This window comes from Arachis stenosperma, chromosome 7 (genome assembly GCF_014773155.1).
Source record: "Arachis stenosperma cultivar V10309 chromosome 7, arast.V10309.gnm1.PFL2, whole genome shotgun sequence".
Lineage (NCBI taxonomy): Eukaryota > Viridiplantae > Streptophyta > Magnoliopsida > Fabales > Fabaceae > Arachis > Arachis stenosperma.
The window spans coordinates 28,882,114-28,953,126 of record NC_080383.1 but is presented as its reverse complement, the minus strand read 5'-3'; the positions used below and the strand labels follow the sequence as shown (position 1 = coordinate 28,953,126).

General features: G+C 34.0%; 7 protein-coding genes, 1 non-coding gene and 1 pseudogene across 10 annotated transcripts; 5 read left to right on the top strand and 4 right to left on the bottom strand.

Moving 5' to 3' along the window:
• The first annotated feature begins 1,173 nt into the window (after window positions 1-1,173).
• Window positions 1,174-1,281, top strand: LOC130942625 (small nucleolar RNA R71). The gene has a single exon (XR_009071191.1). It is a non-coding gene; the product is annotated as a small nucleolar RNA R71 (small nucleolar RNA).
• A 4,638-nt stretch (window positions 1,282-5,919) lies between these two features.
• Window positions 5,920-6,672, top strand: LOC130939644 (uncharacterized). Its single transcript, XM_057867733.1, has one exon. It carries the CDS (start codon window positions 5,920-5,922, stop codon window positions 6,670-6,672), a length of 753 nt encoding a protein of 250 aa, XP_057723716.1.
• A 4,979-nt stretch (window positions 6,673-11,651) lies between these two features.
• On the bottom strand, window positions 11,652-15,001 carry LOC130939643 (protein FAR1-RELATED SEQUENCE 5-like). Its single transcript, XM_057867731.1, has 4 exons — window positions 12,731-15,001; window positions 12,504-12,641; window positions 12,059-12,144; window positions 11,652-11,976 (listed from the first exon to the last, which is right to left on the bottom strand). The coding sequence occupies exons 1-4, from the start codon at window positions 14,999-15,001 to the stop codon at window positions 11,652-11,654; spliced, it is 2,820 nt and encodes a 939-aa protein (XP_057723714.1).
• Window positions 15,002-16,599: 1,598 nt separating this feature from the next.
• LOC130939642 (phosphatidylinositol 4-phosphate 5-kinase 3-like) lies at window positions 16,600-24,842 on the bottom strand. The gene is made up of 10 exons (XM_057867730.1): window positions 24,751-24,842; window positions 20,245-20,410; window positions 20,026-20,142; window positions 19,608-19,732; window positions 19,328-19,458; window positions 19,183-19,201; window positions 19,025-19,082; window positions 18,664-18,761; window positions 18,191-18,346; window positions 16,600-16,840 (listed from the first exon to the last, which is right to left on the bottom strand). Exons 1-10 carry the CDS (start codon window positions 24,840-24,842, stop codon window positions 16,600-16,602), a joined length of 1,203 nt encoding a protein of 400 aa, XP_057723713.1.
• A 2,297-nt stretch (window positions 24,843-27,139) lies between these two features.
• Window positions 27,140-31,595, top strand: LOC130940624 (uncharacterized). Of its 3 annotated transcripts, none has more exons than XM_057868826.1 (6): window positions 27,140-27,391; window positions 28,435-28,494; window positions 28,578-28,644; window positions 28,845-28,885; window positions 29,913-29,972; window positions 31,329-31,595. In XM_057868826.1, the coding sequence occupies exons 1-6, from the start codon at window positions 27,326-27,328 to the stop codon at window positions 31,380-31,382; spliced, it is 348 nt and encodes a 115-aa protein (XP_057724809.1). In that variant the 5' UTR covers window positions 27,140-27,325; the 3' UTR covers window positions 31,383-31,595. The 3 variants fall into 3 exon arrangements, with proteins under 3 accessions (XP_057724809.1, XP_057724807.1, XP_057724808.1); XM_057868824.1 differs by lacking the exon at window positions 31,329-31,595 and adding an exon at window positions 30,967-31,258; XM_057868825.1 differs by lacking the exon at window positions 31,329-31,595 and adding an exon at window positions 30,273-30,521.
• An 8,083-nt stretch (window positions 31,596-39,678) lies between these two features.
• Window positions 39,679-45,987, top strand: LOC130939641 (30S ribosomal protein S2, chloroplastic-like; annotated as a pseudogene).
• A 154-nt stretch (window positions 45,988-46,141) lies between these two features.
• On the top strand, window positions 46,142-50,073 carry LOC130939639 (ATP synthase subunit a, chloroplastic-like). The gene is made up of 5 exons (XM_057867729.1): window positions 46,142-46,930; window positions 48,606-48,671; window positions 49,483-49,546; window positions 49,610-49,766; window positions 50,053-50,073. Exons 1-5 carry the CDS (start codon window positions 46,198-46,200, stop codon window positions 50,071-50,073), a joined length of 1,041 nt encoding a protein of 346 aa, XP_057723712.1. The 5' UTR covers window positions 46,142-46,197.
• Window positions 50,074-52,748: 2,675 nt separating this feature from the next.
• On the bottom strand, window positions 52,749-55,244 carry LOC130940531 (proline--tRNA ligase, chloroplastic/mitochondrial-like). The gene is made up of 8 exons (XM_057868695.1): window positions 55,123-55,244; window positions 54,913-55,026; window positions 54,622-54,828; window positions 54,212-54,349; window positions 53,913-54,074; window positions 53,587-53,786; window positions 53,265-53,348; window positions 52,749-53,155 (listed from the first exon to the last, which is right to left on the bottom strand). Exons 1-8 carry the CDS (start codon window positions 55,174-55,176, stop codon window positions 53,014-53,016), a joined length of 1,101 nt encoding a protein of 366 aa, XP_057724678.1. The 5' UTR covers window positions 55,177-55,244; the 3' UTR covers window positions 52,749-53,013.
• Window positions 55,193-56,243, bottom strand: LOC130939638 (proline--tRNA ligase, chloroplastic/mitochondrial-like). The gene is made up of 4 exons (XM_057867728.1): window positions 55,857-56,243; window positions 55,723-55,779; window positions 55,370-55,431; window positions 55,193-55,247 (listed from the first exon to the last, which is right to left on the bottom strand). The coding sequence occupies exons 1-4, from the start codon at window positions 56,196-56,198 to the stop codon at window positions 55,193-55,195; spliced, it is 516 nt and encodes a 171-aa protein (XP_057723711.1). The 5' UTR covers window positions 56,199-56,243.
• Between the last annotated feature and the right edge of the window lie 14,770 nt (window positions 56,244-71,013).

Below are 71,013 nucleotides of genomic sequence, written 5' to 3'. Positions count from 1 at the left end.
GTCACACAAGGCCTTCTTGAAGGTCATGGTGCCTATGGTACAAGGTATAGAAAACTTCCCAGGATCCTGCCTCTTTTGAGGCAGTTTCTGCCTAGACAGGTCATCCAGTTCTTTGGTGAGCAAGGGAGGTTCATCTTCCCAAGTCTCATTTCCAAATAACTTGTCATTTAGCTTCATGATTGCTCCAAGGTATTTAGCAACTTGCTCTTCAGTGACATACTCATCCTCTTCAGAGGAAGAATACTCATCAGAGCTCATGAAAGGCAGTAGCAAGTCCAAGGGAATCTCTATGGTCTCAGTCTGAGCCTCAGATTTCCAAGGTTCCTCATTGGGGAACTCATTAGAGGCCAGTGGACGTCCAGTGAGGCCTTCCTCAGTGGCGTTCACTGCCTCTTCTTCCTCCCAGAAATCGGCCATGTTTATGGCTTTGCACTCTCCTTTTGGATTTTCTTCAGTGTTACTTGGGAGAGTGCTTGGAGGAAGTTCAGTGATTTTCTTGCTCAGCTGACCCACTTGTCCTTCCAAATTCCTAATGGAAGATCTAGTTTCAGTCATGAAACTTTGAGTGGTTTTGATCAGATCAGAGACCATGGTTGCTAAGTCAGAATTATTCTGCTTAGAGCTCTCTGTCTGTTGCTGAGAAGATGATGGAAAAGGCTTGCCATTGTTAAACCTGTTTCTTCCACCATTGTTATTGAAACCTTGTTGAGGTCTCTCTTGATTCTTCCATGAGAAATTTGGGTGATTTCTCCATGAAGAATTGTAGGTATTTCCATAGGGTTCTCCTAGGTAATTCACCTCTTCCATGGAAGGGTTCTCAGGATCATAAGCTTCTTCCTCAGATGAAGCATCCTTAGTACTGTTTGGTGCATTTTGCATTCCAGACAGACTTTGAGAAATCAAATTGACTTGTTGAGTCAATATCTTGTTCTGAGCCAATATGGCATTCAGAGTGTCAATCTCAAGAACTCCTTTCTTCTGACTAGTCCCATTGTTCACAGGATTCCTTTCAGAAGTGTACATGAATTGGTTATTTGCAACCATTTCAATCAATTCTTGAGCTTCTGCAGGCGTCTTTTTCAGATGAAGAGATCCTCCAGCAGAGCTATCCAAGGACATCTTGGATAGTTCAGAGAGACCATCATAGAAAATACCTATGATGCTCCATTCAGAAAGCATGTCCGAGGGACATTTTCTGATTAATTGTTTGTATCTTTCCCAAGCTTCATAGAGGGATTCTCCATCCTTCTGTCTGAAGGTTTGGACTTCCACTCTAAGCTTACTCCATCTTTGTGGTGGAAAGAACTTTGCCAAGAAGGCATTGACTAGCTTTTCCCAAGAGTCCAGGCTTTCTTTAGGTTGAGAATCCAACCATATTCTAGCTCTGTCTCTTACAGCAAAAGGGAATAGCATCAGTCTATAGACCTCAGGGTTAACCCCATTAGTCTTGACTGTGTCACAGATTTGCAAGAATTTAGCTAAAAACTGATGAGGATCTTCCATTGGAAGTCCATGGAACTTGCAATTCTGTTGCATTAGAGAAACTAATTGAGGCTTAAGCTCAAAGTTGTTTGCTCCAATGGCAGGGATAGAGATGCTTCTCCCATAGAAATCAGGAGTAGGTGCAGTGAAGTCACCCAGCACCTTCCTTGCATTGTTGGCATTGTTGTTGTTTTCGGCTGCCATGGGTTCTTCTTCTTTGAAGAATTCGGTCAGGTCCTCTAAAGAGAGTTGTGCTTTGACTTCTCTTAGCTTTCTCTTCAAGGTCCTTTCAGGTTCAGGATCAGCTTCAACAAAAATGCCTTTGTCTCTGCTCCTGCTCATATGAAAGAGTAGAGAAAAAGAAAATGTGGAATCCTCTATGTCACAGTATAGAGATTCCTTGAAATGTCAGAGGAAAAGAGAATTAGTAAGAAGAAGGAGAAGGAAAATTCGAACTTCAATTGGATAATGTTCGAATTGTGCATTTAGAAGGAGTAGTACTCCATAATTAGAAGGATGTGAGAAGGAGGGAAGAGGATTTTCGAAAATTCAAGTGAAAAATTTTGAAATTATTTTGAAAAACATTAATTAATTTTCGAAAATAAAAGTGGAAAAGAAATTAAGTGATTTTTGAAAAAGAATTTGAAATTAGAAATTAAAAAGATTTGATTGAAAACTGTTTTGAAAAAGATGTGGTTAAAAAGATTTAATTGAAAAGTTATGAGTAAAAAAAAAGATGTGATTGAGAAGATATGATTTGAAAACATTTTTAAAAGATATGATTTGAGAACCATTTGAAAAGATATGATTTTAAAAAAGAATGACTTGCCTAACAAGGAAAGATATGATTTGAAACATTCAAACCTTTCTCAACAGAAAAGGTAACAATCTTGTGATGTTCAATCAAATCATTAATTGTTAGTAAGTATCTTTTAAAAAGGAAAGAAATTGATTTTGAAAACATTTGATTGAAAAGATTTGATTTGAAAAAGATTTGATTTTGAAAAACTAAAAAAAATTTGATTTTGAAAATAAAATCTTCCCCCTGGCACCATCCTGGCGTTAAACGCCCAGAATGGTATACATTCTGGCGTTTAACGCCCAAAATGCTACCTTTTTGGGCGTTAAACGCCCAACCAGGTACCCTGGCTGGCGTTTAAACGCCAGTCTGCCTTCTTCACTGGGCATTTTTGAATGCTCAGTTTTTTTCTGTATAATTCCTCTGCAGTATGTTTTGAATCTTCAATTCTTTGTATCATTGACTTGAAAAGACACAAATTAAAAATATTTTTGGATTTTTAATAATTTAAAATGCAACAAGAATCAAATAACAATGCATGCAAGACACCAAACTTAGCAGTTTGTGTACTACTGATACTAACAATATGAAAATGCATATGAGACACACAAAATACTTCAAGTCAATAGAATTCAAAGATCAAAACAAAGAAATATATGCATGGATTCGAAAAATATAACAAAAACATGCATTTGACACCAAACTTAGGATGAGACACTAAACTTATGCAAGAAACATCAAATATTTTTGGTCTTTTTGGTTTTGTAAAATTTTTTTTTTTTTTTTGTGTTTTTCGAAAATTAAGTGGGAAAAGGTATCAAAATTCTTAATGAGAATTCCAGGAATCAGTGCAATGCTAGTCTAAGACTCCGGTCCAGGAATTAGACATGGCTTCACAGCCAGCCAAGCTTTCAAAGAAAGCTTCGGTCCAAAACACTAGACATGACCAAAGGTCAGCCAAATCTTTAGCAGATCACTGCTCCAACAGCAAAATTGATGAGAGTCAACAAGCTCTTGTGGTGATAAGTTGAAACCTCGGTCCAATCAGATTAGACATGGCTTCTCAGCCAGCCAGATTTCAACAAATCATCATGAAACTCTAGAATTCACCTTCAAGAATTTCGAAAAAAATAAACACCTAATCTAAGCAACAAGATGAACCGTCAGTTGTCCAGCCTAAACAATCCCGGGCAATAACACCAAAAATTTGATGTTGTTGCCGGATCTTGGCTCTGATGTTACCAAAAGCTTGCTCAAAACATGAACAATCCCCGGCAACGGCGCCAAAAACTTGGTCGGGCGAAATTGTGAACAATACTTTTCACAACTCTCATAATCCCCGGTCATGAACTCCAAGAACTTGGTAGTTCAATTCCATGGCATTACACAACTTCGCACAACTAACCAGCAAGTGCACTGGGTCGTCCAAGTAATACCTTACGTGAGTAAGGGTCGATCCCACGGAGATTGTTAGCATTGAAGCAAGCTATGGTCATCTTGTAAATCTTAGTCAGGCAAACTCAATTGTATATGATGATGAACGAAAATAACATAGAAAATAAAGATAGTGATACTTATGTATATCATTGGTGTAGGAGCTTCAGACAAGTGTATGAAGATGCCTTCCCTTCCGTCTCTCTGCTTTCCTACAGCCTTCATCCAATCCTTCTTACTCCTTTCCATGGCAAACTCGTATAGGGTCTCACTGTTGTCAGCAGCTACCTCCCATCCTCGCAGTGAAAGCTAATGCACACACTCTGTCACAGTGCTGCCAATCACCGGTGTGGTTCCCTCCCCTACTGGAATAGAATCCAGTGATTCTTTTGCGTCTGTCACTAACGCCCAGCAAGTTACAGGTTTGAAGCACGTCACAGTCATTCAATCATTGAATCCTACTCAGAACACCACAGACAAGGTTAGACCTTCCGGATTCTCTTGAATGCTGCCATCAGTTCTTGCCTATACCACGAAGACTCTGATCTCACGGAATGGCTGGCTCGTTTGTCAGGCGAGCACTCGGTTGTCAGGCGATCAACCATGCATCGTGCAATCAGGAATCCAAGAGATATTCACTAAAGCCTCGAATGCTTGTAGAACAAGAATGGTTGTCAGTCACCTTGTTCATAGGTTGAAGAACGAGTGATATCTTAGATAAAGAACAAGCGGAGTTGAATAGAAGAACAATAGTAATTGCATTAATACTCGAGGTACAGCAGAGCTTCACACCCTTAATCTATGGTGTGTAGAAACTCCACCGTTGAAAATACATAAGCATAAGGTCCAGGCATGGCCGAATGGCCAGCCTCCAAAGATCTAAGATAGCATAAAAGTGAAGATAGCTACCAAAGTCTACTAATACAATAGTAAAAGGTCCTATTAATAGTAAACTAGTAACCTAAGGTGTACAGAAATGAGTAAATGACATAAAAATCCACTTCCGGGCCCACTTGGTGTGTGCTTGGGCTGAGCAATCAAGGAAATTCGTGTAGAGACCTTTTCTGGAGTTAAACGCCAGCTCCCATGCCAGTTTGGGCGTTTAACTCCAACTTTTATTCCTGTTCCGGCGTTTAACGCTGGAATTCCTGAGGCCGGATTGCTTCGCGGGTTTGGGCCATCAAATCTTGGACAAAGTATGGACTATTATATATTGCTGGAAAGCCCTGGATGTCTACTTTCCAACGCCGTTGAGAGCGCGCCAATTGGGCTTCTGTAGCTCCAGAAAATCCACTTCGAGTGCAGGGAGGTCAGAATCCAACAGCATCTGCAGTCCTTTTTGGTCTCTGAATCAGATTTTTGCTCAGGTCCCTCAATTTCAGCCAGAAAATACCTGAAATCACAGAAAAACACACAAACTCATAGTAAAGTCCAGAAAAGTGAATTTTAAATAAAAACTAATAAAAATGTACTAAAATCTAACTAAAAGATATCAAAAACATACTAAAAACAATGCCAAAAAGTATACAAATTATCCGCTCATCAAGAAGCTTGGTCTTGAAGGAGTTAAAAGGGTCAAGAAGTTTTTCTACCGCATTCCAACAGTGGTGCTACATGACACCGTGAAGTTTGATTGTTTCACAATCGGTAGTGACGAGGACTTGCAGGTTATGTTTCTTTCTCGTAGGCAGTTTCCCGAGGTAAGGACACCAGAGCTGTTGGCAAAGTTGGTTGATGTGGTATCTAGCTCGGGTGGTTCGAACCGAAATGCCAATACTATAGCTGCGGTTGCCGGCTCGAGCTCGAGACCTGCTGTTGCTTCATCCTCTACTCCTGTGTATGAGCCACCGATGCAGCCTGTTGCGTCCCCTTCGTTTGCCGTTGATTTGAGCGGCAATGTTGGAAACGAGGTTCGGTATGGGGAACATATTCCCACCGAGGTACATTGTCCCACACCGGCTGGTGTTGGTGATGGTTTGTTTGATGATCCAGATGACGATGACGTGGAGCCGGATATGATCGCTGATGAAAGCGGCGATGATGTTGGAACTACTATTCCGACAAGGGCTACAGGTGGATCTAGTTCTGGCACACAGCAGTATCCACCCCATTTTTCCTCGTTGGACCTGGATGCCATGCGGTAGGACGAAAATGCTCTGCAGCCCTCAGGATTTGGAGCTAGAGAGACGGAGGGGTCTGCCGGTATGAACGAGTTCCAAGTTGGCCAACAATTTCAGGATAAAGATGAGGCGCTGTTGAGTGTGAAGACGTACAGTATCCACCGAGGGGTGCAGTACAAGGTCGTTGAGTCTGACTACCGCAGGTATGTGGGAAAGTGTTCTGAGTTTGGGAATGGGTGCACATGGCTAATTCGGTTGAGTCTCCGACAGCGGAAGGGTATCTGGGAAGTGAAGCGATACAACGGACCGCATACATGTCTTGCCAGCTCCATCTCCAGCGATCATAGGAGTCTGGACTACCATGTCATATCCACCTTCATTATGCCGATGGTTAGGGCTGATGCAGCTGTGAACATCAAGGTGCTTCAAAATGCCACGGCCGCACACTTTGGGTTCAGGCCTACGTACAGGAGGGTATGGATGGCGAAGCAGAAGGCCGTTGCCGTCATATATGGGGACTGGGACGAGTCGTACAATGAGCTCCCTAGGTGGGTTCTAGGAGTTCAGCTGACGATGCCTGGCACTGTAGCCGTCCTCAGGACTTGCCCGGTTCGGGTTGGGGGACAGGTCGACGAGTCTCAGGTTTATTTTCATAGGTTGTTCTGGACTTTCCCCCCTTGTATCCAGGCATTCCATCATTGCAAGCCTTTGGTGAGTATTGATGGCACCCATCTATATGGTAAGTATGGGGGATATCATCACTGGTATGATGGTCCGGATATCATCACTGGTATGTGGTCCACCGAACTCGGCCACAATGCCATCACTAGCAAGTAAGTCTCCAAACATCGAGCCAGGACTCACCCATGGAGTACTATCCTGAAGGGTATGATCATCACCGGGAACACCTACGAAATAATCTCCAAGACCTCCACCACCAAGCCCAGCATCAGTGTGACTCGTGGGATCTCCCATACCAGATCCATGGGACCCACCATCATGCCCGCCCTGATGGGCCCTATCAACCCCCCAACATCACCTCCCCCGTGCATCTGGGCACCCTGTCTAGCAGCACCCACCCTCCTCCTGCCTCCACGACCACGAACTCTCCCCCCACCCCTAATTGGGTCGTCTCCGGCATCCATAGCCCGATCAACCCAGTTCCACTCACGCTGGCTATGACGTGTCCCAACTCGTGCTCTCCGCTCAATACGACGTCTGTCAGGAACATCCTCGACCCTGTCCATATCTGGAAGTCGGCCTGCACCCCTCTGCGTCGCCTCATCTGAAATAGGAACACCTCTCGGATCCCCCAATAACATCTCCGGCGACAGAAACCTCTTTCCGTGCTGATACCACCATGTCAAGAACTCATGTGACGGTCCGGGGTCGGGCACGATGTCAAACTGAAGAATGTGATCAGCACGCTCCTGCCAGTGAAGATGCCACTCAGGGTACTGTGCCGGGAACCAACGGTCACCTCCTCTCCCGTCCTTCGACATTAGGAAGTCGATGTTCAGGGCGGGAGACGGTATGGGCTGAACGCCGCCAAACTGAGGCAAAACCCTATCAACTTGATGCCACTCGACAACCGCAAAATAAATCAGGGCCGTCCTGCATCGCCATAACATCGTATGCCGAGGCTCCAACACCTCAGGATGGACAACCTGGATGACATCGAGTGCGCTATAGGGCATCCATATGAACTGAAAAAATCAAAATCAAATCGTTTGTACACTTAGTTAAGAGCTATGAACTTAAACAATGACTTCACATAAACAAATGTTCTGCGTAGTTACCTGCCGAGGCTGTAACAAGTCGATCTTCATGCGGGCCATCTGTACCCGAGGTCTCTTGTTGCTAATCCCATGATTGTAACCAGACCATCTGCGTACAAGAAAACATAAGAATTGGTTGCATTATTGAAAGTAAAAACAAGAAGAACATATAGTACATAACAATAACGGTACCTCGAGGCAAGGGGCCAGCTGATCTCATCATACCCAGATGGTCTAAGTGTGGGAAACCTCCAGAAGATCCAAGACTGTAATAACTGTAACGGGCCAGCTAACTTCACGACATGTCTGTTGGCGACTCGGCACATACACCTGTACAGCCATGCTAGTGCCGCCGACGCCCAACTGTAGCGACCCATCTCCTCAAGCCGAGCCACATAAGGTAGCCATCTGATGTGTATACGATTGCCGGACTTGTCGGCAAAGAGCTGTGTACCCAATAACATCATGATATAGGCCTGGGCAAAGCGCCTAACTGTCTCCTCATCTGCCCTGTCTGGACACTCCGCAAATGTCTCCTGAAACCAGCTGCAGTTGACTGCGAATTTCTGCACCTGGTTCTCGGGAGGTAAAACACCGAGCAACTCGTGGAACCACTGCCAAGAAGGTCTCCCACCCTCAATGTAAAGGTGGGAGTCGGTAAGGCAACCACTAACGTAATCTCCGTCGACTGGCAACCCCAGCTGGTATGCGACGTCCTGAAGCGTGATAGTGCACTCTCCGAACGGCATGTGGAAGGTGTGCGTCTCAGGCCGCCACCTCTCGACGAATTCGCTGACTAGGGGCTCGTCTAGTCGGAACCATCTGTCGTTCAGTCTCGCAAGATGGTAAAGTCCCGCCATCTGCAAGTACGGAACATACCTCTCATCAAGACGCATCCCCTGTTACCGCCTAACGCTGGATATGCAACGACGAGGCTGGCCAGTAAATAAACCGCATAATTAGAACAGATGCACAAACCTCTAACATAAGCGATCTATTTTATAAGGAACCGGAAAATAAATCATGATGGGTAAAAGATATATGAAACAAACAACCAACATTTCATACACAAAGCACTCACTCAAACCACGTGCCAATACCATTAACAAAAACATATGCATTTTCACATTTATCATATACCAATACCGATAACCGCTAAACCATCACTGAATCCACTAACCAAAACCGTTAACAAAAACCGAGTACAAAAACCGCTAACAAAAACCACTGGCCTAAACCGCTTGCTTAAACCGCTAACAGTAAAATAAACCGCTAAAAAAAACCATTAACAAAAACCACTGTCCTACACCACCACCCTAAACCACGATCCCAAACCGCTAACCATCACTAAAACCACTACCCAAAACCATTAACACAAACCGCTTACAAAAAATAATTTCAAATACCACTAAAAAAAACTACTGGCCTAAACCACTTGCATACACACCTAACACTTAAATAAACCGCTATAAAAAACCATTAACGAAAACCACTGGCCTACACTACTTTCCTAAACCACTATTCTAAACCACTAACAGTAACTTAAACCATTATAAAAAACCATTAACAAATACCGTTAACATAAACCGCTTTCATAAACCACTAACCTCGTCGTTGATCACACCGGCGATATGAGCTACACCATCCAAACGATAAAGCCTTCCCGGATCGTCCCCCATCGACAGAAACAGCCGCTCTGGTCGCACTCGTACTGAAGGTTGGTCTTCTTCTCTGGGATTTGGTGGGGTTGGAGAATGAGAAAGTGATTCGAATGAACTTGGCTCGAACTCCTTTTATAGCCGAATCCCTTGTAATTCGAATCAACTTGATTCGAATTACTAAGAAACTCAAATTTCACCTAATTCGAATCAACTAGATTCGAACCTCTCTATGTTCCGCTTCTCCTAGTAATTCGAATTAACTAAATTCGAATTTGCTTGATGTAATTCGAAACAAGTTGTTTCGAACTTCATTGAATTTTTGCCTTCCTAGTAATTAGAATCATATCAATTCGAATTACATGCAACTATAATTCGAATCATATTGATTCGAATTATATAATAATTCGTCCTAGTTGATTCAGGTAAGGATTTTTCATTTGGCTGAACTGAGTAATTTTGAGCTCTCCTTGGCTCATTTGGGTTTTTTACCCTTAAAATTAGATTGAGATTCCAAATTTCTAAACACGCTTGTAAGATGTGTGGTTGCGGTGTCATGATTCTGATAACACCTGACATTATTGGTCATGAACATAAACTCATGTCCAATATTGGAAGATATATGTCCATATCCATATCCATATATGTCCATTTTGATTTTTGAATGACTATAGTACTGATGACGACATCATTCATTTTTGGAAAATCCAATTTTTCCCATAATAAATAATAATATATAATGGCATAAATAATTTATCATTAAATCTTGTGAGATACACATACAGGTAGGGAGGATTATTTAACTGAGACCATTAATCAATTGATGTGCAATATTTTGAAATAGCTAGATTTTATATAAATTATTAAGATTATATACTGGGTGTTCATATACGAGTCAGGTCTAAAATAATTAAAATCCAATTTATAATTTACGGAATAAAAATCTAAATTCACACTCAATTTTATAGAAATCGATCACAACAGAATCAGTTTAATTTGATTTTTTCGAATAAGATGAATTTTAACCAACTTCTATAATTTTTTTACGAATTTAAAAAGAAAATCACAATAATTTTTTTGGTAAAAGAAAAAATTATTCATTGTCAAAAGTAGAATAACTTTAGAAGTAATGACTTATTAAAATAATAATATTAAAAAATTTTAAAAATTAAATCAAGATTTTAGCTATTATACTCAAAATGAATTCTGCTTTAAATCTTTGTTAATTTAAGAATTATAATTTTTTTGCAGATATTACTCACTAATGTCACAAAATTTTAGATGATTTTTATCTCATCAAAAGGAACTTGGATCTTAGATAAACTTCAAAACACAGGATATATCTAAGATCTTTTTAAGTAGTCATTATTTATTCTTTTAGTGACATTAAATAATGTTAACTATTCATAAATTTATGTGATTTTTTTTCTTTTTTTTTTTTTTTGTTAAAAGTTACTCTTTTGTTGAAAATTTGAATCTTATAAATTTATGATTTTTATATAATCAGAATATTAAAAAACTTTCGAATTTAAGGCTTTCAGTATAACCTCATAAAATATAAAAGTGGTGTCTAAAAAAATCAACTTTTTAAATTATAAAACAGTTAACTTAGCTTGTACAGTCACTTTTTTTAATATATAATTCGAAACAAATTAAATAGACGATTCTTTTCACTTATTTGTTTTTTTTTTATTTGTCACGATATAAAGTTCTTTCTCTGGAAATTATATATAAAAGCATAAAGAAGAATATTAAGTCCATGACTCCATGATCACAAAGACCCCGGTGGATGGGATGGACCAATGTATGTATATATAATATTAAAAGTTTATAAAATAAGGTGATTGTTCTCGTACCCTAATATTTGTGATAAAATTCATACCTTTTATATGTGGACTAATACAATATAGACATGTGACATCATTAATCTTAGTCAATTAATAATTGAAAATTTTTAAAATCTTAAAATTTAATGTATTTTAAAAGTGTATTAATTATTATTTGTATACAAATACGAATACGTATATACTTTAATCATATATGATTAACTATAGTTAAGTATTTTTGTTTATTAAAATTAATACAAAATTAAAATAAAAAATCTTTTCCCTTTCTTATCAGCGTTGTCTTCTTCCCAAAACACCCATTAGTTATTGTTTTTGGTTCTAAGTTAGACTCCTGAACACCCAACCCTTTCGATCTGAACCTCTCCATCATCGCTGTTCACCGTCGCCGTTCACCACCGCTCACCGACACCGCTAGATCCCTTCTATCTTACAGGCATTCGTCGATCTCCATCTCTATCGCCCGTGGTTAGCGCCCCCTGTTTCCGCCTCCAACAGCAGTGTCGCCACCGTCTAACTATACTTTGGCTCCTTCTTCACAATCTCTTGTTGGTGGCACTCAAGCTTCTGGAACTGTTACCCCAACGCCTAATCTCTTTCTTTCCCATGACGAAATGGAACATGCTACTAGCCGCTTCTAAGCCCATTTGTGCTACCAGGTAGATGTAGTTGCTTGGGGACGACTTCCATGATCGAACTATCCTTTGTTCTCCGCGGCTTGCTTTTTGTACTCTTTTGGAGCCATTTGACCTGGTTAGCGTAGCTTGATTTCCTTCTTTAATTGGGAAGCTTTTTGCCCTTACAATAAGAAGTGGAAACTGCCTATACAAGCCTGTAACTTCGTACAAAGGAAATGGAATTCTAATATCGAAAATGGGTATTTAACCTTTGGTTCGTATATAGGCATTGGTTAGCCTTTCTTCTCATGAGCCTTGATTCTCACGTTCTAAGTCTCCGTGACCCTGTGTTTGCCGCTTCCGATCCACCATCGTAATGGTGTTCTTCATTACTCTCGCTGACTTTCACACCCTTGATATTATGTTAGGTGTTCATCGTCTGTTCAAACAATGAATTTCATTTATTTTGGTTATTGGGCTTGTTTCTTGCATGTTCAAACCGTCAATTTTATTTTATTGATTTTTTTATGGAACAAATTTTCTGACATGGATACAATTTTTCGAGCTCTATATCTATTATATAGATTGATCAATTAGATTAATTGCAGTATATGTATGATTGACTCTGAAATCTGAAGTAATTACTAGCCTAATTAGAATTATCTTTTCAGTTGTTGAGCCAGTATAAGTTCATTGTTGAAGACAGATTCATATATAAGAATGGTTCTTATGAAAAGGCAAATTTATATATTCAAGTTCACATTAATATACCTTGGTAGCCTTAACTCCATTCTTATTTTTTTGTATAGCTAATTTATTTGTTCCATTGTCATTAAAATATCTGTGATCTACACTCTGAACATTGCTCTCATCATTGCTTTGGTGATTTATTTCTTCTTCAGAATAACTCTACAATACAATAAAATACATTAGACAATATTTAAATACATAGATAAATAATCTTTAAAAATTTTGATAAAACAGAAAATTAAAATTACCTTTTCATCATTGAGTTCATCACTCGATTGGTGATGACCAGTATGTAGGACGTCTCTACTGTATAATTCTGGATACCTTCGAATCGTATGACCACGACGTGTATAATGAGAACACTTACGAGATTTTATTGCCCATCTATTTTGACGAGGGGCTTCCTTTGTCTTCACAACAGTTGGGTCACCGACCATACACGCATTAGAAAGAACATTGGAGTCAGGATCGCGTCTCTTTTTAAGTTTTTGGATTAGTCCAAAAATGTCATCTCTAATCTCCATGAAGTCATCTCGGTTCTTTGATGCCGACTCACATAATGTGAAACATAGTGTTGCTAGAGCACCATATCTAATACCAGCAATATTTTCAGAGTCAGTTTCTGCGGATGTAACTGAACATACATAATCCTTCTTAGCATTTTTAGTCCACCTCGTGCAGACAAGAGTATTAGGAATGATATCGATGTGGTCATGTCTCATAGTACAAAAAATATGACAACATGGAATGCCACAACTTTCAAACAAACGACAATCACAAGCAAATTTTTTAGTGGCTTTATCATATTGTACTTCACATTCCCTCCCGGGTTGCCTATATTTATTTATTCTCACCTTAACTTCATTGTTGCTTACTGAATGTGTAACATTTAATTTTCCAGCTTCTTCTATCTCACACCGAACCTCTTTAAACATGCTTCTGGTGAAAATATCGGCCGCTTGCTTCTCATTGTCTTGAAGACACGTGGTCAACACAGGAGTTGTAAATAATGATTTAAAATCGGATAAAAGTTCATTTGTCCGATACTGCGTCAATGCTTCATTAAAGTTGTGTATCAATTCTAAATGGTAGCACTTTTTACTAATGTAATTCTTTATCAAGGAGTGGATACCTTCGCATTGTGACGTAGTCCTGATTCCACTGAAAAACTTATCATTTAAATATGAGGAAGCCCACATTTCTTTGATCCTGTATGTCTTTTGCAACCATTCATTCTCAAAAAGCTCGTACTCAGATATCAAGTTATGCCATCTTCTCTCAAACTCTTCAGGAAAAAAATTTCCATACATTAGGTGTTTTAACCCATCTAAGAATTTTGAATTCTTTATAGCTTCACAAGCATTACGGTAGAGATGCCATGCACAAAGACGGTGTGCAGCGTTTGGAAGAACTTCTTTTATTGCCTCCCTCATTGCAAGATCTCCATCTGTCGCCACAGCTATAGGTTGTTTATTACCCATTATCTCCATGAACATATTCAACACCAAAACATAGGTTTCCCGCTTCTCATCGGATAATAAACCACAACCAAAAATGCATGTTTGTCCATGATGATTTGTTCCTGAGAAGACAACCAACGGCCTATTATACTTATTTTTTTGGTATGTCGTGTCGAAGGCTAACACATCACCAAAACATTGGTAATCAGTGATGCTAGACCCATCGGCCCACACTAAATTATCAAGCTTAACATCCTTCAAAGTAAACTTTTCTTGCAATAGTGGATCTTCATCTGCCTTAGAAATTAGGTAACTCAATGCTGCATGTGCATCACCATCTTTTATCTTTGCACGCCTCGATCTGTCAAAATGATTGTATAGATCTTTTTTTGTGAATCCCGCCCTGTTCGGACCTCCTTTTTGTGCCACCATGAACCCCATTATATGACAAGTTCTAACACCATAAAAGTGCAAACTATCAGTCTGTGCTTTATTAGCGTCAGTCATTGTTCGATATGCCGGAACAAACTGGATATACTTAGGTGGGATGAGGTCATGGTTGTGAGTCTCTTCAAATTTGGTGACCCGCCACTTTTGTAAAATCAAGTCATAGTGAAATCTAATCTTTGCTTGACACATTACACATGTGATTGGCTTGTGATCCTTTTTTCTATTCTCCATCTCCAAGTACTTTTTTCTACGTGTACCCTCTCTGTTACAAACAATCTGTCGCATATTAAGGTTTCCATTAAAATCTTGTCCTTTTTCGTCAAGTCTCGCAACAAAATCGTGCACTTTAGCATAATTTCTATAAAAATCACAACATTGATCAACGGTGTCAAACTCAATACCCCACATGTCATCATAGCTTAATTCGTTTAACTTCTTCTCAACTTCTTGAATTTTATAGCTACAATTCGACACCTTCATGGATTCACTGAATTTATCCTCATTGTTGATAAGATCTTCCTCCTCCTTATCAGAACTACTATCATACCCAAAACACAGCTCATCACATTCGATAGACTCCTTTAAGTTCTTATTGTCATCGATGTTCATGTTTATGATGTTCAAGTAAGTTTTTATATCTTCGATTACTCAAAATCTGTTACACGATATATTAATAATAAATTGATGTGAGGTTTAGTTATAAAATAAAAAATTAATTAAATCATAAAATAATTATTGACCACAAATTGATCCCCAGAATTAACAATGAAGCAATTACGAAGGAGATTGACCATGAAACAATTAATTGAATGAATCAACAATTAATGCATATCTCATAATTGCAATAACAACTTGCTTGTAACGTATTAATAAATTAATAAGGTCTTTTTTTAAAAAGAAATAAATCATTTATTTATAATCATTTATTATTGCATATATCAAGTAGTAATATATCGGTAACATATATATAAGATTATTGCATAAATTTTTTTGGAACAATGTCATAGAATTGTTAAAATTGTTATGTGTAGTTTTTAATATCTGTTTTTGGAATTTGAAATTAGATAAGCAGGCAAATATTAAAATTTTTTAAATCTACCCACACCTTTCTCAAATTATAATCCATGCATATTTAGTGGCATAATACAATTAAAACCATTGATTTTATGCCCCCAAATTAATGTCTTTATAATTTTTTGATTTTGAAAAACAATTATTTCGGCATTTTCATTTAAAGATACATTAATTTAATTTATTGTCTTTAAACATACCTTATTAAATTATTAATACGTTATCACTTTATACTTGAATGGTGGGAATAAATGTTAAATAATAATTATTTATTTGTATGATTATTAATACGTTACTACATTAATTTAATTTATTGCCTTTATACTTGAATGATGACAATCAGTAATTATTCTGATACTAATCAAGTTCAATTCAAATTTTAAAACATAAATTATTTATTTGTTTTTAGAATAATTTTTCAAAAAAAAAATAATTTTAAAAAAGTAATACTGGTAAAATTAAGTCGTAGTCCACAATGCTCCTTTTGTCTTGCACACAGACTAATTCACAAAAATAGGTAATTTTGGCCGACTGAAAGTAAAACTAGCATTTGTCTGTATAGTACTAAAAAGAAAAAGGTTAATTTTGCTAACTCTCTCTCCTTTTTATTTGGGTGTGGTTTGTAGATTGGCAATGGAGATATGATGGATTGAAACTAATAACATCTCTGCACAACTCATGATAATCAAAGAAAGATACACTTAAACTGAACAGAAAATATTTTAAATGCCCATAGACATGAGAGATGGAAGATAAACACAACTAAATTAAATTAGATAAAAAAAATTAAGAATGTAAATGATGAATCTGACTTCAACAATGAACTTATACTGGCTCAACAACTGAAAAGATAATTCTAATTAGGCGAGTAATTACTTCAGATTCCAGAGTCAATCATACATATACTGCAATTAATCTAATTGATCAATCTATATAGTAGATATAGAGCTCGAAAAATTGTATCCATGGCACAAAATTTGTTCCATAAAAAAATCAATAAAATAAAACTGACGGTTTGAACATGCAAGAAACAAGTCCAATAACCAAAATAAATGAAATTCATTGTTTGAACAGACGATGAACACCTAACCTAATATCAGGGGTGTGGAAGTCAGCGACGGTGATGGAGAACGCTGCTACGCTGGTGGATCGGAGGCGGCAAACACAGGGTCACGGAGGCTTAGAACGTGAGAGACGGCGGCGACACTGCTGTTGGAGGCAGAAATAGGGGGCGCTAACGACGGGCGATAGAGATGGAGATCGACGAATGCCTGTGAGATAGAAGGGATCTGGCGGTGTCGGTGAGCAGTGGTGAACGGCGGCGGTGAACGGCGATGGTGGAGAGGTTCAGATCGGAAGGGTTGGGTGTTCAGGAGTCTAACTTAGAACCAAAAACAATAATTAGTGGGTGTTTTGGGAAGAAGACAAAGCTAATGAGAAAGGGAAGAGATTTTTTATTTTAATTTTGTATTAATTTTAATAAACAAAAATACTTAACCATAGTTAATCATATATGATTAAAGTATATACGTATTCGTATTTGTATACAAATAATAATTAATACACTTTTAAAATACATTAAATTTTAAGATTTTAAATTTTTTCAATTATTAATTGACTAGGATTAATGATGCCACATGTCTATATTGTATTGGTCCACATATACAGGGTATGGATTTTATCACAAATATTGAGGTATGAGAGCAATCACCATAAAACAATTTATGGGGCCTCTCTCAATCAAGTTGATGAGCCTCGTTATTACTCGTTACAACTCTATCTCTCAAAAAGAACATCATTGTCATTATCATTTATTTCAATTTCATAAACTGGCAAGTCGAGTGAAGCATATATACTTGATCCACACCCCATAACTATATATAATGTGACAGTAGCAAGCTTAAAATTATAAAGGAAAGTGTAAGGCCAGCAACTTTATTAAATTCTGGTCAGTATGTAACCAGCAAAGAAAAGTGAGTCATTACATAAAATTTCACACCAATTTTACATCATTAAAATCATCATTGATAATTATTTACACTACTACACACTTGACTTTTACTAACATTTAAAAAATGTTACCAAATCATATTAAAATATTATCTATGCATATTAGTAACATTTTAACAAATGTTAAATATACCCTATGTTACTAAAGAGTTTTACTAACATTTTTCTAAAGATTTAATAACATTTAGTAAAAATGTTACAAAAGATATTCTATAGCAATATTTTGAGAAATGTTACAATAGATATTTCTTGGTAACACTTAGAGAAATGTTACAATAGATAGTTTTTGTAACACATAAAAAAATGTTACCATAGATATTTTTTTAACACTTAAAAAATATTACAATAGATATTTTATGTAACATTTAGAAAAATGTTACCATAGATATTTTTTGTAACACTTAGAAAAATGTTATCGTAGATATTTTATGTAACCCATAAAAAATGTTACAAAAGATATTTAGTAATATTTTTTTAGTTATATTATACTATTTTTTATTTTATATTATACACAATATAAATATACTAAAATTAATTACTACAACATGAAATATTTAATTAAATTCACAAATTTACAAAATAAATTTTTATAACCTCTTTCATTAATCAATAATCATTGTACAAGTTTGTTTCGTGATGCAAATAAAATGAGAAAAGAAAAAATTAAGTTCTTAAACTCTATAAACATTCCACATAAAAAAAAAGTGATACAAGTACATAAAAATCCTTGCACATGTGATATAATGACCATTATCAACATGATGCAGCACAGTAGCCATATCCATTGGGTTCTGTATAATTGACCGATAATTAGGTGCATCTTCATCAGAGACCAGATAATGAAAGGCATTAAATCGTTTGTCATACAATATGCTACAAGTGATGCAAAAACAATATTAAGGAAAAAACCATATGAATTTAACTTAATATATGACTTTGCCAAGTGAAACCAACATAAATAGCATACGTTGATATACCAATTGCAAACATCTCTAAGGCACATTCGCAATCTACTTCTAACTAAACTTGATAGTTATTTTGAAATATTTTAATTTTTTACTTATTAAATACACTTAAAAGAACAACACATTTTTACTTATTTCATGTAATACCCTTAAAACACTCATACCTAAATCCTATTATTATTGAAAGAAGGTAATTGAGAGAACCCTAATATAATGTTAACTTACTCCCAAGGCACATCTCCAATCATAATCAAGTCCCCTTCTCCATCCTCATAAGTTAGCACATGGCACCTCTCTGCTTGCATTGCATCTAACTCAGTTTCCTATTCAAAACAAACAAAATTAAACATTATAGCATTTTTGTTTTAATTAGGAAAAAAAGGTTAATAAAAAAAATGAGATAGAGGCATAGGGAAGAGTTTATTATAGAGTATGGTAGTGTCAAACATTTGTTCAACAGCTTTAACCAATTCATGGTATCCATCATGAACTAACGAGTTGAATTTTCTGCTAATTGGAATGCCTTCCATGTACACTTTTACAAAGAACGTGTTATGGTCACTGCAATCATTTGCCAATTCAGCACCTTGTGAACTACTTGCAAGTGATGATGATGTTGATGATTATTGGATTTGCCACTACCCCTAACATGTAACAACAACAATTTGAGTAACAAGTTAATTGATTAAGTGATTAATTAAAAAGAAAAATGTGGTATATGAATGTTGATATAATAATAGAAACCTTAACTTTTTGGCTTTTCCTGAAGTAAACGAGATTTTTTAAGAACACAAACACAAGAAACATTAAACATTATTTTTTATTGTATCACTTAATCCAAATTGACAATTATTTTGAAATGGAGATAGTGTTGAAATAAGAAATTTACCAATAAGATTCTCAGATCCACAAGGAACAAGTTCCCCATCTGGTGATATATGTCTAAAATGAATACCTACTAATAAACTATAGTCCATAATTCCCTCTTGTTCTAGAAGCTCACAGTCTCTATCAATTTGACTGGATAACAAGTATATGTAGATATGATCAGCTTACAGTGAAGAAACAAATTAAAACTGCAAAATGTATTTGGAGTTTGCTATTGTTCCACTTAACAGGCTAGCTTTCCAAGGCAAAATGATAAATTGAGTGTTGAAATCATTAATCACCTGCAGAATTCTTCAAATCGAGACGGTTGCAGCCGGAATATAAAGTTTAGATCAAGATCCTTAAGGATAGTTGTTTCACTAAGCTCAGTCTCAGGCTTATTGGTTGTACGACCAAGCGAAGATCCCTTAAGATCATAGCATCTAGGGTGTTATATTTAGAACGGAAAAGGTTTCCCATTATGATAAATCGAACCTAGAAAATCAAACATGATATTATTATGTTCAATTTCTAAAAATTATATCTCATATTTCATAGTTTTGTTAAACTAGAGAGTTCTGTTATACTATTAGAATGTGCACTAGTTAATATCAACCACTTTGAAGCTTTGATCAACTTAATAAGTGAGAGAAATAAAGAATGAGGCCTCGTTTTTTGGATAACTTTCTGTTATGCTGACACTCACTATAGGAAATATACCTTCCTTTGGATATGTCCAATTAATTTGACATAATGCAAACCATAATACTTTGTCACCATTGTATTTTGATAGGTTCGAAAATGAGTATAGTAGGCAGGAAGCATTCTCAAGAGAGCCTGCAAAGAAATCCGGCATAACAATATCAAATAACATCATGCTTTCCTGGCATGTTTTATAAGAAACTAATTGCAAGTGTACTGTGACAAGATTGAACTCACTTTTACTTCAACTTTCTTCATTGTCTTAATCATGTAGCAGTCGTCATTCGTCAAGTAAAAGAAGCTTCCACTTTTTCCGGGGGAGCAAAGTTCACGAAGAACTTCATTTCCGCATATGGATAACATGTAATCAGCTAGATCCACCTTGAATAGCTTCCTAAGAGCCCTGAGATTAGAGTGAGATGCACAAGTTAGTATAAATCAAGAGTTTTCTTCATTCCAAAATTACACTTTTATTGAAGAAATGTGAAATGTGGATAAATAACTTTGTGGCAACAACAAATTAAGAGAGCTGACCTAAAAACTACTGGACAATAATCCTTCCACTTAAATTTGGCTGATGGATACATTGGCGTGTACTTGGATTCTTCAGGTGGAAATCTTGTCCACACTTTCTCCTTAAATAGTTCAACTTAAGGAGTTAAAACAAAGTGATGCTAAGGGAGCAGGTCTTGCAACAGAGTGCATATAAAATAACCCAAAGAAAACTAGGCAAGAGTTAAAACAAAGTAACCAAATATTTCAAAAGTCATACAAATAATCTGATTGATGTACCTTATTCCTAGTTGTAAATTAAGCATGAGCTCATATTGACAACAGATTGAAGATATGCTAGAAGCACATGATTAGGTGACCACTTTAGACTCTATATTGACAAGGGGTCAACTAGTTTCACAACATGGAATAACGTCTTTGCAATATGTATCACAGCAATTACTCCTAGAGTTCCCCCCAGTCATAATTCTAAGGTTAGTTGATTACAAATATTACAACAATACAACAGTGGAGCTTTAATATTCAGTTTCAGTACAAAGAACAGCAAATTCTATCATGAAGGAGCAGCAACAGCATGAAGGTGAAACTAATATGCATTTTCTGGAACAGATTAAAATGTCAATTAATAGGACAAGCGAACAATTAATCAATCAAGCAATTACAATTCACAATCAGAAAAGAGAGATAGAGAATCATGATCTTAGCAAGGAAGGGAAGGTTGAAGTATTACCGTGATGGAATGGCAAGGGGAATTCAGTCCAAAAATCAGGTCGCGTGGAAATTTCCTTGACGAAACGAACAACCTCCTCCGTCGTACCAGGCAACAGCTGAGAGGCGAGTTTGGAGATCCCCGTGACGGCTCTGTTGGACGAGAGAAGCGATAGAGAGTTCTTGAAGCTACCGCTGATCTCCTTCAGGTCGTTCCAGATTTCGGTGAGAGTGGCGAAGACGAGGAATCACGCGATTGTGGTTTCGATTTACGAATTGTGAGATCGATGAGGTAGAGCGAGGGATCGGAGAGGCGGAACAAGAGATGACTGAGGAAGAGCAAGAGGTGGTTTCACAACATGAGAGTGAGAGTGAGAGTGAAAGTGAGAATGATTGTGAGTGGTTTTTGCAAGGGAATTTCATGGCATAAGGGTTTCGATTTTGAGAGCTATTGAGAATAGGTAACGGTTTTTGTAAGTTTTTTTAAAATGTAATGGTATTTACTAACGTTTGAATATAAATGTTACCTAAAATTTAATTTTATGATAATTACTAACATTTATTAAAATGTTAACGGATAAATGTTACTAAATGTCTATAATGTAGTAGTATTAATGGTTATAAATCATAAAAGTTGCTGTCTCCCTAGCATTTCTTAATTATAAATTCTTCGTCTTATTTTCTTTTAGAGGGAGCAAAAAATCATTGTCATTTTAACAATATATATATTTGAAATAACTTATTTTGTGTTTAGAAATATGGTTCTGATCCTTATGTGTGATGATTATGATTTACAAATGAAAATAATAAAAATTAATATGAATTCCTAGTCAATTCAATTGTCTACTTGTTGCAGTTTTAAAATTTTTTTGTGTACAATAATTTATTAATCAATGACAAATTTTTAATTACTAGAGTTTAAATTATCAACAAATTAGACTTTAATTTGTCGAGTCAAAAGATACTCGAAAAGAAAAAATAAATACAATAATAAGTGTTAAGTTTAATTATCCGTTGGTCATATAATTTTATCAAATTCACAGATAGATCTTTGTATATTTTTCTCCTTTCAATTAGATCTTTATATTGGTTTTCAATTTTGTAATTAGGTATTTTTTGTCTCAAAAATCTTAAAATAAAAAAATATTTCTCCCAAAAAATATGTAGTCAAAAAGCTAATTAAGTTCTTAATTGTAAATACTTTTAATTTTTAAAAAAATATTCTGTTAACTTTAATATTTTTTATACTAAAAAAATCTAATTACAAAATCAAAAATAATATATATAAAAACCTAATTAAAAAAATTATAAAAACATAATTATAAATTTAATAAAATTATAGAAATTAACAAAATAATTAAATCAAAATATTATTAATAAAAAAATATTAGAATCTCTCTCTCTCTCTCTCTCTCTCTCTCTCTCTCTCTCTCTCTCTCTCTCTCTCTCTCTCTCTCTCCTCTCTCTCTCTCTCTCTCTCTCTCTTCTCTCTTCTCTCTCTCTCTCTCTCTCTCTCTCTCTCTCTCTCTCTCTCTATATATATATATATATATATATTATCTTGTATTTAAACCAATACTAACTGATTTCCTTTTTTTCATTCAAAGTGTTGGCCCTTTTAACATTTTCTTTATTAGCATACTACTGTATATTACTAATAAAGAGATGAACAAGTTTAACTTTTTAACAAAAATAGAAACTCCATGAAATTACATGTCTCACATAATACATATTAACTTTATTAATAACCTATTTTTTAAAAAATGTAAAAAAAAAATTTTATGTATAGATGATAAAATAAAAGAATTTTACATAGGCTAGCAATCTATACCCTATCCGCGGGTACCTAACTCGAACTAACCTGTTCGGGTAGGATTGTCTACCCTAACCGCTGTGGGTAGGATAGGGTTGTCTACTCTACCCGTCTACAGGTAGGGTAGGATACGAATTCAGGGTATACCCTACCCTATCCTACCCTATCCTCTAATATATTATATAATATCTATATAAAAGTTATATATGTAATGAAAAAAGTGAGTGTTGTTGAATCCACAATCTTTCTCTTATAAAAATTTGAAATAACTACTAAACTAGTTGATGATCATATTTTTTGTAATCTTAGGTTAGATTTCTTTAAGATTTTATTATTTTTATTTTTAATTTAAACTTAGTTTTTTATTTTCTATTTTATTAATATGTATGAAATTTGGAATGGTTGAATTTTATATTTGCTATAAATTTTTTTATTTTTCTGCGAGTAGGGTCGGGTAGGGTAGGGTTTAGAATTTTAGGGTGCATGAAGGATTAGGGTTGAAAATTTCTCAACCCGCGAGTAGGATATGGTAGAATTTTAAAAAAGTTTTTAACCTGCGAATAGGATCAGGGTAGAGTCCAAACCCTACCCTTCCCTATCCTACCTATTGTCAGCCCTAATTTTACATGCTTTTTCGGTCGTTTATTAATTATTACATCAATAAAAATAATTATTTTTAAATTTATTATTTAAAAAATTAACTAAAAATATAAATGTCATTAAATGGCTTTATAAAGCTGAGATTATTGATTGGTCTTAAAATTATTTATAAATGTATTAAAATTAAATCCTATGAATATTGTTCAAAATTTATAAGATTTGTATACATACATTTAAGATTGATTACCTATATAATAATAACAAGAGAACTCTCATAACTAATATACATAGTCATCATGAATCATATTATTAATAAACATAGGAGATTAGAATGACCCCATTGGTCGACACAACTTTCATTATAGAAGTATCAAGTATGTGTCAACAATCGACATATTATATTATTAATGCAAGTAGGAGATGTCAAGGAGGGTTTTCTTCTGTGGTGGATCCTATCTGTTAAGCGCATGAATGAGGAAGAGCACAGAAATAAAAAACTTACAACTTTATAAGGAAATATTGTTATAACAGAAAAACAGCTGTCACTCAATTAACATGATGTAGGTCCAAAAAGAAGCACTAGAGAGAGAACTAATAGCAAGAGGCTGGGTGGTTATATGATTGCTGATACTTTTGTTTTTCCGTTGTGTTATTCCTTTCTCTTTTTTCCTGTTTCCTTATTCTTATTCCTTCTATTTCTTTTTCAACTATTTTTCTTTCTAATTCTTCAGGTACTATTATGCTTGGAGAAATTGAAAAATTACTATATCCTTCTGTATCATTTTGTTGCACTATTTCCTTTTATTTTCTTATTTTATCTTACAACTTTTATATATTTTTTCACTTACAAATTACTTGTAAATTCCTTCGATTAAACATAAATATATACCACATTTCTTCTTCTTCTTCTTATTTCTAAGCTCCACCCTATTAATTGGTGCTTTCATCACCATAGCCATAGTTGACAACACGCGGATGAAAGACATGAAGGCCGACATTAAAAAGCTATTTTAGATGTTCAAATTCATCACGGAGGAGAATAGATCTGAACGTGCTCATGCTTCCGAAACCACTAATCTCAAAATCGATGCCATTTATGATTCTCTTACGCAGCTTTTTCAGAACCAGCACAGGCATCGATCTGAGATACCTGAGCTCTCCCATGGTTCGAACTCAGGCATTGTTCTGCAGCATCGTTCATCTCTGCATTCTCGTCGAGTGAATTTCAATTTGTCGAAATTCGATGATACTGACGCTTTGGGGTGGATTTTTTCAATGGACCAGTATTTTGATTTTTTTTCAGGTTCCTAAAGAAGAACAAATCGGAATTGCTGCGATTCACATGATTGGTGCTGCCATCCCTTGATTTCAAATGTCCCAATATTTTGCTCAGTTTCGCTCATGGAACCAAGTGAAGCGGGCGATTGAGCTCGAATTTGACCTGTCACTGTTCGAGTCACCACGAGAATTTATTCAAGCTGTAGCAAGGTGGCGCGGTAAGCAAGTATTATTCAGAATTTGTTGCTTTAGCAAATCGTACTCACATTGATCCTCCTGAGGCGCTCCAAGACTGTTTTGTTAGTGGACTGAAACCTGAGGTACGGCGGGAGGTTAAAGCTCAATGTCCCCCATCTTTGATGAGGGCGATGTCCTTAGCTAGACTCTATGAAGAGAAATTGACTTCTTCGCCAAGAACCACATATGGCTCTGCTGCTCACAAACCACAATTCACAACTCCCAATTCTTCTCCATCTCCACAGCCGCCCATCCGCAACACTCTTCCCGCATTACTTCCGACACCATCACAACGCTCTCACACTCCACCCCTCAAAAACCCAGTTTGGAGGTTGACCCCTGCTGAGATTCAGAGTAAACGGGAGAAGGGTCTTTATTATTGGTGTGACGAACGATTTTCCGCCAACCACCACTGCACAAATCGTCAATTCATGTGGCTACAATTAGAATTGGACAAGAATATGGCCCCTGTTGGTGACCTTGCAGAACCGGTGTTTGCGGATAACACACTTAAATCCTTGGAAGGTTAGGTGCTGAACCACCATTTGTCCTGTAATGCAATGCACGGTACTCCAGGACTGTCTACCATTCATGTCAAAGTTTCCATCAATGGCTTAGAGGTGCAGGTCTTAATTGACGGTGGTAGCTCTAATAACTTTATCCAACCACGCATCGCTAAGTTTTTGAATCTTCCTATCAAACCTTCTCCAGGAATTAAGGTGATTATTGGAGATTTCAATATTCTGATAGTAGAAGGAAAAATTGCTAATCTAGACATCAATGCGACAGGGTGTACCATATCAATACCTGAGGTATATGTCCTTCATGTGGCAGGTGGTGATTTGGTCATAGGAACTACTTGGTTGATGACCTTAAAAGCACATATTGTGGACTATAATGCCTCATTCTTGCGCTTTGTGCACCAAAAAAAGTTTGTAACGATTTGGGGTGAGAAGAATTCTATGGCTTCTCAGATTCAATTGCATCACATTCAAAGGCTGGTCTCTACACATGCAATTGCCGAAGCCTTCACTTTGGAACTCCAAACACCGGCTGATAAAATTACATAAATAAAAGATACCTAATTTTTTATATTTGAACTCAAAAGTAGAGGGAGTGTTGCTTATTGAATAGAGAGTTGCGAAATGTGAATACACTCAGTTCAGTCCAAATCCAACAAGGTTTGAATGTTTTAAACTAAAAATTATTGTGCAATAAAAGTAAGAGATGAAGATTGAACTTTGATATTTTAAATCATAGTAAAATATTTTAGCCAACTGGACTATTTTTTAAGAAGTACTACTAATTTTTTTAACAAAAGTAACCCCCTTGTCTTAACTAAGTTCCACCTCTATTTGGAGGAAAACTATCATCCTGCTTTTCAATAATGATAACTAACTTGTCCTCGTCAAGAGCATTATCAACAACCAATAATTTTGGTACAGAGCCACCAACGACCTTGTCTTTGAAAGGCACTTTAAAATCTTTGAGTTCTTCCACCCTATCACCAGATGCTCCCAACCCTGCAACCTCCCTCTTATTACTGATATGGCCAGATTCCTCACCATGTTTCCCATCCTCATTAACCTTCAAAATTCTGCCCGCACCAGCGTAAGTTTTGCTCTCTCTCATTTCTATTTAGAAGTGTTGATATGTAATTTTTTTGTGTAGGATCACAATATGTTAATAGTAGACATTGTTTATAAAGTATAAATAATTTTAAATTAGATAGTCTGATTTGCTTTGAACAATTTCAATTTTTTTTAATAACACAAATCGAACTATACAATTTATATTTTCATAAATATAAAATATTTCGTACAAAAAAATCGAACAGTGTGATTTCACTTACCAAAAATTTTAACGTTACCTATGCTTCCATTTTTCACAAAAAAAAAAAAAAAAAAACTGGACATGATTTCTCTTTCCTAAGTTTAAAAACAAGAGCCGTCACAACCACTGTATAACACCCCTCAATTCCATGACCTAGCATAACACACACCATTCTCGTATCCAAAAAATGAGCCTAAATCAATGTGTTATAAACTTTTACTAATTTAATTAATTAATTTGAGCTAGTCATAATATTTTGACTGAGCTTCCTATTGTGTGTCTCTGTCTCCTTCAGACTTTATAAGGTTTCACATTTTCGCTCAATAGTGTTCAACAATGGACAAAGCTGAATTTCAACGCCTTCTCCAACTCTTCCCCGTTGTTCGTTCTCGCGATTACTGTGTACTCTCTCTCTTTCTCTCTCCCCTCTTGTGATTTTTTTTACATGAATTTTTAGGGTTTATGCTTTTGTAATGTCTCCGTCTTATTGATTTTTTTTTTAATCCATGTTGCGCTGCATAATCAATCTCACTTCGCTTTTAGCTCAATGATTCGATTTTTCGGTGAGTCATTTCGTGATTTTCGATTGTTTGCTTGCTGCTTCTATCTAATGCAGTGATATGCCCTTTTGCCTTTTACTTAGGTTTTAAGAGAGTTTTGGAATTTGAAGTATTCGTAGTGTGTGACTAGTTTGTAAATTTGAGGCGGATGCTATGGTTTTTATTTTTTATTTATTTATTTTTTGTTCTCTGTTTTGGTAAAACATGGTTGTCCACAAAGAATAGGTGGCGGTGTAGGGTGGGATCTTAAGAAGGCCCTAAACATGAATTGAGTGATTTGATTATTATAAGAAACATGACATATTTACCGGGGTTAAGAGGGGGAGTTCAATATTAGTTAATGCAGCCAGTTCACTAGACTAGAGGCTTTATATATCTGAGGTTGATGAGTGGAGAATTCACACGTATGGTGTTCAGTGTTCCCTTTCCGGCAACTTTCTGCTTGACCTTATTTTAGAAGTAAATCCGCCTTTCTGATCCGTCTGGATCACGGAGATCAACCAGCTGATGCTAGGAGGATTTGTCCAGGCAGTTGCATTGCAAAACGGTTAATGTTATGCTGTTATTTGATTTCACTTTGATTTATATCAGATGATGTTATTGGAAAAATCACCATTGTTTTCTCCATTCCGTTATGTTATATGTGAGAGTGAGACATTGGCACTTTGGCAGTATCTTGGGTTGTTTTTTTTCATCTTCCTTAAAATCTTTTTACATATTTGAATGGTTAGCATATTATATTATTTCATGATTCCCAAAGTATACCGAGGAACTTGATGGCCTAGAACTCAATTTCGATATTATAGCTTAAATATATAACGTACTTAGCCCATTCTATATTTAAGAATGTATTCAGCTAACAAATTGAAACCTGTTAAATTTCAGGCCGAACAAACATCATCTAGGCGGTTGTCCGGACAAGCTTCTGGATGTGCAAAGGATGAGGTAATAGTGCTGGAGCTGCTGTGTGCATTGTTGACTTCTTTTGAACATGTATGGCATGGCTGCTAACTTATTTGGCGCTGCAGCATAGGGAATGGCAAGATGCATGGGATGAAAGGGATATAAATTTCGAGAACCGAGGAAATGACCCACGTGAGTATCACATATAATCTTTGTTATTGAACAAATTTAACCTCTCTATCATCTTTGCAATATTTTGGTCAACTTTAACTGTCTAGAATGAGCATCAAAGTTCATTGAATTGTTTCCGTAATACTTGTAAATTATAACAATCTACTGTGTTATGCTTTTGAAATTTTTGTCCTTCTTATGTGAATTCTTTAAACCTACAGATTCATTTTGGAGCAAGCTGAAGTCGGAGGCTGCCAAGAAGGTAATAAGAAATTAACCTGTTTACAATTAGCCAATTATATGCATGCCTATTCTCTCTCTCCACACACAAAAAGTAGAATTAGCATTCCTGTCAAAATTGTAATTTGTAAAAAAGGAAGAATAATGTAATATTTTTATTGAGGACTTTCTTTTGAGCCGTGATTTAAATCCTTCCTCACTTTTCAATACATACAAAAACACTCTCAAGTTTGAAGCTGGTTATACAAACTTCTAAGTGAGCTGTTTTGGATAAGTTGAGGCCTTGCGTAGCAACCGTGAGCTAGTATACTTGTTTTCCTTCCTCAATTGAAAATTTCATTTTTTGGTTGGCTTTATTTTTATTGATTTTGTACAGAGAGGAGAGAACGTGTTTCTAACCTAATGTGATAAGGCTTTTGTTGTTGTAGTAGTAGAGAAACATTCTAATCAACATTTCTACACGTGACCTATATTCAGTTTTCAGCTTTCTCTTTTCTTAGAGTGAAATCTCACCCCGGCCCTTAACAATTTCACTAAATCCCTTTCCGCCCCTTAACGAAAGCATAATCTCATCGCGACCCCTATCCATTACTTCCGTCAGATATTCTGGCCCTTCCGTGAAAGTCTCTTTCAATAGGAGGAATATAATCCCAACCCGGCCCCTAATCATCACCAACATCTACCACCATTCTTTACATTCTCTCTTTCTCCTCTCAACCATTTTTAGCTACCATCATCACCAACATCCACCACCAGTCTCTGTTTTAGCTGCACCACCACTGCCATCATTCTTCTTCTTTTTGACCGAACCAAAACCACGAAGCCATTTTTCTCCTCCTACTTCTCTGTTCACCATCGACAGTCACGCGCCGCCACGGCTACCCTCTCTCCCTTTTTCTTCTCCTTATCCTCACAATCCCTCTCTCATCTATAATATGGATGGTGGTGTTTCATAGAACTTGTTTATGTCATTTTCCAATGACTATTAAACAAGTTCTCAAGAAAACTTAGATTGAGACTCATCTTTTCGGTTCAAATGTTCGAAACAGGTTGGTCCAGAAGAGGCCGAGAGATTTTGCAAGGCTTTCCAACAAGTTCATGAGAAACTGGTATGTGTAATACTAGTTGTTTCATTTAAGCTTGTATTTCCTATGTATATTACTTTGTAGGAGTTGGCGAAACATGTTAGAAACCAAATAATTTTGTTCTCACAAAGCTCCTCTTTTATAGATTCAGAAAATAATTTTGTGAATTATGTCTATAGTGACTTTAGAAAATTATTATAATGCATGTTTTGCAACAAATATAGATAGAAAATAATTCAATCTCTCCAATGAAGTTTCAGAGAAAATAAAACAAAATAAAACATGTTCTCTATTTTGGTTTCTATTATTATTAATTTTTTATAGGTCTATGAAGAGTTGAATTCAGATGCTGGCAGAAGCTTCATAAACTCTTCGTAGATTTCAAAAGAAGAATTAGATACATGCTTTACTCCTCTTGAATTATGATTCAACAATCATCCATTGTAATTTTATTGTACTTTGTCAAAGTATTTGAATATTTAATTACATGTGACATCTATATTAGTTATTTACTATTTATTTATTTATTTATTTTAATATTTTAATTATTCCAAGTCTAGTTGAAGGTTACATTTGCATTTTTATTTATTTATCACTATTCTCTCTTCTTTCTTTTACCATGTTATTTAATTTCCTAGCGTCATTTGGTTTGTTTCCAACTTTGCATTTTGTTGCTTCCAAAAATCATAAAATTGGCGTGTGTTGTGTGTTTGTGTGATAGAGTTATAACGTTACTCTCACAAGATTAACATGACAATAAATTAAAATGTCTATGGAGTGTAGTGCCCTTAAAATTCTTCTCAAGGTGGTTACTCTAATGAAAATTTTATGATTGTCATCATATAAAATATTTTATTTAAATATTGAATGATAAATTATAGAATTTAATTTTTATATGTTATAAAAGTGTTATTTTTATTTAAAATATGGTTAAATAAATAAATCATATTTTTTAAAAATTTTTTCACATCTTTATTAGAATAGTTACCTCTCCTAAATATGATAGGAAAAATTTCAGGAATGGAGGTCACTTTATTGGCATTCCGAAATGCCACGCCTATGTACCGTTGAGATATTATTAAAATGTGAATGGACCTGATCGAGTGGGTGGAAGCATAGGTGCACCATAGAAAAATGTAGTCTTGTGTGGATGTGAACTGGTTACTCGAGTATCCAAAAAGGAGGAACCTTAATTTACCTGAAAAAAAAGGTGCAACTTCTTAAGGAGACATGGAGGAGACGTGGCTATTGTTGTTGAGCTGAGCTTTTTTTTTTGGACAAAATTTTTTTTTTTCATAGAATTTGAACTTGGATGTAGTTGTTAATGAGGCATTTGTTATGCCACTCAACTAAGCCTTCAACTACTTTTTTTTTTTACAGGTTGAGCTGAACTTTGTGTCAGCCGTTCAGTGTAGCGGTAGCGGGCCAAGATAGGTTTCTTGTATGGCCCAAATATAACGTTGTGGAAGGAGGTGTTGGGTTTGTTATTACCTGGGCCAACAATTGTAAGTCATACCCTTAGTTGGGTTTGTTTTTTATTTATGTAATTGTTTTTGTTTCACCAAAAAACATGTTATTGTGGTGGTCATTTGCAAATAATTTAGAATGCACATTAAAAATTGAACTTGTTATCCCATACCCAATCTGCTTTTAAATCAGTATAAATAGAATTAGCAAGCATACAGCAATTAGATAAATAGAAAAAAAAAAAACACTAGTTTTCTAGAATTTAACCACACCCATTGTCATCGATGGCAATCTATAAAATACAGATATTTTGCTGAGTTATTATGTCTGTTGTCAGACATATTTCGAATACGACACTCTCCGACACATATATCTACTGTGTTTAATTCTGTCTTAATAAAAAATAAAAAATTCTTCTCTGAACATGCTTAAACACACCTAAATACCATCACGTGTCAGCGTATTCAATATTATTTTTAACATGTATTCTTAAAATAAATTTAGAAATAGTTTAATATTATTTATTAAAACAAAAAATATTTTAAATACTTTATATAATTAAAACAAGACATCAAAAATAATTAAAAAATTAATTTATATTTTAATATCAATAAAATATCAAAATATCATTATGATTTATTTAAAAGATACTTTATATTTTATATGTATGCGTGTCCCTGTATTATTTTATAAAATTTTAAAATTCATGTGTCAACATATCCGTGTCCGTGCATCATAGGTGCCAACAAATACCAATCTTTTGCCTTTTCTTTTATTCTAATTATTATGAGTTTTTTCAATCTTAGTATTCTGCATGTGATGGCTCGTCCACTTAGTTAATAATAATTTAAGGTTGCATAATTCGGGTGAAATGCCAATGGGGTGAGTTCCTAGATTCATCATCATCAAGCTCAAACAATAATGCTAATGAAGGTCACAAATATGACAATAATGTTTTTCGAACTTTAGAGGAAGTTATGGAGTCTGGTCCTAGTGGTGGAGGAAAGAGAAACTGATGTCGGAGCGGCTGACAATCTATCGCCGACCAAAATATATTAAACTCATGTGCCACTTTCGTTGTGCTTCTGTACATGTCCAAACCAGAGTTTCACAAAATACACTTCACACCAGCTTCACTCAGTTTCTTTGATATCACTCTCAACTGAAACACATAGCATCTTGGCGATTCATGCTAGAAAGGTCACGTCGCCTCTAACATTTCTCCTACTCCACCTTAGCGAAATTACCTAAACCGTTTTTGGAGTTAAGCCTTACAGTGGTTCCTGAAGTTGCACTTGAGTCTCAAAATGGTCCTTGAAATTAATAGATACCCAATTTCATTTTTGAATTTGCACTCCGGGACTCATACTAATTCCTAAAACACTTTTCATTCATCGAAACACTAAAATGATGTCATTTTGTATTAAAAAAAAACTAGAGCCTCCCCCTCCGGCCCTCCCCCTTTCCTTTTCTCTTTTTCTTCTTTCCTCCTTATTCTTTGTTCTTTGGCTTCTCTGTTGCAGATCATCGGCGCAACTCATAGGACCATCGAAGCCAGCCCCTTTTCTCCACAAGCTCGCTGCCGGCTGCCATCACCCTAGCGCTGCCGTTGAACCTAGACCGCCGTGACGTCTCCCTCTATCGTTCCTTCCTAAACTACCAGCCGCTAGCAACCCCAGAGACCACCCCACGACCCCTTCTTCTTCCCTCCTCCTCCTATTCGTCTTCTCTTTATTTTTCTCCTGCCTTTCGCACAAGACCAGCCACCGCTGCCACCACCCTACGCCGCTGGCCCGTACATTCCCTTCGGCCTCATCATCAATCAAAGATGCAGAGACAGTGGTTTTGATCTGTTGTTTTTCAAAAAATTCACAATTGTTTTTCGTTGGTATATTTTTGGGGGGTTAGATCTGGTGGCGTGCTTTTCAAATTCTAATTTTTATTCATCTTTGTTGCTGTGAGCGAAGGAGAAGGGAAAGGGTCTCAGGTTGGAGAAGGGAGAAGGGGAAAGGAAATGGAATGAGGGAGGGGAAGGGAAAGAACCTCAAGTTGGGGAAGGGAAAGGGAAAGGAGAAGGGGGAGGGGAAGAACCTCGGGTTAGGAAAGGAGAAGGGAAAAGGGAGGGTGTTTTTCTTTTTTTTTTTTTAAATAAATACAAAACGACGTCATTCTCAGGATTCCGATGAAAGGAAAGCGTCTTAGGGACTAATATGAGTCTCAGAGTGCAAGTTTAAGGAGAAAATTGAGTAACTATTAATTTAAGGACTACTTTGAGGTTCGAGTGCAACTTCAGAAACCACTTTGAAACTTAACTCACCGTTTTTGCCCTACTCAATTTGGACAAGCATAACACGATGATCTAATAACACATCAATTCTACAAGGCCCATTTGCAAGTTATAAATCACCTACCCATTAAGCCGCTCAAACTGTGGCCTTATGAATAAATCAAAATTATTAGCTCACACTAAAAAATGGACTACCTATTTGCGTCCACCTATCACCAAGTACATAGACATTTATGTCATTTCGAGTTTCGTTTAACGACAAACCTGTTAGGCTATTGCCATCTAGGCACCTACTGAACCATACTTGGCATTTTAAAATAGTCAAAATCATACGTGGCATACCAGAAAGGCTTCTAATATGATAATTTGGATTGTTCCTCAAAATATGGTAATACTTTTTTCTATGGTTAGGTAATATTCTATAAGACATTTTATTTTTAAAGGTACAATTCTTTTGAGATTTAGGATATATGATATTTAGCAATCAACATATATATTTTTTAGAAAATTTAGTGTAAATATGACAAATTAAGTGATATTGTGTGCAACATCACCAAATGGCACTGTAATTTGCTCCTTCAAACTATGTAACTTTTACGTCGTTGTCAGTTCATAAATTTATATAATACCATTATAAAGATGTCACAAGTGCATGACTAAATTACATGTTTTATGATTCTACATGCATAATATAAAATTTTAGCATTTACATTGACTATTCAACAAGCCACGATTATGTCAGTCATCTTTTTACGAATTTCAAATTCTTTCAAGGCATGTTTAATGAAGTTTCAATTTAAGCGATCATACACTTTTTCGAAATCAACCTTCAAGGACATAAACTTTCTTTTTTCCTTCATTTTTCACATATCATAAGTCATCTCCTTAGCAATAATGATATTATCATGTATAATTCTTTTAGGTACAAAGCTGGCTTGGCACGATGATATTCGATCCTTAAGCAAGGGCTTTAACCTTTCCACTAAAATTTTAGTAAGACACTTATAAGTGACATTGCAGAGGGCTATTGGGCGAAGCTGGGAGATGAATTCAGGTTGTTGACTTCTTAGTATCAAAGCTAGCAAAGTTTGGTTTACACCTTCAATGGCAGCATGTTGTCTCCAAAGCTTTGTAATGAACCTGACCAAAGATTTCCAAAGCGTTTCCCATCTTCTTTCGAAGTTTTTAGCAACCCAATATTGAATAGGGATGTCTTAACGTCTTCCATGGTAGGAGTTTGTAGCATCGCTCTCTTTTAATCATCTTCCAATTTTGGGAAAGTAGTCAGTGTTCAGGTGATTTCTATCTTTCTGGTCTTCCAAATATAGCCTTTGATAAAAGGCCAGCATATGAGTCTTGAGTGTCTCTATATCCTCAATCCATTGCCCATTATTGCCTCTTAGCTTAACAATTCGATTTCTTCTTCTTCTCACAATTGTCTTTGTATAATAATACTTAGTATTCTAATTTCCATCAACTATCCACGACTGCCTCAATTTTTGTAGCCAAAAAATCTCTTCTTGATCAAGGATTGTCTCCAGCTCATGTTTTAGGTTTCGTTCTAGCTCCTTGAGAAAAATATTATTCGTGTAATTGATAGAACTCTGAATGCTTCTTAGCCGATTTAGAAGACGTCTTTTCTTTTTGAAAATGTGCCCAAAGACTTCAGCATTCCATTTCTTCATTTTTTTTTGTCAAGTTAAGTGCTATAGGGACATCTATATCAGTCCTCCAATTCTCCTTTATTAGCCCTCCAAAATTCTCATGTGACTTCCACATAGCTTCAAAACGTGAAGGTTTTTCCCCCGCATCAAATCTTCCAAGGTCCAGGCAAGTCATACTGGGGTTGTTGATCTGAGTTAATTCTGGACAGGACATTATCAATAGCATTTGGGAAGGTGGTACACCATTCTGGATTAGCGAACGCACGATCCATTCTTTCAAAGACTGTCCATACCATTTCTGATCCCTCCAATCCAATTTAATTTAGAGCCAACATATCCCAAGTCTATAATTCTACAATTTTTAATATTTTTTTGGAATCGTTTACACGCATGTAGATCTGACCTAGCTCTGCCTTTCTTCTCTTTTTCATTGGTAATGTCATTAAAGTCACCCATGAGTAGCCATGCGTCTTTCATACCAGCAGCAATTTTCTTTAGTTTTTGCCACAAATTTATTTGCAGGTGCATGTGGGACTGGCGTACACTGCAGTGAGAAACTAGACCCTTTTTCAGTAGTCAATAATCTCTAAATAAATGAATTGGTGATGGGTAAGGGTGGTCTTTATAAAGAAATTGCCAGAGTTTCACAGAATTCAGACACCCCCTATAAATCCATCCGCTTCTTCTAATATGCAATATCTATATCTCATATCTTCAATTATTTTCTTAGCTCACTCTCCACTACATTTGGTCTCAAATAACATTGTAATATCAGGACGGTATTAGTTTCTGATTTCTTTGAGAGTGCAGATAGTAGCTTTATTTCCACACTCTCTAACATTCTATGCTAAGCACTTCATAATAAGAACAAAAGAACATAAACACTATCCAAGCAAGGTTAGAAGAGCATTTGAATCAGTCGCAGGGTCAGGCAGTCCTTTAAGATCATTGCATCTCTTCCCCAACTTGGGGCGGCTGGTGAATAATATCTTGTTTGTTCTCAAACTACACCATGGCTTTAACCAAATCTTTATAATTAAGCGATCCAAAGTCTAGGGATTTCAGATCCAAAGGTATATCTGTCTTCATGTCTTATGGGGATGTGTCTACCACTTCTATTGACTGAGGTGATACTTCCTGTGACATAACCGTCCATTTCTCAGGACATTGAGGTGGGTGATTATCGGTTTGCATACTGGGTTTAGGGGTGGGATGTCGGTTGTTGGTGCTTGGAAGAAACTTTGGTGGGGTTTATTATAGTCTAAGATTGTTGCTGATTAGTGGCAGAAATAGGGGGTCTTTAATTTTTCATAATGGGGTCATTATTTTGTTCTGTTGTGAATTGCTGGTTATTAGGGCCAATTTGAAGATTAGAGTTATTTTTCAAAACTGGACATGATTGACCTGGGGCAGCTAGGTTCTTTTTGTTGTTCTAGGGTTGGGTTTGGACTTTAGTGGGATGTTTTGGTTGTGGTTAGAATTTTTTTGGACGGTCTCTCTGCAGATATTAAATTGCTATTTCTACTTCTTTCAGTAACATTTACACCATTAATAGGTGGAGGGACTACTAGATCATTGCTTATCATAGTCTCATGATCAGGGAAAACATTCTCTCCTCCCTCATCGTATTGGAATCTTGCAAAGTGCGATTGCGCCACTTTTTCATTCTCCATTACCTCATATCCTTGTACATTTTTTTGCTCCACTACTTGTGCCTTCCCGCTCTTTTGTGAAATTTTTGCCACGTATGCTCTTTTGTACTAACATCCAGGGTCCATAAGGACTTATTGGCTCCTCAATGCCTTCTTTACCCTTCACTTTTTGAGGAATGACAGTTTTATCTCTATCTTTTCAGCCACATTATCTTTTCCATTAACATCTTATTGTTTTGTTTCTGTCCGTTTCAGCTCTGGACATGTCTCCCTTTCATGCCCCCACACGGCCGCATTTGAAGCCGACTTAGTGTAACCTCTCATACTCTACCAAGTGGAAAATGTCGTTAATCAGGTATTGACACACAAGAGGTTTCTCCAGATCTACCTCAACACATAGCTGTGCAAACTTTTCTCTTACTACCTGAGAAGTGTTTGTGTCCACCTTCAAAGTTCTTCCAATGATGTTACCAATCATACCCAAAACCTTCTTATTATAATACTCTATAGCCAAACTAGAAAGTCTCACTCACACTACAATATTATCAATAGATGAAGTCATGGGATTAAAATCTGGCTTCCATAACCTTATAGTCAGATAGTGACCCAGGACTTTTAAAAGACCCTCCATCAAGGCAAAGTCCAAGTCTTCTGAGTTATAAAAATCTTACAAAACTTTTTCTATATTTATAACATCAAAACTACCCATTTTTCTCATATGACTTCTAACCTTCTCTTAAGAATTGGAAGGAATGTTTTCCTCCCAAATAATTTCACTATGATGGAATCCCACCATTCCTCTTTAAGTTTAGATTACAAACTTTATTAATGATTAAGTTATAAATGCCATTAGGAGTTCTTTCGATAGTTACCTCATTAGCTTCCTCTTCTTCTTTCTTATCACTCTTCTCTTCAGGAGTTTTTGATTAGGTAGTTGTTCTATGCCCTCTATCCTTCCCCGTCATTACTACTTGTGCAAAGGATATTGTTTGACTTGTGGGCTTTGGACTAGTTCTATCTTTCATAGGCTGAGGGTTGCTATTATGGCCTCCATGAGCTTCTTGTCTTTCCAGACTCTCCTCTTTCATGCATTCCTCCACACGTGAAATAAGCACCTGACTTTCTGTGTATCCCGCTCCTTCCGTCGCTTTCTTGACTTATTTGTTTTTTATCAGGTTAGCTTTTTCATCTCCTCAATTCTCCTCCCTTGGTCTGCGTGGGCGTGCTACCCTACCTCTCACAAAGCCTCTTCTCATAAAGGGACTATTTGGTTGCTCACTGCTCATTGCTCTCTATTTACAATTTTGTTTTCATAAAATGTAACATAGAACTAGAAAAAGATTGTTGTTGTTGTTCTTTTTTTAAAATATTAGATCATTCCCAAGCAATATCAGCCCAATTCATCTATTTAGTAAAAAAAGCCCAACTACAAAAAAATGACCAACCCAATTTTTTTTAAAATTAAAAAAATGGTTAAGCACTTAATTTAAACATGCTTTCTCACCTAATTGCCTAAGAATACTCGACAAATTCCTGTGTGCTACTGCTACCACTCAGTCCGTGTCTCCCTTATCACATCAACACTAACGCGCGTCCTTCATAAAGAAGTATCCACCTCATTTCAGTAAATGTTGAAAATTTTTTACTTCAGTATGGTAGCATCACCCCATCCCTTTTATATGGTTATCATTTTACTAGTTTCTTTTTGTTGCCTTTCGATCCTTTGATTTTCTTTTAAATAATGTTTCCACCAAAATCAGCTAGATTGCTACTATATAATTATATATATTTATAGAAATACATATCTTATTTAATTTATTTTTAATATGTATTTATATTCTAATATATATTTTATATTAGTGGCTGATCTTAGTGTATATTTGATACAATTATTTAAATAATGCATTATATCTCCTAATCTTAATATTAAAAACTATGATTTAAGTGTAAGTAAAATATTTTTTTAGCTCCTATCCATTTTAAACTTAGACAATATGCACCCTCTCAATTAAAAAATGACAAATCTCTCCCAGAACTTTAGCTCTATTAAACACATCGATCATTATGTGAATGTTTTTGACAAAATTTTTCAGATTTTGGTGACATATTACATTAGGCTTCTAAACTGGAATGAACTTAATTGAGGTAGATGGTAATAATTTGTTTGGGACAATTAAATCACTCTCTAATCATTAAAACAATGTTGCCATTTGAATACATCCCATTATGTAACCTAATAGAAATAGTTAATCCAAGGACAAGAAGCAAACTATGAGTGATGTAAATAAATCTTCAATTGCTTAGTGATACGTTGGAGGGAGAAAGATAGCAAAGGTTATGGGTAATTTTGGAAAAATTAAAAACTAATTTTTTTTTTACTATTGCCAATAATTACAAGAATAATTTACATAATCAAAATTTAGAACTATGATGGATTTAAAAATAGAAAAATATATGAAGTTTGAGAAAAGAGGGCCATATTAACTCATATTTGCCTTTGAGTCTCTGTTAGTATAGCTCCGTCGACCCCTTACAAGATGAACCTAGAAACGGGAACAGGTTCAGCAACGTGAGGGAGACGGGAGAGCTTCAGTGACGGCCACGGGAGAGGATCAACGAGGACGATGCAAAACTTTCCACTACGAAAGGAAAGGATGTCAATGGCACTGGTTGACGGGAGACCTTCAGCGACGATGGCTCACGGGAATGACTTAGACGACGATGAAGGTTGCATGGGAGCCTTTGAGATTTTAGCGACAAAAGATAGCGAGTTGGCGATGGAGAAGTTTGAGTCAGCGATGGAGAGGGGTTAGGGGGAGGAGGCCAGAGCGTGGCGTGGTTAGAGAGAGAGAGAGAGAGAGAGAGGAATTAGGAATTATGATTTTTTTGAATCTTATATCAATATATATAAAAGGTATTTATATAATTTCATTATAGTGGAGATTTAGTGTGTCCTAACGAGTACCTCAGTCCCTATTTCCGTCCCTATTTATTGGTGGGGATGGATCTTTATCCCCGTGGGGACTTTGTGCGTCTCCATTTTTTTCCGTCTCATGTAATTCCCGTGGGTACCCACGAGTTCAGGTTTTTTTCTCATCCCTACTTTCTATATCTAATCTCAAAGAGGTATTACATGATAAGTTTTATAAATTTTATTTTATGTCTAATATTCTATTTTCAAATAATTATTATATACCTCTTAAATACTTACTAATTTATACGTCAGAGTATTTTTTGTAGATATTCATCCACTGTATTTTTTGACATTCGAATTATACTCACTTCATAAAAAAAAAGACATACTACATCACAAAGAACAAGCTATACTTCAAAATTTCAACCACACAAAAACATAGCTAATTGATTATAATATATTTTATATATTCACAAAAAAAATATATTTTTTTAATTTTATATTTTGAATTGCCGATGGATTTTGGTTATAATAAACTAATTAGTTCATCACATACATAACACACCAAAAATAAGAAACAAGTGTAAATATCAATTTATACTGTTTTAAATGATATTACAAGTATTATATATATGATGAACTTATACTTTTATAATAGTATTATACAAATATTACTAGTGCAAATATTAATTTTTGTTAAAATTAATAGTATTATACAAATTATAATATAATATTTTAAATAAATATAATAAGATAATACATATTTTTATTCTTTATTTCATTTTTATATCTATTTCTCCTTTTTATTTATTATTTTACAACAAAGATAATTTAGTCACCACTATTGATACGGATAATATAAAAACCCTAATTCTTTTTTAAAACTAAATATTACTAATTTATTGATGCAAAACTTCTGCTTTAGAAAGTTATGATGCGTCTAAAATGTTCCAATATAATTGAAAAATTAAACATGATGTTTCGATTAAATCTAAACTATACATATTTTTTATTGTCAAATCTAAATGATAGAATTTAGTGCAACATTTTAATGTAGTAATAGAAATTTGAATACCAACATGGATCTTCAAGTTGCAAGTAATTATATTTTTTTTAAATATAAAATTGTAGAGACAAATAAAAAGATAGAAAAATCGTTATTTGAGTTAATCTGAAAGACATATATTGAAAAGAAGTAAAATAAATATTTTTAACGAAAATAAAAGATTTTGTGTTAAATATTTTAAATTTAATAAAATGCAATAAATGAAAGATAATACCTATATATTGAAGCATTATATAATAAAGTAATAACTTTTAACATAATTCACACACTATTAATTTCAGTTTTACTATAATGTTACTTGATATATTAGTGAAAAACTATATTTTAGCTTCAATGGAAGAACTACTTTTGTCTCTTGGATTTTTTTTTATTTGTTCTTTTTAGTTTTTGAATCTTTTTCCTTTTTGTATGTAGCTAAAATTGCTTAATAAATGTGTGATTTGAAAAAAAAAAATAAAAAATTATAGAAAAAGATATTATTATAAATAATTGATTAAATTGTTAACATTTAAATTAAATTAAGAGTTAATATTAATCAGGACAATAAAAATCGAATAGATTCTTAAAGTTATCATCATTACTATTAATGCATTGTCATTTTCAATACTGCACAAAGGATATTAAAAAATAAAAATTAAAAAAAAGTATGGGAAGTCAATATAATTGGTGTACAATGTGTACAATGAGAATATTTTTATAATTAAAATTAAATGATAATTAAATTAATTAATTATTATTTATTTTCAATTTCAAATTCAGCTCAAATAAACAACTCATTGTACACGTTGTATAGATATCCTATTGGCTCTCTAACAGAATTCTAAGTAAAAATATGAACAATGAAATCAAAATCATAAAAGGCCAATTTGGACAACCACAAAATATTAAAATCGAATTACACGAGTGAAGTTTATTAGAGAACAAATAAAGTAACAAAACTAGGAATTAATGATACTTCTTTATCTTTGTTGTTCTGCCGGATCGGTCGCTCAAGACCTTTGGTCTCTACTTGGACCTAATGAAAAAAAATGGGATCACTTCTTATGGACTTGTTGAGAATGATTCTGATCTAGTTCATGGCCTATTAGAAGTAAAAGGCGCTCTGGTGGAATTCTCACAGACAGAAAAAAGTTGCAGTTAGTTTGACAATGATCGAGTGACATTGCTTCTTCGGTCCGAACCAAAGAATCCCTTAAATATGATTCAAAAATGATCTTGTTTTATCGTTGATTAGAGGTTTCTTTATGAAAAATATGAATCGGAGTTTGAAGAAGGGGAAGGAGTCCTTGACCCGCAACAGATAGAGGAGGATTTATTCAATCACATAGATTGGGCTCCTATAATATGGCGCCCTTGGAGCTTTCTATTTAATTGTATCGAAAGGCCCAGTTAATTGGGATTTTCTTATTGGGCCAGGTCATTTTAGGACAAGCGGATCATTTATGAGGAAGAGGATGAGTTTCAAGAGAATGATTCGGAGTTCTTACAGGGTGAAACCATGCAGTACTAGACACGAGATAGATCTTTCAAAGAACAAGGCTTTTTTCAAATAAGCTAATTCATTTGGGACTCTACGGATCCACTTTTTTTCCTATTGAAAAATCAGCCTTTTGTCTTTGTCTCTGTGTTTTCACATCGACAATTCTTTGCAGGTGAAGAGATGTCAAAGAGGCTTCTTACTTCCCAAACAGATCTTCTTACATCTATATATAAACGCGGGTTTATCAAGAAAAGCATTTCGAATTGTTGATTAATCGCCAGAGATGGCTTAGAACCAATAGTTCATTATATAATGAATTTTCCCTTCTAATACTCTATCTGAGAGTTATCAATATTTATCAAATATGTTCGTATCTAACGGAACACTATTGGATCAAATGACAAAGACATTGTTGAGAAAAAGATGGCTTTTCTCGAAAGAAGTGGATCTTTTATCCGAACCTTCTTCCATAATGGTAAGGAACAACAGTATTATTGAAACAAATACACCAATCACTTTTAATATAAGAAGTCGAGTAGACAAATTGGTGCGAATGGAGAAGAAAAAAATTGAATTACAAATATTTTCTGGGGATATCCATTTTTCTGGCGAAATGGATAAGGTATACTGACACAGTGGTATTTTGATACAATCCGAAAAGTTAAAAAAAGATTCAAAGGAATAAAAATAAAATTAAAAATTGGATCTCTGTCCAATGGATCACAATTATAAAAAAAAAATATTTTATTTTGGTTCGACCTATAATTCTATATAAAAATACAAACGGTATCAATTTAGTAAAATTTTTTTCACAAGATCTGTTTCAGAAAAGGGATAATTTGGAGTTTAAAGCTCTCAATTATATTCTTTATAGAAATGGAAAATCAATTCATAAAATTTCTAACACAACCATTCAATTAGTTCGAACTTGTTTTGTATTGAATTGGGATCGAGATACAAAAAGTTCTTCGATAGAAGAGTCTCGTGCCTCTTTTGTTGAAGTAAATATAAATGGTCTGATTGAAGATTTTCTAAGAATTGATCCAACAAAATCATGGAATTCCTATGTCAGAAAAAGAAATGATCCATCAGAATGGATCTCGAATAATGAGTCAAATCAAATTAATATTAATCCATTTTCTTCTATTTCTTTTCATAAAAAATTCAACAATCACATATCCAAAATTATGAAATAATTCATGTGTTGTTGAATAGAAATAAAGAATGACAATCTTTAATAATTTTGTCACTCATATGATTGTTTTGAAATAGGACCTTTTAGCAATGTAAAATACTACAACGAGGTAAAAATAAAAAAGAGAATAAAAAAATAAAAAAATTTCAAATTCTAATTAAGAATTCATTAGGTTCGTAGGAATAGCACTTCAAGTTTCAAATTTTTATTTAGTTTACCTTTTAATAACTCATAATTAGATCTCGATGAATAAAAATTTGAAACTTGACAAGTTAAAAAAAACTTGTCAAGCATTAAAAAAATTTTTAATGGACGAAACCAAGATCATTTATAAGCCCGATCTATGCAATAACATAAAATTAAATACATTCGGTTTGAATTGAGATTTTCTCCATCATGATTATGATTCTAAATATTGTGAAAAATTGATTACAATAATTAGCCTGGGACAATTTATTTGTAAAATGTATGTCTATCTCAAACAAAAAAATGGACTAGAACTAGAAATTAAAATCGGGACAAGTTTTAATTGTTAAAATAGATTCCATCTTAATAAGATCGGCTAATACCTATTTGGCGACTCCAGGAGCAACAGTTCATGGACATTTTGGAGAAATCTTTTTTGAAGGAGATATATTAGTAACATGTGTATATCAAAAATCGAGATCAGGTGATATAACTCAAGGTCTTTCAAAAGTGGAAACATGTATTAGAAGTTTGTTCGATTGATTCAATATCGATTAACCTAGGGAAGATGGTTGACGCTTGGAATGAACATATAACCAAAATTCTCGGCATTCCTTGGGGATTTTTCTTTGTATTGAGTTAACTATTGTCCAAAGTCGAATTTCTTCGGTTAATAAAATCCAAAGAATTTATCGATCCCAAGGAGTGCATATACATAATAAACATATTGAGATTATCATACGCCAAATAACATCAAAAGTATTGGTTTCAGAAGATGAAATGTCTAATGTTTTTTCACCCAACGAGCTAATTGGATTGTTTCAAGCTGAACGAGCGGGATGTGCCTTAGAAGAAGTAATTTGTTACCAAACTCTATTATTGGGAATAACAAAAACATCTTTAAATATTCTAAGTTTCATATCCGAAGCGGATTTCAAGAAACTACTAGAGTTTTAGCAAAAGTTGCTCTCCGAGGTCATATCAATTGGTTAAAAGGTCTAAAAGAGAACGTTGTTTTGGGGGAAATGATACCCGTTGGTACCGAATTCAAAAGGGTAACACAGCCTTCAAAGCAAAGACAATTTATTAAGATTGCTCAGAATAAAAAGAATTTACTCGAAAAAAAAAATAAAAGATATCTTGTTCCACCATGGAGAATTTGTTTTTTGATTTTAAGAATTTATGTGATACGTTGCAGCAATCATTTTCGAAGATTTGATAATTGCTAAAAGCCTATTTTTTCGAATTTATAATTCTTAAATTTAAATAAAGGCACATTTTTTAAAACAAATAAAAAAAGTAAAAAAATTGAATGGCTTGACCATGTATCAAGAGCCAATTTTCGATAAAAGAGAAAGTTTCATCGGAACAAAATTTTTCTTATTTCAAAATACCCTGTCTCTTTTTTGTGGGGATCAATAACAAAAAAATATTGAAACATAACATTGGAAGAGATGATGGAAGCAGGAGTTTATTTTGGCCATGCTACTAGAAAATAGAATCCCAGAATAACACCTTATATATCCATAAAACGTAAGGGTATTCATATTCTAAATCTTACAAGAACTGCTCACTTTTTATCAGAAGCATGTGATTTGGTTTTTGATGCAGCAAGTAAGGGGAAATAATTTTTAATTATTGGCACAAAAAATAAAGCTGCGAATTTAATAGCACGGGTTGTAACAAGGGCTTGATGTCATTATGTTAATAAAAAATAGCTCGGTGGTATGTTAACCAATTGGTATACTACAGAAACGAGACTTCATAAGTTCAGGTCCCTGAGAATAGAACAAAAAAGGGCAGAATTCATAGTTTGCCAAAAAAAGATACTGCTATTTTGAAGAGACAATTATCGCACTTGGAAACCTATATGGGTGACATTAAATATATGACTGGCTTATCCGATATTGTCATAATCGTTGATCAGCAAGAGAAGTATACCGCTCTTAGAGAATATATCACTTTGAGAATTTCAACGATTTGTTTAATCGATACAAATTGTGACCCCGATCTCGCGGATATTTCGATTTCAACTAATAATGATGCTACAGCTTCAATTTGGTTAATTCTTAACAAATTAGTATTTGCAATTTGTGAAAGTCGTTCTAGCTATATACGAAATTTTTAATTAATAATAAAATAAATTATTCCATTGAGAACTTTATAGATTTATAGAATCGGTTACTATAACTAATTTACTAAATCATGCAAAAAACAAAAAAATCAGAAATATTAAGTGATTAGTCGATATTCAAAATAAAAGATTTAACAGACAATTGAAAAAGAGATGGTTGAATCAAAATAATTCCTTTCAAGTTCTATTTATTTTGAGGGCAATATGAATATTCTATTATGTTCCATCAATACATTAAAAAGATTATATGAGATATCTTTCGTAAAAGTAGGTCAACATCTCTATTGGCAATTAAGGGTGTTCCAAGTGCATGCCCAAGTACTTATGACTTTTTGGGTCGTAATTGCTATCTTATTGGTTTCAGCCATTTTAGTTGTTAGAAATCCGCAAACCATTCTCACTTTTGGTCATAATTTCTTTAAATATGTCCTCGAATTCATTCGAGATGTAAGCAAAACTCAGATTGGGGAAGAATATGGTCCGTGGGTTCTCTTTGTTGGAACCATGTTCTTATTTATTTTTGTTTCAAATTGGTTGGGGACTCTTTTGCCTTGGAAAATAATACAGTTACCTCATGGGGAGTTAGCTGCACCCACAAAAGATATAAATACTACTGTTGCATTAGCTTTACTTACATCAGTAGCATATTTCTATGCGGGTCTTTTGAAAAAAGAATTAGCTTATTTTGGTAAATACATCCAACCAACTTCAAGTCTTCTACCAATTAACATCTTAGAAAATTTCACAAAACTCGTGTCGCTTAGCTTTCGACTTTTCAAAAATATATTAGCTAATGAATTAGCAGTTGTTGTTCTTGCTTCTTTAGTACCCTTAGTAGTTCCTATACCCGTCATGCTCCTTGGATTATTTACAAGTAGTATTCAAGCCCTTATTTTTGCTACTTTAGCTGCGGCTTATGTAGGTAAATTCATAGAAGGCATTATTAACTTAACAAATTTAGGAAATAGTCTTTTTTTTTTTAGTTTCTAGTTTAGTTTGACTCGCCACAATATATGTGCGGCTAAAGATAATATACTTAGGTAATAAAAATACATAAAAAAGAAACAAATAAGTTTTGAATTCTGATTCTATTAATTGAATATTCATAAATACGGAGTTAAATTAAATACAATCAAAGTATAAATAAATATATGATCTGGTAAAAAAAATAGAAAAGATTACTTGAGAGCTGTAAAAAAAATAAAAAACATCTTTTAAATAATGAATCTTTTTCCTTTTTTTTTTTTTGCTAAACTAAAAAGAATCTTTGGTTTCAATTTTTTTCAATAATTTTTTGGTATTATTTTTGTTGTATTTTATTTTGTTCATTCAATCTATAATATAAATATTTTTTTTACATTATAATATAGATCTAATTTAAATATTGTTTGATTAGAGTCTATTAATGTTATAAATGTAAATATTAAGAACCTTAACTTTAAATTTTGTAGGATATTTTTGTTTACGACATATGATTAAAATAGATATTACATAAAATTAGAACGTATTTGTATTTTCTACATATTTAATTTAACAATAAATAAAAATTTTATTTAAATCACTCAAATTTCAATATTTCGTTGCAAAGATTCAATTTTTTGATTGAACAATTTTTTTTAAATTGATTATACTATATGAATATAAACAAAGATATAATTAAAAAGAAGAGAAGGGCTAGCAAAAACCTAAGACTAAGACTAGATGTATACATTTTCTTCTCGCATCAATAATGTTGGGAAAATCATAATTCAAGTTTTGTCTTTATCTTGTTCTAATGTTCTCTGGTGAAATCATTGGTTGGGGCGTAAGCGTAATTATATTATACCATGCATGGTCATTGATGAGCTAGGTAAAATGAAAGAAAAATGCAAATTATATCTAGACAGATAAAACATGATTTGAATATAAAATAACATATTATATTATAGATATAAAACGATAAGTCTATACATATACCTATCTTTTTTGTTTGTTTGTTTGTTTTATTTTATTTATATTTATTTTTATGCCCAAATAATTGCTAATATTTATTCAAAAAATAAAGACAAAATTTACTACAGTATCCAGCCATGTGGAAATTGTATTCTCATGCTGTTGTTGCTGTTGTCAAAAAAAGCTAAACGCCTCGCCTCCTAAAATAATGGGGTCTCTCGTGGACTGTTATAGTGAAGTAGTATATTTTCTTTAATGATGAAAAACAAAGCAGTGAATAACAGTATCACATGATATGAATTTATGAAGTGTGTTTCTCACCAATTTTCTTTTCCAATATTATTGGTTAAGTTGTAGTGTATTATGTTACTGTCTTTGGCCTTTACCATACACTCTATCCTATGAAGGAACTTTTCTGCTTCAAAAAGGGTATCATTATTGTATGTGAGACCATGGAATCAAAGAAGAGTGGATGTACTTCTTCAAGCAGTGTGGAGTTTGTTCAAACGGGGATATGATCTTTCTTGGCTACATAGTGCTTTTGGGTTATGGTCCCAACAAACACCTTCTATCTACATTGATTGCCTGCCATTCAAGCTAAAACAGATCCCTTTTATTCATAATACTTCATCGAATGGTGTTATTTGACATCTCATTCATCCTCTATATATGTTGCACAGGGGCAAGTATACTTGTCTACATATTTTCCATTTTATTCATAGCCCTTCATTTGACAATACTCAAAGGTACGTTATTTCATACCTTGTTAGTCATACATGATGTATGACTGATTGCTTGTGAATGGTTCCCTTGAAATCATTTCTCTAACACAACTCTCTCTGATTTTCATGTTTCATTTATATTAGATTTGGTCCTTGTATTCCTACTTACATGACTGGTTTCTACAAGTGATCCTACTGGCCACTCTTCATCAAATATTGTTTATTACATTTCTCTTCTTCTAAGTTGGAACATTGCTTTTTAATTGCATAGGTGAGAGGCCAAGCTGGAAGATTTAGCAATGGCCTTAGGCCTTGTTGGAATTATCTGCATGGTGTTTCTGTTCTTTCTAACTTTAGAGAGAAGTATCAACTATCAAGTACCACATCTGGCTAGGACACACATCAATGCAAAGTCCTTTTTCAATCATAAACTATATAGGCCAACATTGCAAGAGCTTTCATTGTAGATGCTCATGCAGGATTAGCCATGTGGTCCACTAGCTTACCTTTGATAAGGCGAAAACTTTATGAACTTTTCTTCTGCATTCATCAACTGTCATAGTTTTTGTAGTAGGATTTTCTTCTTCCTGTGTGTTTCTTGCAAGAAAAAAATATAGTTGGTTTTTGCTTGCATCTTATCTTGTGAAACTATTGAACTGAATTTCTCCAAGAATCCAGGTGAATGACAAGTACTATATCTGAATTTGGCTCCATTTCAATTTCCTCTCATGTTGCTACAATAGGATTGTGCTATGCTCCTACAAGTGTCATTTACATAAATGTTCATCTCTTGCTGCGACACTAAACATGATACCCTAAGCATTCTTTGTATCAGAAGCTATCATGTTCATCTCCACCGAAAGGTCATGTGGACGGGATTCATCAACCTTTCCCTCAAGGTATGGTAACTACTAACTAGTTAAAGACAAGTCATGGATTGACACATATAATGTTTGATGCAGGTATGACATGGTAGTGATGGTGAGTGGAGGAAGTGTAATTGCAACTTTCATCTCCATGAGTTCTTGTATGCGCCTTCAACAAGTGCGTTACCTCTTCATGAGTGTTTCAGGCACAACCTTTGACATCTCGCGCTTGCAGCTTCAAATTGAAGCCTATGTAACAAGAGAGAAACAACCTCTTCAAACATTATTGTTCAGCTCAAATGCATCAGATGAACCCATTTTTGCAATCTTTGGGCGAAACAATTGGCTCTGCCTTGGGATTATCATCTCTTCATCTCTAATATTATTCCTATTACTTATTGTCACTCTAAGCAAACTATATATATATATGGATCACAATTCAGACCTCAATTTCCCATACTTCTCAAGGGCCAGCCTGAGCATGTTATTCATCTCTGTATCTATGGTCATTACAGCTACATCTGTTTTTATCTGGACAGGAGTCAGAATATGTGTATTAGACCATGTCCAATAGGAACTCATCCCATTAGGAGGAACTCAAAGCATCTCTCTCTTCTTTATTAGGAGGAACTAATTTTAGTCTCTGTTGTGATCTTATTTAATTAATTAATTAAAAAACTTAAAATTAATATAATTAATTTTTTTCAATAATATTATTTAAATTTATAAATTTAAAAATATTAATTTATTAATAATAACGGTAACATAGTAACGACTAGTTTCTAATGATTAATTTTGTAACTGCTAGTTTTACAACTGCTAATTTTAATAATGTGGTTAACATTTTAAATTTTAAAAATAAAAATAACTAACCCAACCAAAAATTATTTTGTAAAGTGTAAAAATTAAATTTATTTTTTAATGTAAGTAAATTTAATTAATTATAATTTAATATAATAATATAAATAATATTTAATATTAATTATGACATAAATAATTAATATAAATCATTAATTAAATAAAAATTTAATTATTTAATCTAATTAATTATTATAGTTATTAATAAATTAATTATAATTTAATTATTTAATTAATTATTATTTAAATAATTAATATAAATTATTAATTAAATAAAAATATAATTATTTAATATAATTTATTATTATAATTATTACTGAATTAATTATTATTTAATTATTTAATATAATTATTTAATTAATTAAAATTTTATATAATTATTAATTTTTTAATTTGACAAGTTATTATTGGGTAACAGGAGTTCCATTCAGATGGACTCCCCTTCTTGATCTAAGAGAAGGAATTCTTTTTTATTTCATTCCAACGGTTGGTTTCTATTTTTTCTGACATGCACAGTAATGGAAACTCCAAAAAAGCAACCATTAGAGTTGCTCTTAAGACCACCTGGTAGGAAACTCATCTCAATTCTTATTTATGGCCCACCTATCATCAAAAGTAACTCCACATCAGTTTTTGCGTTATAAACAGTAAATAAAAACTCAAACCATCTCTTTTTTTTCCATTAGGAGAAACTAACTTTAGTTCATATTATAGTCTCACTTAGTTAATTAATTAAAATAATTAAGATTATATTAATTACTATTTTTTTTACAATAATATTATTTAAATTTATGAATTCAAAAATAATTTACTATTAAAAAATATTAACATAAAAAATTTATAATATAGTTAGCATTTTTAAATTTGTAATTTTATAATGTGGTTAGTATTTTTAAATTTTATAAATAAAAATAAATAATCTAACCAAAAGTTATTTTGAAATGTGTAAAAATTAAATTTATTTTTTTACGTAAATAATTTTAATTAATTATAATTTAATATAACAAAATACATAATATTTAATAATAATTTAATATAATTATTTATATTAATTATAATTTAATTAATTAATATAAATTATTAATTAATTAAAAATATAATTAATTAATTAATTATAATTTAATTATTTAATATAATTATTTATTTAATTATAATTTAATATAATTATTTATTTTAAAGATAACTTGCCATTAAAAGTCCTTTTGAGGAGGAACTCTTCTCCCTTGAATTATGTGAAGAAATTCATCTTCTCTCTTCTCTAAAAGATAGAACTCAGACAGATAGAATTGTATCTTGTCAGAAAAAGTGAGTTGGGAACTCAGCCATTAGAGTTGCTCTAAGTAGATTGAAAGCGAACGCACATTTCCAGGCACAGTACTCGGATCGGATCGGATATGGCCAAAATTTCAATTCGATCTGCACTAAAATTATTGGATCAGATCAGATTCAATAGTCTCAATTTTTTAACTCGGATATCGGATATATCTGCAAAACATAAAAAAAAATTTTAAAAACTTATTTTTATTAAAAAATATCCATAAAATTCATTTTTTCTATTCTTTTAAATATGTTTACTCTTAAAATAATATTAAAGACACTTTTATTAAATAATAAATTAAAATAATATAACATATATGATAATTATTAGTTGAAATAAAACAAAAAGAATATTTACTTATTTATTTCTTTATTTTTACGGATACGCAGATGCGTTAGATATGCAAATACTAACACAAAATCTACAATCTGATCTGATTATTATGCGAATCCGATCCAATCCGATAACCTTATGGATCGGATCCATATCCGTAATTTTCGGATCGGATTCGGATAAACACCGCGGATCAAACCCAATCCATAAACACCACTACTAACAAGGAATTAGAGTCCCTAACCCACCAATCCTTTGTGGATGTAGTTATAGTACACTATGACAAAAGACCAAACATAAAGAGCAAAATATGACTTTTTGAGATGACCATGTTTTTTAAGTTCAGTTAAATATCTTTTTCATTGAATAAATAACACTTTCTCGTTAAAATTTGTAAGTAAAACCTCTAGAAAAAAAATTTCATTCTGTGACAGAAATACTCTCTAGTTGCCAAAGATCAAGCATTAGAATTTTTGTCAGTGGCCAAAGTGAAATGAGACATGAAGTAACATCAAGCTGTAAATATTGCTCCACAGAAAACCTGCATTTTAAATCTATTAGCATCACCTGGTGACTGGTGTGCTTGAGTTACTTGTTCTTGAGATCATAACCTAAACACTATTCATTACTTGTTCTACGTTTTTCTTTTTCAACAATAAACAGTTTCGTATGCTGTCGAGTGTCGATGTATAAAATTTTAGCATTTAATTGCAGGACTGATCTGAATTAACTCATATCATCTTAACAAATTTAGGATAATATCAAGAAATCACATAGGTATCATCAAAACTGCAAGTCATAAATATTCCTTACAAAATTTGACAATTGTAACTCCATTATGACAACTAACAATAAAAAGCTACAGTTGATCAGTTAAATGTTCTGTAATAAGTTGTCTATGTTGTACAACACAACTGACTTACCAAAAAATGTACGATTCAAACCAAGAATTTGACTACAAGCCCCATCTGCAGGATAATATACTTGGGAATTAGTAAGATTTGGCAAAAATTGCTACTTCTTCGGCAGGATCTCCAGTCATGAAGCATCTTTTGATCCCTTGGGGTTGTTCAAAAGGAAAGCACCTAATGGTTGCTCCTGTTTCCTCCTTTACTTTTAACTCATCTTCATTGCTGCATGATCATGTAAAACAGTTGTCAATCATGGTCCACATCCATATATACACACATTTATGCTTAGCCCTGAAAATCTGTTTTAAGAATCTTAAATGAAAAAACCTACGTAGCAGACCAAGGACCCCTAGCCCATTTGCCTTGTGATATTGCTACTTTAAGATCATCATATGAGTTCACATCTACAATATTGCTGCAAAAGAAAATGCCGTCCTTTTTCAATATGTCAGTGTTATAGCATAAGCCAAAAACCAGATTCAAAGAGAACATTGTTTTGCCACAATCTAAAGTTACGCTACCATTAGCCTTCTTCACTTCAAACAAGTAGATGATTAATGAAATTATATTACTAAACAGAAGCCATTATTTCACACAATTCAAAGCATGTTAGAAAAGGAGATATTTAGATTTTAGACAGAAAATGAGTGAACCTGTCACGAAATGCTATGGCCCTCTCCAAAAGAGAGGACTGTATTTCATGCAACCTGTCTTTCACAAAAGCCACCAAAATAGAAGGCTCCATAGAGATTCCAAACACTTTCCCCTGCTTCCCAGGAACATCTCTCCTGGATATCACCACACTCTCACTAGACACATCACGAGGACCAATTTCAATTCTAAGAGGAACACCCTGAAATGAGAAGGTGCATATTAGGTAAGCACAAGTAGAAATTTAATTTGGCATGAGTTTGCATTAAGCCAGCAGCAACAACTACATCAGATTATTTATATCAAGCATCCAAGTTTAAGAGAAAACCTTCATTTCCCAGAAATTGAATTTCCATCCAGGAGTTCTTTGCTCTGAGTCATCTAGTTTAACTTTAATACCTGCCGTACGAAGAACTTCTTTTACAGAAGATGCTGCATTTAGAACAGCCACTTTCTCTTCATCCTTCTTCCAAATAGGTACAATTACCACCTAAATGAAGCAAGGCATATCATTAAAAAGTACAACCATCAAATGAATTAAATTATCAGCCAATGTGGTAGATGTTCCAAAGGATAATCCCAAACCAGTGACTTAACGTGACTTAGATGTGCAGCACCCTAAAGTACCTGTATCGGAGCAAGCTTTGGAGGAAGCATTAGGCCGGCATCATCTCCATGGGTCATGATAATGCCTCCAACAAAACGTGTACTAATTGCCCATGATGTCTGCCAAACATGCTGCATTTGTCCAGTCTCATCTAAAAACTGCATAAGGATAAATCTTGAGCATCTGCATCTGATATAAATACTTGAAAAAAAGGCATGCAAATATAACAGAGTCAATCAAAATTTGCGGGTGACTGCCCAGGTATCACGGAAAGCAAAAATAGTAAATAAATAAAAATAACTCGTGCATTTAAGACGGGGAGAAGGAGCATAATTTCTTGAAGAAATTAAGTATATTGATAAAAACAAGTGAACTTCACACTAAGAGAACATTTTGCAGATCTGCAACTACTAAAATGTTGCTTAAATACCTGTGTTCCAAAGGCACGAGAAAAGTTCTGGCCAAGGTTGTGGCTGGTTCCGGCTTGCAATGCTTTCCTGTCACCCATCATGGCCTCAATTGTATAGGTCTTATTAGCTCCAGCGAATGTTTCTACTTTAGATTTTCGACCTGCAATAACAGGTATTGCAGCTTGCTCATAAGCAAATTTGGTATAGATGTCAATCATCTGTATAGCCTGCAGTTTAACAGAAATATTTACTAAGATCACAGTGATGTAACAAGTGAGGGCACTAAGGCTTAACACAGAGAAGATGATGACCTCATTTTCTGCCTCTTCAGGAGTTGCATGAGCAGTGTGGCCCTCTTGCCAAAGAAACTCAAGAGTCCTAACAAATGGTTTTGTGCGCATCTCCCATCTTGTGACATTTGCCCACTGCATCACATTTATGTGTCAAAAGAAAGTCACAGACTATCCAATCACATAAGCAGACAAGTGTCTAATCACAAGCACAGCAGCGGAAACATTTACCTGATTAATCAAGAGAGGGAGATCACGATAACTTTGGATCCATTTGGTAAACATGTGATTGACAATGGTTTCACTTGTGGGTCGAACCTGACACAGCCTCAAGAATTACAAAAATCAAAGCTAACCTTAGGTCACAGATACTCAATATCACAAATAGAAATTGTATTCAGTATATAGATTGTGAGGAAAAGGAAAAAAAAAAAAAAAAAAAAAAAAAATATGGAGAAGAAATGCGCATGAAAGCAACATCAGCAAACAAAAGCCCTCCACATGACTTGCTTCTTTCTCTATAAATGAGTATGGAATAAACTACACCGCAGAATGGAGAAACAAACAAGCACCAAACTCAATAAGAGATATTTTGATGTCATACTACAGTTAGAATCATGGTATCCGCATTATCAATACCTCACTTTGCATTACCATTACATTTCCTATACTACAAGGTGTTTTGCATTATCACACACAAGTTCACAACTTCGGAGAATAAAAAAGTATTATAAATGAGAAAATCCCCCCAAAATAAATAAATAAATTCGCAAACAGGGGAATCAGCATAATCACCGAAAGATTTTTCCTTACATCATCCCTTTAAATTACCTGCGGAAAGTACATGTTACTATGCCCTGTTTCCTTGAACTTCACATTCAAATAGTCCTGTACGCCAAGAAAAAGAAAATAAGATTTCTCTTAATATATCGGCCAAAAAGAAAGCATAAAAATTGAGGAGGAACCTGAATGGATTCCCAAATAGCGTAACCATAGGGACGAATGACCATGGTGCCGCGAACAGGACCGTAATCGGCTAGCTCGGCGTTGGCTATGAGGTCGAGGTACCAAGCGTTGAAGTCCTGTGACCTTGGCGTTATTACTTGGTCGCTCCCTTTGCTGCTCTTCGAGTTATACTGGGTCTGAGCTGACGCAGCTTCTGCTCTCTGCGAGGAGAAGCTAGCAGCGAGGGGCGGCGGCCGGAGAAGAGTGCCATGGGGGCGTCGGCGTCGTAGAATGGGAATAGAAGACGGTGAGGCGAACAGGTTCGTTAGCGTTAGAGAGGGCAGTCTCAGTGACACTGCCATTTCCTCACTCTTGGTCTGAGATGAGGTTTTCTTTGTTTCCCTCAAATAAATAAATAATAGCACTTTATTGGCATTTTTCTATCTTAATTCTTCAGTCTTAATCAAAAGGGCAATACACATGTTTACCCTTAGACAAAATCATTTGCACGTAATGTTTTTGAGAATCGAACCGGTGATGAATTGTTAAAATCATTAGTTGATTTAGAGTTTAATCAGAATTCAATTGAAATTTAATCAATTTAATTAAATATAAAATAAATATCTTTAATATTTGGTATATAATTTAAAATTTTATTATTTTATATAATAAATTATCTATAATTTAATATTAAAAATTCACAAACAACTCTAAAATTTAAACACTAAAGTTTAACAAACTCATAATAAATCTGAATAAGCAATTTTTGTTGTAAAATAAATAAGGAAGATGTAATAAAGTATAAATAGAAAATACTATTATTATTATTTACCAATACTATTATGCTATTATAAAGATAATAATATATTAATATTATATTAGTAGTATAGAAAGAAAGAAAGTAAAAAAGTACTTTCTATTGTAGCATAAGAAAGAGAGAGAAAATATTTGTTTTATTATTACTGTGTCAATTGCTTCTGATCAAGCCTCCTATTTATATTTGTAAAAGTTTAACTTTTTCAACGTTATTAATTTTATTCTCTCTTGAGAATGAACATCCACATAAGCTACCTTATCACAACACTTCCCCTTGGATGTTCATTTAGCATAATTGTCAGAACCGAATCGGTGATCGAATCGGTCAGATTACTAAATCACTGGATCACTGGTTCAACCGGTGGATCACTGGTTGAACCGATAGAACCGGTCGTACGTAAATAAAAAAATATAAAATAGTAAAAATTTGAATAAAATGACAATTAGGTCCTTAAAATTTTCGACTTCAGATTAATTAGTCCTTGAAAAAAATAAAGTACCAATTTGGTCCTTCAAAATAATAAACAATAACCACATTATGTCCCTCCATTAATTTATCATGTGAAATTTAATGGTGATGCTTATATGTCCTTACTAATTAGTCCTAAGTCGAAATCTTCGAAGACCTACTAACTCAATACTCTAAAAAATTTAAAATAAATATCTTTACTAACATTTTAATATGTAAATGTAAATATTAAAATATTTGATACTTATTTTAATAATTTTATAAATTCTAAAGAATTAAAAAAATGAGTATAAAACTAAAATTAAATTAAATAAATATAAAATAATTCAGTTGTGTATGTATATAATATATAAAATAATTAGCACATAGATTTACAAATGAACACACCAGCTTGGTGGAGGTCTTTATTGGATGGTTCACTAATTTTTCGGTCGAACCGGCCGGTCCAGTCCAGTTCTTACAACAGTGCCATTTAGGATTATGCCTCATTAAAAACTTACTAAAGAAAAACTCAATGGGAAAAAAAACTTCAGTGAAATAAAAAGAGTACAAAATCTTTTATGATGGGAACTGCCTTATTAAAAACCTTATCAAGAAAAATCCAATGGAAAAAAATCTTACCAAGGAAAAAAAGAGTACAGTCTCCCCCTCTTGCATCCCAATCTCATGCACCAATCTTTCAAAGGAGGATTTTGGGAGTGACTTTGTGAATAAATCTGCCAGATTGTCACTTGAGTAGATCTGTTGGATATCAATTGTCCCCTGATTTTGAAGATCATGAGTGAAGAAGAATTTGGAAGAAATATGCTTTGTTCTATCACCTTTAATGTATCCGCCTTTAAGTTGAGCAATGCATGCTATATTATCTTCAAACAAGACAGTTTGAACTATCTTATGATCAATTAGTCCACATGATGACAAAAATATATTGGATCAAACTAATGAGTCAAAAACACTTGCGACTTGCTTCATGAATCGCTAGTATTTCAGCATGATTAGAGGATGTTGCAGCAATCGTCTGTTTCGTGGACCTCTATGATATAGCTGTTCCACCATATGTAAACATGTATCCTGTTTGAGATCTCCCTTTATGTGGACCAGACAAGTATCCAGCATCTGCATAGCCAACTAATTGTGACTTGGATCCATATGGATAAAATAATCCCATATCAACCGTTCTATGAAGATATCGAAAGATTTGTTTGATTTCACTCCAATATCTTCTGGTTGGAGAGAAACTATATCTTGCTAGTAAATTCATAGCAAATGATATATCGGGTCGTGTATTATTAGTAAGATACACTAGCGCTCCAATGGCACTAAGATATGGTACTTCAGGACCAAGGATATCTTCATTTTCTTCTTTAGGACCGAATTGATCTTTTTTCACATCCAAAGATCTTATGATCATTGGGGTACTTAATGGATATGACTTATCCATATAAAATCTCTTCAAGATCTTCTTTGTGTATGTTGTTTGATAAATAAAGATCCCATTTTTTATATGCTCGATCTGCAGGTCGAGACAAAATTTAGTCCTTCCAAGATCTTTCATCTCAAACTTTTCTTTTAGAGTTTTTATAATTGTTGGAATCACTTCAGGAGTTCCAATGATATTTAAATCATCAACATACATAGCAATTATAATGAATCCAGATGCAGATTTCTTTATGAAAACACATGGGCAGATATCATCATTCTTGAATCCATTTTTTGGCTAGATACTCAGTAAGATGATTATAGCACATTCGACTAGATTGCTTCAAACCATATAAAGATCTTTGCAATTTGACTAAGTATAACCCTTATGAATATTCATTGGATAGTTTAGATATCTTTAGTCCTTCAGGGACTTTCATATAGATATCCCGATCTAATGAGCTGTATAAGTAGGCTGTTACCACATCCATTAAATGCATATGTAGTTTATGATATGCAGATAAACTGACTAAATAACGCAATGTTATTGCATCCATTACAAGGGAATATGTTTCTTCATAATCTATACCGGGCCTTTGTGAAAAATCTTGTGCCACAAGTCGGGTTTTGTAGCGCACAACTTCATTTTTCTCATTTTGTTTTCTCACAAATACCCATCGGTATCCAACAAGTTTTACATCTTCTGGTGTATGGACTACAGGTCCAAAGACTTCACGTTTTGCAAGTGAGTCTAACTCAGCCTTCATGGCTTCTTTCCATTTTGGCCAATCATTCCTTTGTCGACATTCTTCAACTGATCTTGGCTTAAGATTCCTTACTTTCATACATGATATTTAATGCCACATTATATGCAAATATTTCATTGACAATTGTCTTATTTCGGTCCTATTTCTCTCCTGTAAAGACATAATTTATCGAGATCTCATCATTTTCACAATTTTCAGGTACCTGAACGTCTTCTGGCGTTAAAACTATATCAGAATTTTGGACAACTACAGGTGTCTTTACTATGTCTTTTCCAACAGGAATAGTATTTACCTTTTTTCTCTTTCGAGGAATTTTGTCTTTGGAGCTGATAGGCCTGCCACGCTTCTGGCGTGAATTTGCTTCAGTGGCTATTTGTCCGACTGGGACATCAATTTGAATTGGGGTATTTTTCACTGGTATATAAGATTTGGTTATCCTCTTTGTATCGGAAAATGCATCAGGCAATTCATTTGATATTCTTTGCAAATGTATAATCTTTTGAACTTCTAGTTCACATTACGCTGATCGAGGATCTAAATGCATTAAGGATGATGCATTCCAATTAAGTTCCTTTTCAGGAAGCTTATTCTCTCCCCTTAATGTTGGAAATTTTGATTCATCAAAATGACAATCCGCAAAGCGGGATTTAAATACATCTCCAGTTTGTATCTCAAGATACCTCACTATAGAGAGAGAATCATATCCAACATATATCCACAAATTTTTTTGGGTCCCATTTTGGTGCGATTAGGTGGTGCAATGGGAACATATATCACACACCCAAATATTCTTAAATGGAAAATAATTGGCTGCTGGCCAAAAGCTAATTGCATAGGAGAGAACTGATGGTAACTCGTGGGCCTCAAACGAATAAGTGCTACAGCATAAATAGCAGGCCCCCAAACCGAGGTTGGGAGATTTGTTCTCATATATAAGGGTCTATCAATTAATTGGAGGCGTTTAATAAGTGATTCTGCTAACCCATTTTGTGTGTGAACATAAGCTACTAGATGTTCAATACTTATTCCATTAGTTATACAATAAGCATCAAAAGCTTGGGAAGTAAATTCACCAGCATTATCAAGACGAATTGCTTTCATTGGATTTTCTGGAAATTGTGCTTTTAATCAAATAATTTGAGCCAACAATCTCGCAAATGCCAGGTTGCAAGAAGACAATAAGCACACATGTGACCATCTCGAAGATGCGTCTATTAGGACCATAAAATATCTAAAAGATCCACATGGTGGATGAATAGGTCCACATATATCACCTTGAATCCTTTCTAGGAATTTAGGGGACTCAAATCCAATCTTTACTAGTGATGGCCTTAAAATTAACTTTCCCTGAGAACATGCAGCACAACAAAATTCACTAGATTTAAGAATCTTCTGGTTCTTTAGTGAATGTCCATGGGAGTTTTCAATAATTCTCCGCATCATTGTTGTTCCCGGATAACCCAATCGGTCGTGCCAAGTTATGAATTCATTTGGGCTAGTAAACTTCTGGTTTACAGTGGTATGTGATTCAATTGCACAAATTTTGATATATTATAACCCAGATGAAAATGATGGTAACTTTTCTAATATAACCTTTTTATTTAAATCATGAGTTGTGATACATAAGTACACATGACTTCCCTCATTCATAGCCTCAATATTATATACATTTCGGTGAATATCTTTAAAGCTCAACAAGTTTCTTAAAGACTTGGTAGACAATAGTGTATTATTTATTATGAATTTTGTTCCTCCAGGAAACAAAATTATAGCTCTTTCGGAGCCTTCAATCACATTTTCTGAGCCAATAATAGTATTAACATATTCTTCTTTTGGCACAAGATGGGTAAAATATATATCACTTTTGAGAATGGTGTGCGAACTTGCACTATCTGCAAGGCATACATCTTCATTATATATCCTTGCCATTTTCTTCAAAGACAAATAATAATAATAAAATGAGTAGTATGTACAGTTAAATTGAATACTTGATCGGAATTATTTTTCTAAGAAACACTGTACATAAAAATAATGTCATATAATAAACTTTTATTTAAAACTTGACACATTTAATGATTTCAAAATTCATAAACATTAATATTTCATTATTTATATACATCGTATTTGAAACTTAAATATATAGAAAATAAAACTTAACAACAAGTTCTTTACATCATTTATTTACATGGATACTTAACAATCCCACATATTAAACTATTCCATCATTGATCAAATGACCAATATTTTCTTTAGGATTCTCAAAGAAATCAGATACATCATAATGAGTGGTAGAATTTTCAGCATCATTTGAAACAAAATTTGTTTCTTTTCCTTTGTCGTTCTTTTTCAAAGATGCTTGATAAAGATCGACTAGGTGCCTTAGTGTACGACAGGTACACGACCAATGGCCCTTTCTACCACAACGGAAATACTTATCCTCTGTTGATTTATTTTGCCCAATATTTCTTTCTTTATCCTACTTCTGGTGAGATCCTCTCTTTTGAACATAATTCATTTTCCTTCTATAATTTTTCTTGTTGCCAAAACCTTGCCATTTACCTCTTCTGGGGTAATGATTTGCCGCATTTAGTTCAAGAAATGGGACAGCACCAGCTGGGCGCGGTTCGTAATTCTTTAAGAGCAACTCATTGTTGCGTTCAGTAACAAGAAGGCAAGAAATTAGCTCAGAATATTTTTTAAATCCCTTTTTCTCGATACTGCTGCTGCAAGAGCACATTCAAGCATGGAAGGTCGAGAAAGTTTTCTCTAACATATCATTATCAGATATTTTTTTCCCACATAATTTCATTCATGAGGTGATTCGAAACATTGCCAAATTATATTCATTTATGGATTTAAAATCCAATAGACGCAAGTGCGTCCATTCATATCGGGCTTGAGGAAGTATCACCGTCTTTTGATGATTATACCTTTTTTCAAGGTCTTTCCAAAGATCTGCAGGATCTTTTAATGTGAGATATTCATTTTTCAATCCTTCGTCAAGACGACAACGAAGAAAATTTATGGCTTTGGCTTTATCCTTCTGGGATGCATTATTTTCAACATTAATGGTATCTTCAAGATCCATTGAATCAAGAAGGATTTTAGCATCTAATATCCATGATAAATAATTATTTTCAGATATATCAACAGCATTGAATTCAAGATGAGAGAGCTTCGACATAATGAAAATTTGTTACCTGAGTCTTCCTAAAAATTTGATCAGAGTCTCGTGTTGATAACGTGTTGTAAAATAAATAAGGAAGAGGTAATAAAGTATAAATAGAAAATACTACCATCAGTATTTACCAATACTAATCTACTACTATAAAGATAATAATATATTAATATTATATTAGTAGTATACAAAGAGAGAAAGTAAAGAAGTACTTTATATTGTAGTATAAGAAAGAGAAAGAGAGAATATTTGTTTTATTATTGCTGTGTCAATTGCCTCTGATTAAGCCTCCTATTTATACCTGTGAAAGTTTAACTTTTTCAACGTTATTAATTTCATTCTCTCTTGAGAATTGACATCCACATAAGCTACCTTATCACAACAACTTTATAATTGTTCTTGTTCCATCTTTAACATTCAGCAAAAATAAATCTGAATAAGCAACTCAGAATAAGTAAAAATTAACAAATTCGAAATCAAAAATAAAAAAACTCAGCAACTCAAAGTTTCAGTAACTCAGAATAAGCAAAATTAACAAAAGTAGTATTATACTATTATTAACACATCAACTTAGAATTAGTCCAACAACTTAGAATAACAGAATAACGGAGAACATAAGTGAGCTCGAAGAGAGCGAGAGAAAGCTCGAACAGGGAAGTGAACTCAGACGGAGAGACAGAAAGAAGAGATGACAACCGACGGACCCAACAACCCTCGCCACCAGCGACGCCACGAGCTCGACGCAGCCCCTTCGTGCGATGCTAAGGAGAAGACGAACAATGAGAACAGGGCCGAGTAGAGCTGCTTTCCACAGGCGACGACGACACCCATGGAGAGGAGAAAGATTTGGTGACCTCCTTGACTAGTGGATGGTGGATGGTGGCTGGTGGGCTGGTGGCTGTTCAACGACAGCACCCACAGGGTATTAGAGCTTGTTTGAAAACTTTTGAATTAGTATTCACTCAAGAATTAGATTTTTTTTCCTTGTTTTAGAACAAATAAAAATGAATGATTTAAACTCATTTGAGAATTTCAATTCTCACTTTTGTCTCATTTACAAATCAGACCAAAAGTGGTCTGATTTTGAAATCAATTCTTACACCAATTTAGCTTAACATGTCAAATGTCAAAAATATTCTTATTTAAGTAAATGGATGTTTAATAAAATAATTTTGTTACGAACAAAATTGTAGAAGAAGAAAATTTAACTCTAAGAGTTTTTTCAAACCAAAGAATTGAATTATATTCTATTAGTATATTAAAGTCATTCCAAACTATGGAATTGAATTTCAAATAGAAATGAATTCTTTTTTTAAAGAAAATAGAATTCTTTTCTCACACTCAAATATTTTCAAACGAGCTCTTGGGGTTTTTTGTTTCACCTCTATGAGTGAGACTTAGAAAGAGAAACGGGTGGGGTGGAGTGGGGTGGGGTTGGGTTCGGTTTGGTTCGCTTTTCTCTTTTAAAAAAAAATCCAAAATGACGCTGTTTTGAGCCAAACCGGTGAGTCGCAAAAAACCGGGCCTTTGGATATAACGAAACAAAATTGATTTGCTTGTGTATTTTGTTATCTATAGCGGTGTATGTCTTGTTGTTGTTATATGAGTATAGAAACGATATAGTTTTAGATAATGAAACATTCATTGTTTTCTGAACTTCCATATAACATTTATCAACTGCTCTTTGTTTATCACGAATCCTATTGAAACACGTGAAATTTCATTTTAAAAGTTATTATATGCATGACGTCGATGATCATAATGATCTTTCGTAAATAGACACGTCACAGTAGTTAATGGTGCATATAAGTACTGGATATAATGTGTTCGCATTTTGCTATCGTAAAGAATCAAATAGTACTATTTTTTCATCAAAGATTAAATAATACAAAATCAAAATCTTCAAAAACCTAATTGTCACTATACTCCGAATAACGAATGATATAAAAATTGAGTCGTTCATTATGAGATGTAATCATATGTCCTCATTATGGAGTAAAAACTTAGTTCTAGCTTGCCATGAGAATTCTGTAATTGGATGATACACAACAACATTCTCTCAAGAATGAAAATCAGTAGTCGCTAGTTAGTGTCATTGAAATAACAAGACAAAAAGAAAGAAAACATATTTCACATTCTTAACAAACAAGGCTAAATAAAAGTTAAGGTCTCAAGAAAGGAAGGTATGTGATTTGGTACTCCAAAATAATATGGAATTTTAGTAGTCTTTAATTAAAAAAAATTGTATATAAAATTTTAGAGCATCTTTAATGGAATATTTTTAAAATATCACCTTTGATACTTTCAAAAAGTGAATTGATTTAGAATTGGAATCTGTATTGGAATTGATTTATGAAATAAAATTGGTATCGCCTTAGAAATACAATATCACATTGATAGAAACCAATACAATTTTGTTATGATAATGAAATAATTAAAAATAATATAAAGTTCTAAATGAACTAAGACTAAATGTGTGTTTGGTTTAATGTTTCATTCAACAAACATACGTTTTAGTTTATTGAACGGCATCCTTTTTGTTTGGCTTCTTTTTTCTTCTTTTTCATCAACGTTCAGCATTCTTCAAATGTACGTTTTTCAAAAGTAATATTGGACTTGCTTCAACATTCAATTAAGAATGTCATTGAAAATTTATGATAGACTAATTTATTTTCTACCAACCATACCTTTTTTATACTCTTTTATCCTTTAAAAAGAACTTTTTCGTGAATTCTCATATACAAAAAAGGTTGGCTTTGAAACTACAAAATTGGTTCATTCAACAACAACAATCCATAAGTGAACACTTTATTTTTCTTCATAATTAATTTTCTTTCTTTATTACTTGCCAAACTGAATAATTTTTTTTTTGGTATAAACTCAATCTTTTTTTCATAATAGTTCATCCTAGAAATGGATGATCATCGTGATCCAATTAGAGATCAAATAGTTCATCACATGCAGCATAATTAGTTTTAGTTGTTTATTAGTTTTAGTTGTTTATTTGTGTATATATACTTCATGTAAGTCATAACTATCTCTTAGTTAAGTTAAGAATTAATTTGGTACCTTATGAAGACAGACATAATTAATTATTTCTTATTATAACTAACCATTATGATGAGTATTATAGGAATCAATCAAAGATGATATCAAGCCAAACTAGGAAAGAATCTATATAATCAAAACAGCAAGTAATGCACTCCAAAATCATATCATATTCATAAGGAATTGCTGCATTCGACTTGAGGAATAAAAAAGGAAAGATCTTCTCAATGCCAACAGCCATAAACATAATTGGTACAATGGCTAGTTTTGTGAAAAATAAAATTATATCAACCTTGAAGAAGAGTATATCAATATCTATATAAGAAGAATGAAGACAAGGAAGAAGGCAACCATTGAAGTAAAATCTGATTTGATACACAAACTTATTCCTTTGTCATATTGTGTATGTTCTTGTTCTCTTATGTCTAGAAATAAGATCAATTTGAAATATAAAAAAGGTAAAGAGATGAGTTCATACAAAAGCCAAAATTCAATCATTATTTGAATGTTTGTATTTGAAAGTATGTGACAAACCCCAATTTGACGGTTTATCTTGTATTGAATTTAGGGGATTTTATCACCTTTTACCCACATTTATTCAATGAAATAGCATGGTTTTGTATATTCTCCTTTAATTGTGCTTAAGAGTGAAAACATGCTTTTTAGGTCTTAAAATAGCTAAATTTAATTCTCCTTGATTCCATTAGATGCCTTAATATGTTTGCTAAGTGATTTCAGTTTAGGAGGCAAAGATTGGATCAAGGGAATGAAGAAAGAAGCATGAAAAGTTGGAGAACTCATGAAGAAATGAAAGAACCGGAAAGCTGTCAAGCGGACCTCTTTGCACTTAAACGACCATAACTTGAGCTACAGAGGTTCAAATGATGCGGTTCCAGTTGGGTTGGAAAGCTAACATCCGGGGCTTCGAAACGATATAAGATTTGCCATAGTTACTACACGTATAGGGGCGCGCATGCGCACAGTACGCGGACGCGCCGATGCTGCATGTGACTTTTTAAGATGCAACTCGTGGCCAGCGATTTTAGAAGCCTTGTGGGCCCAATCCAACTCATTTCTGATGCTATTTAACCCAAGGACTGAAGAGGAAAACACAAGTTAGTTACCATTAGTTTAGGATTAGTTTAGAAGTAGTTTCTAGAGAGAGAAGCTCTCACTTCTCTCTAGGATTAGGATTAGGATTAGTTCTTAGATCTAGGTTTTAATCTTTGCTTTCTTCTACTTCTACCTTTCAATTCTTTGTTGTTACATTCATTCTTCTTCCATTCTTTTGTTGTAATTTCCTTTATGTTGTTCTTGTGTTTTGTTGTAGATCTACTTTTGTTTCTTCTACTCTTTTTCAATTCAATCAAGGTAATTCATAATAAATGTGTTTCTTTTGATTGTTATTGTTAATTCCTTTCAATAATTGTTGTTAGATTTGTTCTTGTGTTGATTTACTATGCTTTCCTTTTATGCCTTCCAAGTGTTTGATGAAATGCTTGGTTGGATTTAGAGTAGAGTTTTATACTCTTGGCTTGGAAAGGTAACTTAGGACCTCTTGAGTTACTAATGTCCAAGTGATTGATGATTGGGAGCCATTGACTCTAGTTCTCACTAATTGAATTAGCGGAGAGTTAGGGACTTATGGACTAGGATTGATATAGCTCATTGACTTCCTTTACTACTAGTTAGAGGATGATTTAATGAGATTAATCCTTGCCAATTCTCATATTGTGGTTAGTGATTAGGATAGAGATCCTTGACCACCAACCCTTGCCAAGACCTTTTTAGCCATTAGTTTACTTCTTGTCATTTATCTTTCATGCTTCTTATCAAAACCCCAAAATAACTCACAACCAATAACAAGACACTTTATTGTAATTCCAGGGAGAAAAATGCAAGCCATGACCCCCTCCCAAATATTTTATAAAAGCGTTAGTAGCAAGGTTCTGAAAATCGAACCGGACTAATCGGTTTGACCGGATTAACCAGAAACTGGTCACCAGGCCAGTCCAGTTGACCCCAGAATAGTTCTGCAAAAAAATCGGTGAAAAAATTGGTCAAACTGGTAGTTAACTGATGAACCAGCCGAACCGACTGGGTTTTCACAAGTTTTGGTTTTTTTATATTCACAAAAAGCGGCGTTGTTTTGACGCTTCGAAAAAAAAATACATTACCGATAGTTGACCCAACCCACCCGAAGAACCACTCACACATAGCCTCCCTCAACCCTAATTTTCTCTTCCAGTCATCCTTCAACATCCCCAGAAGGAACTCCACCGTCGCCAACATAATCGACGCCGACAGTGACCACCAAACGTTGCCACCGTCGCGGATCGAAGGTCCTCTGGTCGTCAGAAGCACGATTTGAAGGTTTTATCGTCGTCGGACATCTATTCTGCACTTTTGTTGTCATCGTCGTTGTCGGACATCAATTCTACCGTTGTGAACTCTAGCTTTCTGTGCTCTCTGCCGCGGTGAGTTCTTGGGGTTTTGTTTTTCAAATAATTTTTTTATTCGGTGAATTAACTGTAAGAATTGGGTTCTTAAGACTTTTGTTTTTGTTATTTTTAATTAATTTTTTATTCAGTGAGAAATTTAGTCCAGACATGAGTTCAAATGCAGAGTTCTTCTTCTGAGTTCTTCTTTTGCTTTTCAATTTTTTTATTTTGTTAATTATTTGGATTAATAATTCTGTAATTATAAATTTTACTGAATATGAATTTGATATAAGTTCAATTTTGGGTCTCTAGATTTTGAATTTTGCTATATAAGTTCAATTTTGCTATATTGATCTAACGAGGCTAGAAAAGGAAAATCGGTATTTTCCATCTAATAGATTTTCAAAGAATTTTGGTGAATTAACTGTATGAATTGCTGAATTTAATTATATTGAATACTATATGAATTGATATAATCGTTTGGATTCTGAATTACTATCATTTTGAATTTTGCTATGGTTGTTTTAAGGGATAAGTATTGTTTTGGTCCCTAGCGTTTAGGATCAGAATCGAAACTGTCCATAATGTAATTTTTTATTTAGAATCATCCTTAATATTTTTTTTGTACTAAAAATTTAAAATCATCATTTTTAATAAAGTTTTTTATTTTATTACTAAATTACCCCTATCCTAATAAAAAATTATAAAATTAAAAAAAAAAGAAAAGGACGCGAGGAGAGAGGGGAGAGGGGAGAAGGGAAAAAGGAAAGGGGAAAGGATGCGAGGGGGGATCGGAGGAAAAGGGGAAAGGGAGAGGGGAAAGGGGGAAGGGGAAGGGGAGAGCCTCGACATCCCAGCGCCGTCATCGTGAATCCAGTGCCATCGTCGCCACCTTTGGGTCCTTCGCCACCGAGCACGAGCCAGCAAAAGAGGAGATTCGAGAAAGAGAGAGAGAGCGCCGGTGGAGGGGAGGAGGCTGCAACCGCCGCTACCATCGCGACACCTGCATCGTCACCAGTCCGCCCACAAGCGGCCGCCAGCAGAACAGCGAACAGAGGAAGACGTCGTCGCCGTTCATGCATGCTTCTGCCGCTGTGGAGTGCATTGCGGGGAAGGGGAGCCCGACGCAAGGAGGGCGGTGCGCGAAGGAGAGAGAGAGAGAGAGATCCGAGGCTGAGCTGGGTTCCTACCACTGCCGATCTGCTCAGTCACCGTTGCCGCTGCCGGATGCATCTGCTTTTTCTTCTGCTTCTGCGTTTGTGTTTGTTTTTGCTTCTGCTTTGCTTCTGCTTCCAATTCTACTTTGGCTTCTGCATTTGCTTCTTCTTCTACATCTGTATTTTCTTCTGCTTCTGCATTTGCTTTTGCATTATTTCTACTTCTGATTCTGCTTCTGATCCTGATTTTGTATGTTGATTTTATTGTTGAATTTGATGTTGTTCATTCTGAATTTGATGTTGTTGAATTTGATGTTGTTTCTACTTCTGAATTTGATTCTGATTCTGAGTATTAATATTTGATGGGAGTAAGAGAGGTGGTGGTGGTGGAGTAAGGGAAGTGCTGGTGGTAGTAAAGGATATTTTTGTCCGTAAAAAGTTAAAAGGACGATTTTAATACGAAATAAAACGTGAAGGACGATTCTAAATAAAAAATTACGTTGGGGACGGTTTTGATTCTGACCCTAAACATTAGGGACCAAAATAGTACTTATCCCTTGTTGTCATTCTGAGTTTATATATTGTATGTAATTTAGACGGAACAACCACAAATTAATCAACAACTATGAAGTATGACAAAAATCAATTTAAAATGTTCAGTTTACTACTTTAACTTTGGAGTATTTTATTAGACATTGTTTATCTTAGGCATGTTTAATTTATTTGTTTTAGGAGTTAAATTGTAAGTGATATAATTTTTCTGTTACTAAATTGGTGGTTATCCTTTTTTTTTATTATCTAGCATTTGATCCTCAAAATATTAGTTTGCTAGCAAAATGGTCTTCATTTTGTCTGAAAAAGTCAAGCAGAACTAATCTTTTGGAGACTAAAGTGTAATTCTCAATCTTTGAAGGATCATTTTTGTCAACAAATTAATTTTTATAATGGTTTACTCATTTGATGTGTGTATTGGAACATATATGCAATCAAAATAGCTTATTTAAAGACGACCTTTCATTCACACAAGTACTTATATTATATGCAGTTTTTGCAGTATTTGATTACTAAGCATTTAATTGATAGTCATTTTCCATTCATAATAAGCTCAGAAGCCTATAAAAAGCATTAGTTCTGTTTGTTCATGAGATTTTTACTCTATATTTAATTAAATTAGTTCAACTATAACTTGATTCCAGTTGCAGGGGTAGAGTTAAACATTTTTTTGGTAGGGACCAACATAAAAAATATAAATTAAAAAGAAAGAAAAATTAAAAATTAAAAAATAACTAAACTAAAAAATTAAAATTTATACATACATATTATTTATTTTGGGGGGGCCATTGCCCCTCTTCTCTATAACATGACTTCGCCACTGTCCAATTGAACCATTAAATCATTGAACCAGTTACTCGACTGGTTCGATGACTAATCCGATTCTCGCAATCTTAGTTAGTAGTATGTAGATAGAAAATGAAATTATTTCAATTAGTTAGTATTATGTTCTTCCAGCCATAATTTTTTTTCAAACTTAACATGTATGTTGGACTAATAATGGGTAATGTTAGAATGGGTTTAACAACTTAATAAACTCATATTTGATACTATAACAACTTTATTATTACCTACTACTTTGACGAAAAGAAAAAGTAATTGAATACAATTACAAGTTTATTTATTTAGATTTTTTTTTTATGTAAGTTAGTGCTATTTTAGATTTTATTGGTTTTTAAATTTAATTTTTTTACATTAGACAAAATATAAAGATAATTAAATAAATATTAGTATAAACTAATAGAGAATTCGCAAATCTTTAATAAATTGGGTAACCTTTTATATATTAAAATTTTTAATATTTATTGTTCTAACTATAATTTTTTACATA

What these genes read in the sequence shown, in the direction of transcription:
- LOC130939644 (XM_057867733.1), top strand. Translation starts at nt 5,920, where the DNA reads ATGAACGAGTTCCAAGTTGGCCAACAATTTCAGGATAAAGATGAGGCG.
- LOC130939643 (XM_057867731.1), bottom strand. Translation starts at nt 15,001, where the DNA reads ATGAACATCGATGACAATAAGAACTTAAAGGAGTCTATCGAATGTGAT. An exon ending in ATGAACTCAATGATGAAAAG is followed by an intron (nt 12,642 to 12,730) that starts GTAATTTTAATT and finishes ATTGTATTGTAG; the next exon opens with AGTTATTCTGAAGAAGAAAT. An exon ending in GGGTCACGGAGACTTAGAAC is followed by an intron (nt 11,977 to 12,058) that starts GTGAGAATCAAG and finishes TTTCGATATTAG; the next exon opens with AATTCCATTTCCTTTGTACG.
- LOC130939642 (XM_057867730.1), bottom strand. Translation starts at nt 24,842, where the DNA reads ATGAACGATGCTGCAGAACAATGCCTGAGTTCGAACCATGGGAGAGCT. An exon ending in GCTGGTTCTGAAAAAGCTGC is followed by an intron (nt 20,411 to 24,750) that starts GTAAGAGAATCA and finishes CTCTAATCTCAG; the next exon opens with GGCTCTTAGGAAGCTATTCA. An exon ending in TGAAGAAAGTTGAAGTAAAA is followed by an intron (nt 20,143 to 20,244) that starts GTGAGTTCAATC and finishes ATTTCTTTGCAG; the next exon opens with GCTCTCTTGAGAATGCTTCC.
- LOC130940624 (XM_057868824.1), top strand. Translation starts at nt 27,326, where the DNA reads ATGGACAAAGCTGAATTTCAACGCCTTCTCCAACTCTTCCCCGTTGTT. An exon ending in CTGGATGTGCAAAGGATGAG is followed by an intron (nt 28,495 to 28,577) that starts GTAATAGTGCTG and finishes TTGGCGCTGCAG; the next exon opens with CATAGGGAATGGCAAGATGC. An exon ending in AACAAGTTCATGAGAAACTG is followed by an intron (nt 29,973 to 30,966) that starts GTATGTGTAATA and finishes GAAAAATTTCAG; the next exon opens with GAATGGAGGTCACTTTATTG.
- LOC130939639 (XM_057867729.1), top strand. Translation starts at nt 46,198, where the DNA reads ATGAATATTCTATTATGTTCCATCAATACATTAAAAAGATTATATGAG. An exon ending in TCATCAACCTTTCCCTCAAG is followed by an intron (nt 49,547 to 49,609) that starts GTATGGTAACTA and finishes TGTTTGATGCAG; the next exon opens with GTATGACATGGTAGTGATGG. An exon ending in AGCTTCAAATTGAAGCCTAT is followed by an intron (nt 49,767 to 50,052) that starts GTAACAAGAGAG and finishes TTATCTGGACAG; the next exon opens with GAGTCAGAATATGTGTATTA.
- LOC130940531 (XM_057868695.1), bottom strand. Translation starts at nt 55,176, where the DNA reads ATGTTTACCAAATGGATCCAAAGTTATCGTGATCTCCCTCTCTTGATT. An exon ending in TCCCTCTCTTGATTAATCAG is followed by an intron (nt 55,027 to 55,122) that starts GTAAATGTTTCC and finishes AATGTGATGCAG; the next exon opens with TGGGCAAATGTCACAAGATG. An exon ending in GCCATAGCATTTCGTGACAG is followed by an intron (nt 53,349 to 53,586) that starts GTTCACTCATTT and finishes TTTCTTTTGCAG; the next exon opens with CAATATTGTAGATGTGAACT.
- LOC130939638 (XM_057867728.1), bottom strand. Translation starts at nt 56,198, where the DNA reads ATGGCAGTGTCACTGAGACTGCCCTCTCTAACGCTAACGAACCTGTTC. An exon ending in GTAACATGTACTTTCCGCAG is followed by an intron (nt 55,432 to 55,722) that starts GTAATTTAAAGG and finishes TCTGCGGTGTAG; the next exon opens with TTTATTCCATACTCATTTAT. An exon ending in GAGGGCTTTTGTTTGCTGAT is followed by an intron (nt 55,248 to 55,369) that starts GTTGCTTTCATG and finishes CTGTGACCTAAG; the next exon opens with GTTAGCTTTGATTTTTGTAA.